General features: G+C 39.1%; 3 protein-coding genes across 3 annotated transcripts; 1 reads left to right on the forward strand and 2 right to left on the reverse strand.

The window, feature by feature from the left end:
• Positions 1–572: 572 nt before the first annotated feature.
• Positions 573–25655, forward strand: LOC5564617 (U4/U6.U5 tri-snRNP-associated protein 1). The gene is made up of 3 exons (XM_021846225.1): positions 573–1030; positions 16975–19223; positions 25288–25655. Exons 1-3 carry the CDS (start codon positions 703–705, stop codon positions 25426–25428), a joined length of 2718 nt encoding a protein of 905 aa, XP_021701917.1. The 5' UTR covers positions 573–702; the 3' UTR covers positions 25429–25655.
• Positions 25656–33902: 8247 nt separating this feature from the next.
• Positions 33903–36477, reverse strand: LOC5564619 (protein-glucosylgalactosylhydroxylysine glucosidase). Its single transcript, XM_001648913.2, has 4 exons — positions 36295–36477; positions 34711–36237; positions 34157–34647; positions 33903–34092 (listed from the first exon to the last, which is right to left on the reverse strand). Exons 1-4 carry the CDS (start codon positions 36390–36392, stop codon positions 33917–33919), a joined length of 2292 nt encoding a protein of 763 aa, XP_001648963.1. The 5' UTR covers positions 36393–36477; the 3' UTR covers positions 33903–33916.
• A 9643-nt stretch (positions 36478–46120) lies between these two features.
• Positions 46121–48694, reverse strand: LOC5567690 (protein-glucosylgalactosylhydroxylysine glucosidase). The gene is made up of 4 exons (XM_001651800.2): positions 48517–48694; positions 46932–48458; positions 46379–46869; positions 46121–46313 (listed from the first exon to the last, which is right to left on the reverse strand). The coding sequence occupies exons 1-4, from the start codon at positions 48609–48611 to the stop codon at positions 46138–46140; spliced, it is 2289 nt and encodes a 762-aa protein (XP_001651850.2). The 5' UTR covers positions 48612–48694; the 3' UTR covers positions 46121–46137.
• Between the last annotated feature and the right edge of the window lie 5681 nt (positions 48695–54375).

The following is a 54375-nucleotide window of genomic DNA, read 5'->3' on the forward strand; positions in this document are numbered from 1 at the left end:
ATGTTTGAAAGTAGTAAGTACTACATGTTCGAAAAGATTTTTATTCATATCAAAAGTGTAGTAAACTTTGTGGATTTTGTTTTTGAGTAGATGCTACATGTAGTATTGAGGATTTTGCCCTCCAATAGACTCACACCTAAATAATTTTGTCCCACCAAAATATTCTCCCACCATGTTTGCCGTATATTGGATGGCGTCGTAGCTAAAAAAACCAACAAGTAACGCACATGTAACGCATTATGTTGGATTGTACATTGAATGCAAGGTGCGTGCTTCTATGAAAGTGCCATATAAACTGACGTGTGAATATTTTTTTTTCCTCGTTGAAGATGTGCACGATAATCTATTCCTCAACTAAACGTACAATAAAGTTCAACGTTTTTATTCATATCACCCATTGAGATGTTGACTACGCTGGAAGTCGTCCCGTGCCATGGGCCTGGTTTTTATTCATACCGCCCAATATTTTAAGTTCAGTGTAAAAATTATAACAGTCAGAGCTGTGCCGCTGAGTTCCAAAGCTTTTCGAAATCAAACTGTATAACAGTTTGGGAAATCATCGGACCGACAACACTGCCAGCTGCTGTCAAAATGTTTGTAAACGTTTCCTCATTTTAGTTAACTTCTGGAAGAAAAAGTGTTTTTCGCGATATTTTTGGTGCAAATTTGTTTTAAATTAAACAACACCGTTCCCGTTTCATCATGGGTTCCTCAAAGAAACACAAGAAGGAATCAAAGAAACACAAACGCCGCTCACGGAGTCGTTCTCCGCACGAGAAGCGCAGTCGTTCCTACTCCGTGGAGGACGATTACCAAGAGGTAGAGGAATACGAGCGAATCCGAAAGGAATCCTCCGGGGCAGAGAGATCCCATCGGCATAAGAAGCACAAGAAGGACCGAGTGGAAGCAAAGCATCACCGGCGGACCAAACGTTACGAGGAGGGCAATGGAGAGCTGGAAGTTGGACCGAGCAGGAGGCAAAAGAGTCGCCGGGAGCGGGAGCTTGTGGAAGTGGACGATGACAGCGACAGTAAGTAGCTAGATTAAGTATCCGGGAAGTACGGCCATGAAGGTGGAAGAACAACCATTAGAGAGCGATTTTGTGTTCTCCCATCTTGAGTACTTCCCGTTTGGGTTGGCCTCAAATCACTAGCAATTCTTTTTAAATCTTTTCAGGACACTCTGTAAAATGAGTTAATTAATTGATAGAAGATCCTCTGCTCTGAGTGTTCATAAAGTGTGGGTGTCTTACGTTAGGCAGGCGAAAGGCGGAATTTTGAAAGGCAGAACTAACAAAAGGCGACTACGCACAAAAAGCTGACTCACGAAAGACAGAAACCCGAAAGGCGAAATGACGGGCGTAGGTAGGGGAGGTGGCCGTCATCCTATGGCATTACCTTTCCCATCAACATCTCCTATTAGAGGTCACCTTCAACACCTATGAGAGGGCGTAGAGTTCTCTGCATCTTAAATAAAGATAAAGACAATTTACACCGTCTTCAGCCAAAGGCTGCACAGACTGAACAATCACGAACATTAGGCAACGGACAACACAACACCCAGTAGACCAGTGATGAATTTTTCGTTTGACGAAAAGTTTCCACCGACTGGAGCGGGAATCGACCTCACGCTTCGTAGCTCAATACGCCTAAACGACTGACGCCGCTAACCGCAAGGCCACTAAGCCCACAGTTTTTCTTAAATACCTAGATGTTCAATCAATCATTCCTTTCCAATCCTCAGCATTCGCAAGGATGTGGCCAGGACATCTCTCGACTGTTGGAGGATGCAATCTTGTCTAACAGTCAAGGATTAGTCCTCCCATCCCCCCGGGACGAGGCAAGATCTTGCGAAGAATTTGCTAAAAATCTGGGAAAGGTTTTTGCCACGTATCTGTTTGGTTATCATTACGTGGGTTGACGGTCTATGTAAATTTTCTTCACTCATCAGAAAAAAAATGGGTCAACGCTCGACCATACAGTGTTCCTGGCCTAAAATCTGACCACATTGCTCTGCTTGGATCCCTATTTGGTTGTCTGCAGACATGGTATGACCGAATGCTTTAATTCCCGTTGCAGAATCTCTTGCACGTTACTGCGTGTCGCACCGATCTTTTTGGTCAAATCACGGACTGAGATGTTAAGATATGGTGTAATGGTGCTACTTTAACCCGCTGCTGAAGATTGCTTCGTGGCTTGCGATCCGTCGAAATAGTTTCTTCGTTCTCTGTCAGTACATGTTACAAAGTATTTCTTGGAAAATCGTACCACTTTCAAGATTTTCAAATCCGTCCACTAGATTTGCTGCAACACAGAGTTTTCCTTCGAATTATGTGTTGAGATGAAACATCGCGGTACAAAGCACAGCATTAATAAGCAAAAATTCCACATTTGAGGAACATAAAATCTATTCGAGATTCATAAAAAATCCATGATCAAATTGTTAAAATTTTTTCCAAACAGTACGAAACAGTCAATGGAAATCGATATGTTTGGATGTTGGCTCATTATGTCTGCTCGCAAATTCGTGAAAAAGGTCCTGGCGATTACTGGCTACAATAAGACGACACACCATGTCTCACTGTAAATCAAATTGTTCAGTTTATACAACGGAAATTCCAAGGATATCTGATGTCATTAGGAAAGGATATTCGATTTTAATTTAGGATTAGTGATCACACTCCTCCTGACTTAAAGCAAAAAGTATGCAAGAAAATCCTGGACCATTGACGAGCTCAAAGCAGACTCTAGTGCCGAAGTCATCTCAAAATTCCCCTAACAGCTCAAAAAGGAATGAAAAAATGCAGCAAAAGGAGCTCATTTATACGACCTATAAATGCAGCCACTTGATTGTTAATGCTTTCATGAAATAGACAAAATAAATTGCGAAGGTCCTAATTAAACAAAAATTGAGGTAGCCAGCAGACGTAAAAATAATCATTTTCATTGCACAGCAGAATAGCGTCCAATTCTAATATTTGGTAGTTGACCGACGGCCAAATAGTTGGCCAAATGAAGTGTTTTTAGAATTGGGCGTAAATGTTCACGTGACTCAGATTTAAATTGATAATTGTTCTAGCTGTTACATCTGTTTGTCTGTGCCTCAAATATAGATATCGATTAATTTTTCACAAAGTTATTACATTTTCACATACCGCCGTAAAAAATGGCGCACTGTGTACTCTGGGTATCATATGGACAGATCTAATAACCATTTCTGTTAAAAATGCTTCAAAGGATCAAGAAAATGTCCAAGAATTTGATGTATCGATTCACCCTAAAGTTATTTTAGGGATTTCTTTCAAAGTTCATCAAAAATTCATATAGAGATTTAATAAATTTGGAAATTTCAAAAAAAATCAACCAGAAGTACTGTCAGACGGGGCTACTTTGGACGCTTACGATTTGGAATTGTTTGCAGCACAAATATCAATGTGAGCAGTTTTGTGTATTCAGCACTTTTATAAACTAATAGGTTTATGCTCTACAAACAGGCAAGATTTTTTTGGAACAACATCAACAATAGCATGATATTCAAGTAAATTTACAAAAATGTCTTAACAAATATTCACGAAGTCCAAACATAAAATTGGTGATAGATAACAAATAAAAACTAAAAAAGTACACTAAAAGTAATCCAAACGTCATTGTTACGTGAAAACATACGTGTTTTTTTTTTCCATCGCACTTTTCACGTAGCTCTTACGGGAATTATAAGTGATGAAGAATGAACGCATGAACCAATGAACTGTTTTCTAACCATTGGAGAATTACGTGAATTTTTCGTAAATTAAACCAAGGGAATTGATGGAAGCTAAAGAAAGCGCTTCCTGTAAATGTCAATTGAAATCTGTATAAATGTAATCTGCTTGGCTTTGCTTCATTATCTGCAATCGCATATTTTTATAAAACGAATATAAACATAATATTTATGAAACTTTTATTAGCTGACTGGTAGATGTGAAAGCTCAGGGAAAACATTTTCGTCACAGAACACTTATAGAATAAACACACATTTGTATCGGAATTGGTTTATTGGTGCATACTTCTATAGACACAAGTAGGATTAGCTTCTCTCGTCGGGTTTTTGCAGGTACCGTGTCTGTAAAAGTGAGAATGTAATAAAAGGGATTGAATAGTAATAAAAACGCAAAAAAAAAGATGATTTACTCACGTTTAGCTGTCACCGGGAGAAAACTATTGCGTTCAACACCAGATCACCTTAAGCCTTGCCACACTTGCCTCATCAAAAAAGCTATGCAATTCTGGCCCTAAGAAGTATAATTTATACCAAAATGCGATTGCAGAAACCAAAACAGAATTTTCTTTAAAATTAATGTTATTATAGCGGTCAAAATAATTGCTCTCAAAGCTTGCCTTGGACTGACGCCACCACAACACTGAATGAATTGCAGAGTGAACACGATCAAAATGGATCAATCTATGTACGTAATTTTCACGTAGGATTGATAGGTTAACCACAGTGAAATTTAGCGGAGCTTCATTCCATATTTACCTATGGTTCAGTGATTGTTACCTTAGTCAGGTAGGAGTCGGAGAGAATTCATTTTCAAGGATCTACGTGATTTTTCACATAACAATGACGTTTGGATTATTTTGAGTGTATTCAGAAAAGTGAATGAACAAAAAAAAAAAAACATATATTACAATATGCCTATTCATATGACGTCTCAAATCAGCTGATCGGGAAACACTTTGACAGTTCTTCTATGAAAATGACACAGGGTGTCTACTACCTGGAAAAACCTGGAAAACCTGGAATTATCAGGGAATTTTATTCAACCTGGAAAAAACCTGGAATTCTCAGGGAATTTCGATCACAATCAGGGAAATTATTTTGAAGCAGTAATTCATGATAGAATATGTTCACGACAAAGGATTTTTGCGTTATAACCCAGAGCTATCATTAATTGCCAGAAAACTATCTTCATTCGAAAAAAAATCGGCTGCTCCGCTCTCCAAAAACTATATGAGCTGTTCAGTGAGAATTCTTTCGAGTATGAAATTTCATAAGCTTATCGAAACATGATTGATGTTTTTAATATATCTAAATTTATTCGGTAAAGGATTAACATACCTAGGGCTGGTAGCAGGTTTCTTTTTATATACCAGTTTTTTGCAAGTCTCTAAAAAGTCTCTATTTTTGATAAAAGGTGTCTGAAGTCTCTATTTTAATCAAAATAGTATCTAAAGTCTCTTTTCTTTCCTTATCTTACTTGCAGATAACTGAGATGCAAAATTTCTTCTCGTATTTCTCGAGAACAGCCTCAGGAAATATCCTTGTGGTTTCTCCAGAGATTTTATTATGAATTCTTCAAGAAATTGCTTCAGCATTTTTTTCATAGGATGCTTACAGGAGTTCCTCCATAATTTGCTTCAGGAAATCCTTGAACATTTCAACGTTAATACCTCTAGAAATTTTTCTCAGGCAGTACTTTGAACAAAGACTATCTTAGGACTTCCTTCAGATATTTTTTCACACAACTATCCAACCGAATTCTACAGTCCAAAGTTTCCCACAGAATTTCTCCCAAGAAAACTTGACAAGAATTTCAACGCCATTTCGTCTACGGTTATTCCAAAGAATAGATCCAAAAGCTCCTCGAGGGGTTATTCGAGTCAATATATTGAGAACATTTCAAATAATTCCCTCAATTCGACCTGTGTTTCGTTATTAAGTTTCTCTAGAGTTTTTTTTTTCTAGGAATTTCTCCAGCATTTCATCCAAGGATCACTGGAGTTCATCCAATCATTTTTCAATGAATTTCTCAAAAAATTCCCATGGAATATTGAAAAGTTCTTTTAAGGTTCCACACAATTTAACACCACAGCATTTTTTCTATGAAATCCTTCGACTGTAGGAATGATTATTCCTACACAATTTTCTAGTAATTTCGTCCTGTGTTCCAGGAGATCCTGCGCAATATCCTGCGAGATATTATGATTTTTTTTATAATCGTGGCAATAATCTTGGAAATCTTCTAAAAGTTCTTCAAGAGTAAGTCTTCCTGAAAATTCTCTTCAATCAAGGGTGTCCTAAGAAATTACATAAGTAACTGTAACAGAAGATACCCATAAATTTATGTCAAGGATTTTTTTTGATTTCTCAGCTTTCTGGGAAATTACCTTCAAATTTCCTTGGTGAAAACTCCTGGAAGAATGCTTGAGAAAAAGGTTTTGAAAACTTCCTTGAGAATTAATAGAAGAATTTCCGAGAAGAAATCCTAGGAGCAATCCTGAAGGTATCCTCAGAGAAATTTGTAGTCAAAATCTTATAAAAATTCTAAAGAACAATTTTGTAGAAAATCCTGAGAAATCCTTGGAGGCATCTGGAGAAGTTTCTAGTTGAATATTACAACATGTTTTAAACGGGAGTCTTGGAGGATATTCTAGAAAAAACAAATTGGAGAATCACCGGATAAAATCCTCGAGGACTAAGGGTTTTTTTTTCACAAAAATATCTGAAATAATATGTGAAGGAATGGATCATTGAAGGTAGTTTTTGCAAGCGCTCACCACATCAAAACAAAGGCGCCACTGTATATGGGATTTAACATTGTGACAGCATTGCTGTTCTATCAAACACACAAGGCTACGGTGGCGCTATCTATGTTTTCCATAGCGGCCGTTTTGGTTATTTTAATGATCCATTTCTGATGAAAGCCTTGTGGTATTTTTTTGATAATGCATGGAAAAATCTTGGTTCTATTTTGAGATATAAAAAACAAAATTTTTGGAGGAATTCCTTAGGAAAATTTTTGGAGAATTTTTTTCATATTTTCAAAGAACTCATTCATTTTTAAAATTATTGGAAAATATTTAAAATCAGAATTTTTTTTTTTCGAAAAGTAAACTGGAACTTGAACAGCAATCAATTCGAAATTTCGTAACAATCATGACTAATTTAGAACTTTTTCGAATGAAATGCAAACATTTATAATTTAATCATATTACCACAGTTAAATGTTATACGGTCGAACGCGATTACCCAGGGGCTTGATAATCCGTGTTTCTATCATAAAAAAATGGATCCGGGATCCAAAAGTTTTACGAATTATTTGTGTTAATTTAGATTGTAGATATATTGCCACATATCCAAATAAAGTTTAATTTAGCGCCCATGAAGGTGTCTAAGTTATCCAAACGACAGATGGAAATAAATGGTACATAATCTGTACAAAAAATACTTTCAAGAAGACACATACTAATGCACTTGAAAGTTCCGTTCATTAATTTGTTTTAGACATATAAAATTACAGTATTTCTTGAACCTGGAATTATTTTTATAAAACCTGGAAATATCAAGGAATTTCATTTTGCTTAACGAGTAGACACCCTGTGACAGGCCCGTGTTAGCACCGGTCCTCCACCGATGTAAACAAATGCATAGACGGATCTGTCACATGAAAAGGCCTATGAACCAATGCACGAGTTCACTATTTGACGTTTGAGCGGTGCCGTGTTATTTACGTAACCGTGGAAACCAGTAAATTTGGCACCGCTCAAACGTCAACATAATGAACTCGTGCATTGATCCATACGAATAGCAATTTTACTTCATAATCTCCAATATTATTATTTTTAGTCATATTTTACATGAATCTTCAATACAAAGAATTGTATCCTTAAACTACTAACAAATATCATTTTTTTCCATCTGAGAAGCTTCTAACAAAAGCACAATTTTACATGTTAACGAGCTTGCAAAACATTATTCTTAAACTTCATAGATTGCTTTTTAAATGCAAATTTTTGTTTAGTTACCGTTTTGTCTCAAATTCCGAACATGAATAAGATTTCGAACAATGGCGATTTCAAAGATAAGAATTGATGTTTTCACAACTTTTAAATGTAGAAAACTTGAATCACAACAGAATTGATAATCCTGTGAAGAAATTTAAGTCGTTTTCTTAAAAGTCGCGTGTCACCTTTAACCCCTCTACCAGGGATTGAATCCTGAGAAAATTGAGAGAATCTCTCACGTATCGCTCTCTGTAACTATCATAACATGCTGTACATTATGAGAGACTGTTTATCGTATACTGCTACAACTTTGATCAGATTGGGGGGATAGTAGTGCATGATAAAACCCCTCTAAACATGCTCCAAGCCTGGGGGACACTATTGCTATTGAAAGTTCGTGGATTATTTATCGTGCCAGTAAAGAAAAACACCTACCCCCAACGGTAAACAAGCGAGAAAAATAGATTTTATGATCGCTCTCTCTTTGGGGCTCTCGCTCGCTGCTTCCATTTATCAGACTTGTTACACCTTGCGATACAATGACGATCGTGGACCGCAACAGATGGGATGTTTTTCTTTGCTTGCTTTGATCGTGCTTCATACTCAAATGAGAGCGAATTCTGCAATGCCTGCCCTCTACCGGCAGCTTCATCTTTTACCGCAATGAGAAAGTTTGAACCTTGGTTACTTCTTTGTTTCTCAACATTTTTTCACAAGTTCTCAGAAAACTCTTCTAGTTTAAGAATCCAAGTCGATATCTGTCATTAGTGATCTGGTTTTAAAGATATTTTGATGTTTCTTGGGGGACTGACATTCCGATAATAATAATAATAAGATGTGGGCTTTACGAAGCTAGGTGATGAGGAGCTACTCTGAAAATAAATCATACAAATCAGTAAAGTGGGGGTCTGTAGCCTTGAGGTTACGCTTTCGCTTCATAAGCGAAAGGTCATGGGTTCGATTCCCAATCCCTCCACAAAAAAACCGTCCAGCCACCAGAAGACGCCTCACGGAGGACCGTGCTTTGAGGAGCACATCCATCCTCCGTCAGTATCAGATGGTGACTGAGACAAACTGACCCTCTTCGCAGGCAACTAGCCTCACTAACAGCAGAGCTCTCTCCTACCTGCTCGGTGTGAGAGTAAAAGAGTAGGAGAGAGTGTAGATATAAATATAGATAAGTTGAAAATAGATCTGTATCGGTTAAGAAGCTACATATCAACTCATTCCGGCACAGTAGTGGCCACGAGCACAGAATGCCTTAAAAAAATAATAATAATAATTAAAGAAAAAGAAATCGGTAAAGTGTTCTAGGAGATATCTGAAAATTATGAAGTTTTTAAGATTTTTATTTGGCCAGCGTGGTACTAGACACATGAATGCTTATTACTCAAAGACGGTTGCACCAAATTGCTTCATTTTTTCATAACACGCTCTCATTAATGTATTGTTCCGAAAAGTGAATATCCGAACACGATAAAAAATCTGTAGCCTGATACATTTCTGTGGGTTATAGCTATGCGTCGGTCCCCCAAGAAATTTCGGATTATCTCTGGATCCAGTTGGACAATGAACAATATCGACACGTAAACTAGAAGAATTTTATTTTGAGAACTTGTGAAATAATGGTTCAAAGATATCGAGAAAAAAAAAGTTTTCGAGGTTTGAATATTTTTATTGCGGTAAAATATGAAGCTGCCGGTAAATGGGTTAACAAACACGCATTCGTAAATAATAGTTCCATTTAAACGTAGAGTTAAAATTTCATACCGCAAACTAAAAATTAATAACAATGTTTATAACAGTGTTATATTAGTGTAAACTTTTAAAGCTTCATAATTCTTCAATTTGTGTTAATCAACGAAAAAACGTTCCTTAATATCACAAATTATGATTAGCATTTCTAAGATTTCAAAGTACCTCATATTTTGTCTTGAGGGACACTTTTTTTTCGCTATGATATTTTTAATTTTTTATGGATTTGCCTCATATTTTGCACATTTCTTACGTACATATACAACTTGCAAGAATGATCGAAATCTATCCATAAACCGTCTGGTAGCCTGTATTGATCAACGAGATTTTCAAAGCAAATCATGGTTTCAGCTTAGTTCTGATATTTTTCATTCATAGTATGGATTGGAAGCTTGCATTTGACGTATATATTTTTCAAAGGCATTTTTTCTTAGGCTGGTTAAAACCGTCTATGTTTTCTAAGAATTCCTCCAAATATTGAAACAGAAAACCTTACTAACGTACGTTAGAAGACACTTCAGAGATTTTTCTTGACTTAAATGCTTTCTTCGAATTTTACTATAATTTATTTACGAATATTTCTATCATTAATTAAATTGCAGAATTTAAAGGGAATTTATCTACTCTCTACTTCTTGAATTCCATAAATTGCTGCAGAAGATATTCTTAGAAAAAATCTTGGAGGAGCTCCGGAAAAAAAATCTAGTAAAAGAGGCTGTTCGGTAATGGAGCTAAGTTTTTTTCCAACCCGAAAATTGAAATCAAATCGTATATTTACAAGACGTAAGAACATAATTTAGAAGTAAAGCTAGTAGAAAACTTTAAAAATCATCAGTATGCGTAGAATAAGCGGAAAAAAATGCTGTGCACAAAATTACCGAGCCAATACGTGACTGCTGCAATTCACACTACGGTCATCTCAATTCACTTAACCAAACTACAAACTTTGCTCACAATTAAATGTTTAATTCTGTGACTCTTACATGTTGCTAAGAGCGTGATAAATCTAGTTGAATTATGAAGTTTTGAAGAATATTTATGTACGGATTTGAAGACATTTTGCTGCAGGTGTCCAGATTTAAGGACAAGCTTCACTGTTTAAATATTTTCTATGGTAAAACTTAAATTTTATCGTAAACTTAACAATTTTATTAATAACAAACATGATAGCTTGGGTTTCATAAAAATTCTTTCATTGATTCTTAATGAAAGCTATTCAAAACGTAGTTTAAACATATGTGTCGTCTTAAGTGTCCATGTAATAATACTGCATGGTACAAATCTCTGCATAAGATTCTGGAGAATCTTTTAAATTCTACTCAAACAAATGCCAAGAAGAGCTCTTGAGAAATAAACTGGTTTCTAAAGAAATCCGCAGAAAAGCTCCTATATGAATATGTAGAAATTGTTTGTCGATCTTATAGTGCCTAATTATTGACTCTTGGAGTAGTTGTTGGTGTTTACTCTGAAATAGTCTTAGAACGTATACCGTAAAATGGGGTGTTAAGGGATGAAAAAAAATTTCAACTAGAATTTCAAGCAACTTCTAGTATGTCAATAATTGAACAAAGTACTGCCCTACCATTCTCTCGTCGTGTATATCAAAAGCCAAATACAATTATAAGGATCCCATGACAAATTTCTGATATAATAATGAAAATGTGTGATTTTTGACGTAAATGCACAATGGGGTGTTAAGGAATTTGAGTTTCGTGAATAAAACCAAATTTTTCAAACAGCAAAACATAATCTTTTTGGTCAATAACTTTGGTGCTTTCATTCAATTTCATAAGTTATGTTCAACCTTAATCAGATAATACATTAATATTATTGAACTTGGAACTCCTGCAAACGCAAACCGTTTCATTTTAACTGCTAAATTTTTCATAGTTATTAATCCTATTTGGGAACTATCAAAACATCATAAAATTGTCTTGAAATGATTTTTATACTTATATGCAACAGGATCATAACCTTAATATATGCAGTTTACGAATCCTGTAAGCTATGCAGAGCAACTTCTTAAATAATTTATAGTATAAGGATAATTTCAACAAGTTTTTATTTTTAATAGGAGAAATGGCCAATTTGTCCTGAAAAGTTAACACTACACTAAACAAAGTATTTGCATGCAACACCCAGTGGCATGGTCGAAAAATACCGAAGAAGAAAAGTGTTCCAGTATGGAGCGGAAATCTAACGCTCACTATATAACACTTTAAGTAACCGACGAGGCCGCGAAGTTTCTCAAAAAGAGCTCAGAAATGACAGAGTCTATGTACAGAGAGTTACGCGAAGAGGCTTCTTTGAATTATTGTTCTCCTTAGTCTTTGAAAAAAGCCTTTATTTGTTTTGCTGATCTGTTTGATAGCTGGACGGTTTGAAAGCTCGATAGATTAGTTTTAACTCTTCGCGCAACTTTTCATTTATAGACTCTGTGAAATGACAAAATATTATTTTTGTTTACCACTTCATAGGATTTCCACTGAAAGAAACAACGGCTGCAAAACCATTTTGCATTTCCAAGTAAAAGAATCCTTCTAACTTATCAAAAATTTTACCAGTAACAGGGTGTCTACTACCTGGAAAAACCTGGAAAACCTGGAATTATCAGGGAATTTTATTCAACCTGGAAAAAACCTGGAATTCTCAGGGAATTTCGATCACTATCAGGGAAATTATTTTGAGGCAGAGATTCATGATGTTCACGACAAAGAATTTTTGGGTCATAACCTAGAGCTACCATTATTTGCCTGAAAACTCTCTTCATTCGAAAAAAAAATTCGGCTGTGCCGCTTTCAAAACACTATATGAGCTGTTTTGATCCTGAGTGAGGATCCTTTCGAGTATGAAATTGTATCAGCTTACCAACACATGATAGATGTTTTCAATGTCTCTATATTTCTTCAGTAAAGAACTGACGAACATATCTAGAGCTGGTAGCAGGGTTTTTATAGATACTTACCATTTTTATGCAAGTCTCTAAAAAGTCTATTTTTGAAAAGGTGATGTCTCTATTTAAACCAAAATAGTCTCTAAAGTCTATTTTTTCCCTTATCTTGCTTGTAGGTAATTGAGATACAAAATTTCTTCTCATATTTCTCGAGAACAGCTTCAGGAATTATCCTTGTGATTTCTTCAGAGATTTTATCAGAAATTCTGCAAGAAATTCCTCTACTCCTGCTTCAAGAAATCCTTGAGCATTTTAACGTTATTACCTCTACTAATTTTCTCAGGGAGTACTTTGAACAAAGACTATCCGAGGATTTCATCCAGATATTTTTTCACTACCTTTTCACCGAATTCTACAGTTGTTAATCTAAGAGATATCAAAAGTTTCCCACAGATTTCTTTTACAAGAAAAGCCGACAAGAATTTCAACGCCATTTCATCTACGGTTATTCTAAAGAATAGCTCCAAAAGTTCCTCGAGAGGTTATTCGAGTGAATCTATTAAGAACATTTCAAATAATTCCTTAAATTCGACCTGTGTTTTATTATTAAGTATCTTTAGATTTTGTTATAGGAATTTCTCCAGCATTTCGTCCAAGAATTACTGGAGTGCTCATCCAAACATTTTTCAATGAATTTCTCAAAAAATCCCCATGGGATATTGAAAAGTTCGTTTAAGGTTTCACACCAGTTAACACTACAGCATATTTTTATGAATTCCTCCGATTATAGGAATAATTATTCCAACACATTTTTTTAGGAATTTCGTCCTCTTTTTCCAGGAGTTCCTTCACAATATTCTGCGAGATCTTATGTTTTTTTTTTCTTTTTTTCTCAATTATCTTAGAAATAATCTTGGAAACCTTCTAAGAGATTCTTCAAGAGTGAGTATTCCTGAAAATCAAAGGTGACCTAAGAAATTACATAAGTAACTGTAACAGAAGGTAACCTAAAACTTACTTTAGGAATACGTCACGAGTTTTTCTCAGCATTTTTTTCAGCTTTCTGGAAAATTTCCTTAAAAGAAACTCCTGGAAGAATGCTTCAAAAACAGTTTTGAAAACATCCTTGAGAAATTTCTTAGAATCAATGGAGGAATTTCTCAAACTGGTTGTTCGATTGTATACTGGATGTTTTGGGTTGAAATTGGTAGTTCAGTCTACTGAATTAATCAAAAACAACTATATGTTTTCGTTATCCAACGTTCCGGCCCTCATTGGACCTTTTTCAAGGATTCTGTAATGTTAATCGAATTTATGGAATGGCATTTATGTAATTAATGGAATTTCTTAAGAAATCTTAGAAGCAATCTCTGGAGTGATTCCTGAAGGTATCCTCAGAAAAAATTGTAGTCAAGATCAAAAAAATAAATCCTTGGCGACATCTGGACAAGTCTCTGGTTGAATATTACAAAATGTTTAAAACGGGAGTCTTGGAGGATGTTCTAGAAAAACTGAGTGGAGAATCATCAGATAAAATCCTAGAGGACTAAGGGCTTTTTCAAAAAATATCTGAAATAATATATGAAGGAATTTTTAATGAAAGGTATTTTTGTGATATTTTTTGGAGAAAATCCTAGTTTTATTTCGAAATATCCAAAAACAAATTTTTTGGAAGAATTCCTTACCAAAATTCTTGGAGAGTGAAAATGTCAAATAAAGATATCAGTCCATCTCACTCATAATGTCGTCGTAATACATCAATGAAAGTTTGTCCTTTACTTACATATACCAGATTTGCTGATATGTCGTCATAATGTCACGACAAAAAAAAAAGTTTTAAAAAGATTCATACTGGTTCCTGTGAGATTTCGTTTTTTTGATTACTGTTTTGTCTCTTTTCAGTATCTTTTGATTACTTTTTAGTCTCTTTTTTTCTGGAGAAAGGTTTTTTTATTTTCCTATTTTCAAGAAACTCAGTCATCATCATGCCTGCTTCATGCACAATTTTTAAATTTATTGAAAAATATTTGATTTCAGAAAAAAACGTTTTTAGAAAAATAATCTGGAATTTAAACAACTTCAAATTTAAAATTTCGTAACAATCATGATTAATTTTAGTTTTTCGAATGAAATGCAAAAGTTCATCATTTATTAAATAAAATTGCCACAGTTAAATGTTATGTGATCAAATGCGATTACCCAGGGGCTTGATAATCCGTGTTGCTATTATCCGAAAAAATGGACCCGGGAGCCAAAAGTTTTATGGATTATTTAAATAACTTTAAATGGGTACGTATCTACTTATGTAGCAGATAATCACTAACAATTGATTCAATTGAGATATTTTAAAGAATTTGGATTTTTGCAGGGCAGAACTGTATGATTATTTGCTAATAAATCGGTTACCTTAGTATTTATTGCCACAAATCCAAATAAAGTTTTACTTTTGCGCCCATGAAGCTGTCTTAGTTATTTAAACGACCAATGGAAATAAATGGTAAATAATATGTACTAAAAATACTTTCAAGAAGAAGCATACTGATGTACTTGAAAGTTCCGTTCTGTTCACAGAGCTCTTATAAACAAAATAAAAGACATCATCATTGGAAAATACAATTCATTTGAATAAAACTTAAGCTTCGGTATTGTTAGTACCTTCATATTGTGATATTGGATATTGGAATAGCTTTCGCATGCTTTAAATAATGTTTAAAAGCGTATAAATAGCTATTAAATAGAAAACACTTCAAAATTTGTCATTAGTTTGTTTTAAGAGTTGTTAGTTTGTTTTTAGAGTATTTCTTGAACCTGGATTTTTTTTAGTGAAACCTTGAAAAACCTGGAAATATCAGGGAATTTTATTTCGGTAAACGAGTAGACACCCTGAGTAAGTTCGAACAAGTTTTGGAAATAATATCTAGAAAAATCCTGTATTTACTTTAATACGTAGTTAACAAGATTTTCCAACCAGTTTGACCAATTTTTGAGATTAGACATTTCTGGAGATACCTATTTTTTTTTTTTTTTTTAAAGACACCTACACGTTAATGCTTCCAGTGAGCATTTTGCCCTTTGAAGGAAGCACCACACTAGACAACGGACTAGCATGCAACGCCCAGTGGCACAGTCGAAAAGCATTCCTCACGAAAAGTTTTCCGCCCGAGGCGGGAATCGAACCCACACTCCATAACACGATGTGGTTGAATGCCTGGTGACACTAACCACACGGCTACGAAGCCCACAATTTTTACAATGCAGTTCTACCTCACGGAGTAAGGCAAAAGAGATTTATAATTCCAAACCCTTATATCAGCAAAAAGCTACTAGAACTCAACAAGAAAGTTCTATGTACATATACTGGCCTAGTAACCGGACACTGCCCGAGCAGATATCATTTGAAAAACATCGGCCAGCTTGAGAATTATATCTGTCGTTTGTGTAACATGGAACGAGAAACCTCGGAACATCTGCTCTGCAGTTGTGGTGCTTTGTACAAGCGCAGATTCAAATTCCTAAACAATTGCTCTTTGCAACCTAGAGAAATTTGGACTGCAAATCCTGGAAAGGTTGTTGGTTTCATAAAATCAATTCTTCCTGACTGGGAAAAGACGCGTCTTCGATTGTTCACTCGATAAATGGTGATCAACTTTGAGATGCAAATAATAAACAAGGGTATACCACAAAAGTTCAACTCAATGGACGCAGTGGTTCTACGCCCCAACAAACAAAGGCAAAAGTATATTGAAATATATTACAGCATAAATCGAATGAGTTTAGTAACTTGGAAAAAGTAGAAAAGATATTCCCTTAACACCCCACGTATTTTCAAAAACAGACTTTTTCCATAAAATATATTAAAACTCGAAATTTAGATAAAATTTTCAAAATTTGTTGATCTCAATTAAATATACTTATCTTCTAAGTTACTCACATATTTATCTTAATATTGTTTCATAGTTTTGTAGATTAATGTATTTAGCCTATAAAATTTAAACAAAAATTTTTTGAATCGTTTTCAATATCTAGACTCCACAATACTTTATTTTATTAGACATTCCCTATCAGATACTGCAGTTCACAATCCTCCGAACAAATCGAGCATTTCAGATGACTGATATATCGACTTTCGACGTTTTTGTGACTTGTCAAACTTGATGGAGAAGTTCAATCCCTTAAAACCCCACGAGTCCTTAACACCCCATTTTACGGTACTCGGATTTTTTTTTAAATATTAAAAGGATTTCCATTGCATAGCCAGAGGTATTCCTGAAAGATATTTTTTGTAATATATAATCTTGCAAAACATGTTCACAAAGCCTGTGCAGAAATCTCGTCAATTTTCTTATATCCCTGCAGTGTTACGGCCACATAACTCACATGAATAGGAACGCAAATAGTTCAGTCCAATTATAGTTTTCAGATTCTGCATTTTCAGATTATTATACGCCTTTTGCTACACGTTCAAGGTAGCCTGCCTTTTGTGATTCCGCCTTTAATTAGGGTCCCCAAAAATGTAAGTATGTAGGAATCCATTTGAACGATTTTCTTTTCCTCTTCCTTCAGGTTCGGATTGTATCGAGGTACCCGTGGACGATGCCATACCGCCACCTCCGCCTCCCATCACCCGTCGGCCTCCGACGCCGGAACCGGTGCGCAAATCCCCTTCACCACCAAGAGTGGCCGCACCCAGAAGACGTACGCCGTCTCCGCCACGGTTAACTCGCAGAAGAACCCCTTCGCCATCACCTCCCCCTCCACCTCCAAAGATTTCTCGGCAACGGTCACCTTCTCCTCCGCCACCACCCACGGTCAGAATGAGATCCCCCTCACCGATTCCTTCGAATGGCGCCGGCGATGTTCTTTCGATTGAGGAAACCAATAAGCTGAGAGCAAAACTTGGTTTGAAGCCACTGGAAGTTGGACCGTCTTCTGTGCCAGCGGAAAGTTCGTCTAGCAAAAGAGATGAAGACGCTCCGAAGGATGCAAAGACCGGGAAGACCTATGAAAAAATCAAGGACGATTTGGGAGAGTTCTATCACAAACCTGCGTCAAGTTTGACGGCAAAAACTAAGGAAGAAAAGATTCGGGAGAAACTGAAGGAACGCAAGGAGAAACGTGCGATCGAGGAGAAGCTGAAGAAAGTTCAGACACTCGGAGAGGACGACGAAATGGACGACCTGAAGAGTTGGGCCATCAGAACTCGGGATAAGCACCGATTGAAGAAGGAAGCCGAACAGAGGGCTAAGTTGCTTGATCAACTGGACGAGGAATTTGGTGTGGGAGATTTGGTGGATCAGGAAGTTCGTAACTCAAGACGAGAGGCTTACAGGGATCGAGATTTGAGAGGACTGAGGGTGGAGCATGACGTGGAAGCTTTCACAGAAGGTCGACAGGTTATTTTGACTCTGAAAGATGCGGATGTTCTGGACGAGGAAGCGGGAGATACGCTAGTCAACGTAAACATGGTCGATGACGAACGCTACAAAAAGAATGTGAAGAATAGAAAGCAAAATCCCAACAGCTATGGATACGATGTCTACAGTCAGGATGATGTGGATGAGTTCGGAATGCCAAAGGAACGAGACATTCTCGGAAAATACAACGAAGAAATAGGTGGACAGAAAAAGTCCAGTTTTACGATAGGCTCCAATGCGGAATATGAAGCCTTCGAAAAACGCAAGCAAATGGAGATCAGGGCCAAGCTTCAGAACAAAAAGCTAGAAGCATTGGATACAATTCCTCTCACGCTGGCTTCAGAGTTCTACACGGAAACAGAAATGGCATCTTTCAAAAAGCCAAAGAAAAAGGTCAGGAAAATCCGCCAAAAGCTGCGTGCAGATGATTTGCTGGGCTCTGTTCCGGAAGCCTCATCTAGTCAAGATCTAGGTTCACGCTCTTCTCGTCGTCCAGCGCCAACTTCCACCGAAACAGAATCGCAGTTTAGAAACAGAAGGAAAGATCTGCTCATTACGGATGATACTGCTGTGCCTCAGGAAGATCTGTCAAACATAAAAATCGAAGAGGACGATGAAGATTTGCAGGCGGTCCTTTCGAAAGCTCGCCGACTCAAACAGAAGGAAGCCATCATTTCCAAGGCCCTCCCCATCGATCCGGATCAGGTCAAGAAGGAGATCAAAGCCGAAATGGAGTCCGATGAGGAGGAATCAAATTACGACACCCGAACCCGAGACGGTGCGATCCTCCTCAACGCAACCGCTGAATTTTGCCGAACCCTCGGAGATATTCCAACGTATGGTTTGGCGGGAAACCGAGACGAAGACGTCAACGAAATGATGGACTTTGAACAGGGCAGCGATCGAGAGCAGGATGAAATGGATGACCATGCGGCTGGAACGTGGAACTCGGTCAACACCGAACAGGAACAAGAAGATCTAGGCGGGGCAGCCATTCCCGTTGATGATGTGGCCATTCTGGACGAGGAACCGGACGTGGCATCTAGCGTTGCCGGCGCTCTACAGCTGGCCCAATCCAAAGGCTATCTGGAAAGGGAGGAATCCAATCGACCGAGCAACGCCCGGTTCGCCCACCTGCAAGCGCAAAATTATTCCATCGAAGATAAAAACTACGGCGACGATGATAAGTACTCGAGGAGGGATCGCTTTAGTGGACCCATCATGGACTTCAAGGAGAAGGAAACGTTCAAACCGAACGTCAAGCTCGAGTACATTGATGACAATGGGCACCTGCTGACGCCGAAGGAAGCGTTCCGGTATTTGTCGCACAAGTTCCACGGCAAGGGACCGGGCAAGAACAAGGTCGAGAAACGTCTGAAGAAGAATGAGCAGGAAGGGGTAAGTTGCGTTGCCAATAACCTGGTGATGATTGATTTGATTCTATAGGATTCCCCAGAACCCCATTACCCCGAAAATTATTTCAGAATGCAGAATTCCCATATATCCATATTAATTATTGACCTTCGGGCTGTCGCGCTGTACGTTGTATGTACAACAGTTGTGATTTATATGTTATCTCTTTACAAAGGAGGTATCTATCGACGGGTCTACCCCGTTTGGCATAATGCCGTTTGGCATACAGTCGTTTGCAGGGCTGTTACAACAGGCGCGAAAATCGCGGGAATTTCCCAAATAATGCGGCAAAAATTGCACTTATATTCATACAGTCGTGATTTCATAATCATGAAATTTCTATTTAAAACGGAAATTCCAAGTCGTCTTCTCCTTGAGAACAGTAAAGTTCAGTTAGTATAGTCACTGATATCAAAAATACTGTTTAAGGAAATATTAAAAGCAGTAACATTTTATTTGTAAATCATTTTCATTTTATTTGGAGTCATTTCTCTCGAGGGTCGCTAGTCAATCAAGAGATAGTTCCTCCCTCAATTCCTAATGACACTAATCTAAAATTCTATTCTATTGACGGCGATCTATAGGTTCATGACTTTAAGATAAACTGGAAATAAAAAATTATACCGTTCAAATCCTGTGAGTTTGAAGGACATTTCTCTTCCGTTAAAAATCATAGAAAATGACGCTCAGTAAGACCACTCAGCACATTTGGTTTGGCTTTAAAATATTTGAAATCAGAAATGTGTCAAATTTACTGAACATGAATATAATATGCCAAAATATTGAACCGTGTAAAAATTTGTACGGATAATATGCAGACACTCTGGCTGAGTGTTGGTGCTGCAGTCATAGTTGGTTACCCTATGAAATCTTAGGATCGATAGAAAAGCTTAAAATAATAGATAGCTCCGCAATCAAATTAGGAGTTTTGTCAGTGAAGAATAAGTATTGTAAATCTAGAAGATTCAAATTACTTGAAGTTAATGGAAAGCAGCACTAAAAGTTGTATATATATATATATATTTGACGTAAATATAACTAAATAAAACCTCTTGCAGTGTAAGCTGATCACCATAAAACCATTTCACGATCTGCTTTGAAATTCAGTGCAACGGTTGAATCACCACCACAACACACCGGTTAAAAAGTTAGCACCTGGTGAAATTGCTCAAAATAAAAGTAGTTTTGCCTGGTAAATTTTTGTTCGCAACAATGTTGTAATAAAAATGAATCATTTATAAATTTTTAATTTTGAAGAAAACTGTTGCACACCGATGAGTGAAGAAAAATTTAAAAAAAGCATAATGCAGCTGATATCAAAACTACTATTATTTTGAGCGATTTCACCTGGTGCCTAACTGTTCAATCAAACACTTCAAAAATCTTTGAAATTTACGTCATATGTTCCCGACATATTGAAGCAAGTAAAATGACGTGAATCTAAGTCACAAATTACGTAATTTTCCGTCACAATGGACTGAATATAATTCGAGCCACAAACATTTTCTATCACATTGGACGTATTTTTACAAGAATGGCGTATATTTAAGTTTTATTGCCATCAAATTTATCAACGTACGAAATATAAGTTTTTATAAGTGTGCAGTACTAGACGAATTTGAAGAGATATTTAGAGTTGTCTGTCAAAATTTCATGGGTTTTGTTCATAGCAAAACAAAGTTACAGCATGGGGGTGGTCCATTAATTACGTAAGACAATTTTTGGGATTTCTCAACCCCCCCATGTTAAGATTTTTTGTATGAAAATTAAAAATAATTTGCATGGTGGGTAAGAAATCTCACCCCATTTTCAATACTTTTTTGTAAAATTGTAAGGTCCGCGTAATTAAACTGAGTAGTTTACAAACCAGTTTTTATATATTTTTTGTTAAAATTTGGAATTTCATTTGTTTTAATATTTATAAGGTCTTGTTAAAATTTCATCGAAATTGTTTTATAGGTGACTCAGATCTGCCCTGTAGAGTTGGGCATTTTGTGTCAATTGTCGAGAGAGTTTTAAACGTATAGTCCAATGTACTGCCAATAACTAATGAATATTACTGAAAAAAATGTAACAATTTTCGTAAACACAGAAATTTGTTAAAAATATTAAATTATCACAACAATCTTGTATTTTTACTTCAAATTAATTGAGTATTAAGACTTGAAGTTTTATAAAAATAAAAACAGTTTTCATACAATGACTGGCATGTATTTCAAACTTATTGTTTAACTATCCTCATCTCATAAAAAAAAAAAACAATATTTTTAGCAACATTATTTTTTAAAACAATATGATGGTGTTCGCCTATCCATGTAAGTATAGTTGCAAACTAGGCACTACCATTTATTGAACTGCACGATTTTTTTATAAAAAAATATATTGATGTATTGATGACAAATAAACTTCGAGTGATATTGTTGAATACGATTTTCTCCAAGAAAAACTCGAATTACTGGATTTTTCCGCTTTTGCCTTTTTTCTACCTAGTGGCGCAACTGGAGTAAATTAAATATATTTCATAAGTTAACTCCACCTTTAGTATTGACAGAAATCCTTATACCTACCGTATTTTTGTCTTGCTCAATTGTTGATACTTTATGATAAGGCGAAAATAATCACTTAGTACCATTAAAAACTAGTTTTTGATCAAGCACGTTTACGCATTTTTAATAATGAGTTGTAAATATGCAAATGAAACAGATTTTTTTTAGGCGCGGATTGGAGTTCCTAGGCGCGGATCAAATTTCTGAAGTCGCGATTTTCGCGGATACGATTTTAAGATTCTTGTAACAGCCCTGCGTTTGGCATAAAGTCGTTTGGCATAATAGTCGTTTGGCATAATGGTCGTTTGGCATAATTTGAAAAAGGAAGATACTGCAGTGGTACAGTAATATGCCGTACCATAAGGTGCGTCATAAAATTCCATGTTCCTTTTTTTTCAAATGACATGGAATAACTTAGGCGTTGGATATATTTTTGTTAAAAATGCGCCATAATATCCCGGACATAATGACCCCGGAAGTCATGTATGGTGCAATTCCAAAAGAGCTTTATTGGATATTGGTTTCCTTGAAAAAATGATAAGAAGTATGTCCTATCACTAACTGGCAACGGAATGTACGATCGTGAGCAGTTTATACACATCCCTTTGCTTAATGGAAGGAATTTGATCAAATTTAATGTTTTTCACAATTATGCCAAACGACCGTTATGCCAAATGGCGATTATGCCAAATGACCGTTATGCCAAATGGCATTATGCCAAACAGCTATTATGCCAAACGACTGTATGCCAAACGGCATTATGCCAAACGGGTAGACCCTCTATCGACACAAAACCAAAATGTATTTCACAAAAATCTTCTTAACCCTTTCTTTCGCACGGCGATTTCAAGTAAATAAAAATAGAAAATAGTCTTTTCATTCGAAGTTGTTGAACAAATATCTTTTATTTAGGTCAAAATTATTGAACTAGCAAAAAATTGTCAAAAAATAAATGGAGCTCCTGAGCTCCATTGGGCATACAGCGTACTTTTTGTGAAGCAAGTATTATTTTTTCTATCTTTATTAACGAGATTTTTAGCCCTGGGCTAGTTTATCTCGGAACCAACGGCTTTACTTCCCTTCCGAAAGAAGTCGTCACTATAACTTTGTTGTCTTGAGTGACTGTCTCGGGATGGGATTCGATCCCAGGTCCTCGGCGATTTGAAATACTGGTAATGAGTAAAACTCCTTAACGGGGGGGCTGACAGAGACAATGAACATGCTTGAGGATCTCGTGTGGCTTTAAATTAAATTTCAAATCGCTTCAATGCTTATACCAACCTGATTCAACGTCGAAAGTGTCAGGAACTCGTAAGAATTCACAAACTTAATTGTTTCCGGTGTTTTCCAATAAAGAAAAAAACGCATTCGGTTTCATCTTCCGCGAAACCAATTAAATCACTTTCACTGTTACTCTTTTCAGAGGAATTTTGTGTGAATTTTAAGAGTAAACAACTTAACTGCACGACTAGTGGAATGAGGTTGAAAGCAAAATGGTCGGTGGAACGGGTGGAACACGATTTGATGTTTGAGAGGTGCAGTGTTTACTGAACTTCAAGAAAAAAGTTTCACTTTCAATGAATATGGCATCGCTCAAACGTCAAATAAGTGATCTGACCAAGGGACTGTCAGATTGTGATGTTGTGGTAGCCAGCATCAAAACTGTGCATTGAACCTGGCTGTCAGCTTGGGCCTTCGGCTTGAGCCTTCTAATGCTGGCTACGGCAACATCGTGTTGGTTGGTATAGTGCTGCCAGTCCCTTGGATCTGACCGAACTTATGCACACTGAGAAAAATCTACACGTCAAGGTCGTGTGTTTTACTTATAGATTTGCGCAATGAGGAAAACCACATGATTTGAGTGTGGTAGCCATATGGATTTCATCATTGATTTCACGGTGTATCAACATTAGGTTGTCATGTGAAACACACATGAATTTCCAAATATTAAATCATGAAAACCAACTGATTTGCTTATTGAATTCGAAATGTAGTAGCTTTAGATAGTCATGTGTGATAGAACATAAATGTCATGGGACTGAAAGAAGAAATTTGGTAGAAAAACTTTTGCTCCCCAAAATATGGATCCGAGGCTCCTCTGCTTGTCGCAAGCTCTCTTGATTTTTTTTTTCTAACCCGTGAGCCAGCAACAAGCGGGGCGCCGCAAATCCATAATTTGGGAAGCCAGGGATAAGCATATTTCATTTTTTCTCGAAACTGAAAGCCAGGAAAATCTGTTAGTGGAATCCGATTTTTCTACTTAACTATACATTATAATCAATGTTTTCTTATAGAAAGGTAGAATTCTCGTATATCGGTCAACTTCACTAATAAAAGAAAAATCGAATTCACAAATTTTCATCTAACACTTTTAGCTTCAAAATTTGCTTCTTCTCTTTGGAAGCAAGATGATAACTGTCGTTCGCCACGAGGTCCAACCGCAATTCAGTTCACTATGCATCCCATGGGTTGATCACAAACAATTTAGAAGTTTTGAACATGGAAATCGATAGCATAGCTCATGGATTTCATCATAACAATCTCATTGCGCAAATCAATGAATCGACCAACTTGAACATGATGATTATGACACAAGATAACCATAAGCAAAACACACTGATTCCGTGTTGGAGTGATGATCTATGCGTCCATAGGTTGACACATATGAATCTGAAGAGAAAGCTTCGGGAACTTATGTGGAAAAAATATGAAATCCCTGTTGTCGGTTGATGAATCAATCCATGAAGCAAAACACAGGAATTTAATGTGTAACACACACGAAGTTTGCAAGAAAATCATAGCAAATCGATATGGACGTTCATGAATTGATCCATAATTTTAAACACACAGATCGAGCGTGTGGATTTTTATCAGTGCATTGGAGTATGCGCAATGACAGTCATTCAGTTTTTGCTGTTATCTGCCCAATGGAGCTGTGGTGCTCCACAATCAAATTTAAGTTTACGGAAAAAGTAAGTAAAAATATTACGTTTTCAATCACTATGGAGGTTCTACGCATCTATATTATGATGCCGATAATTTAATTGGAACACTTTCATGGCAACATATACTTTTTTCAGTGTACTGAAAACCGCCATGATTTTTTCGTTGGAAAAATCGGTATTTGTCGAACAATTTATTAATTTTGTTTGGTTTTCGAGCAACTTTCAACAGTTTTTTGTCGAATTTATTATTAATGACGTAGGAACAAATCATTCTGAGAAAAAACCTTTTAAAATAATTTGATATATAAAAAACTATATTCGTGCAAAGTTGTGGAGCTCTGGAGCTACCATGGGAAAGAGAGGGTTAACGGGATTTTTTATAAACCTTTGATGTTGTATAGTTTTTTGAGAAATTGTGCATTCTGGGGAATTGTACATTCTGAGGACTGAGATTTTGGGGAGTGGAATTCTGGGAACGGTTTTCTGGGAAAAAAATATATAAGTAATCGATTGATTTCCAAGGATACTAATCTCGATTATTTCTATCTATTCTTGTAGTTGATGAAGAAGATGAGCTCGACGGACACTCCGCTGGGAACGCTGAACATGTTGCAGCAGAAGCAGAAGGAAACCCAATCGGCGTTCGTGGTGCTCAGTGGGAGCAAACAAAACACCAGCATCGTGAAGCATAAACGTTAACAGTCACGTGGTTTATAGGATTAAGGTATGTCCCTCATGTGTGTTGACAGAATATTATAATGCACACAGCATCATCGTGTCGTCGGAGAGAAAGCAGATGAGCAAGCTTTCTTGTGGCGAAGAACTATCAAAACCAGGTTTGTAGAGATAAATAATCTTCGTATTCTATTCGCTGGGAGTTTCAGTAATAGCGTTTAATATAGCTGCTGGAAGCAAAAAACATCTGACTGCGTGTTGTGGTTTTTTGGCGTGGTCATCGATGACACATCCTGCATTAGGTTATTTCACGATTATTTTGTTTTTCAAACCGACGTCAGTTGGTTGGGAGAAAAATAATTTAGAAAAATCAAAACGATATTTCTAAATCTATTTTTAAATTAATCTACATTTTGTAATGTTTTTTCACAAATATTACATGCAAGCAGCACGCTTCTAAAAATTCTGATTTTCTATCATATCCACACAAAAAAAATCATGATAAAATGAAACACCGTTTTGTTCAATTACTTACGACGTTTTTATACGAGTGTAAGATTGACTCAAGTAGTGTCCTGTTTTGATTCGTGGTTAATTTATCTCTCCAAATAACAGAGCGGTGAAAGTAGTGCTTAGGTTGCACGACATATATTCTGTTGGCGTAGTAGGCAATCGGACGTCGCCTCCCTAAATTGAGTTGTTAGGATCCCCTAGCAACAACCAGTTACTTGTTGGTGAAAATTAACAAACTGGTTTATTCCATAATCAAACTCTGTTCAGTTAACACCTAATAAACCTAAGCTTTTCGTTTCTGTTAAACTGTGCCTATTATTTGGAGTTTCCCTGCCATTCCCTTCAAGAGGTTATGGGCACCACCGCTAAGGACGTTACGTACAACATCCCGTTGCTGCGTGGGAGTGGAGCAGACTTTCAAAACTGGAGCTACCGTGCACGCCTGTTTCTCGAAGCAAAAGGCGTTGCGGATGTGTTGACCAGAACGGCACCGACAGGAGAAGCAGAAAAGGCGAAGTTTGAAGAAATGGACCGGATCTCCAAGGCATTGCTGGTGAGTTGTCTATCGGACGAATGCCTTGAAATCGTTCGAGAGAAGACGACCACGAAGGAGATGTGGACTAGTCTGGAATCGGCTTATGCGAAGAAGTCCGTGGCGAGTCAAACGATCGTCAGGAAGCAGTTGGCCCGTTTGCGGATGAAGGAAGGAGCCGATATGCGAACGAATTTATTGGAATTCGACGGACTCGTGAGGAAGTTGAAGACGGCTGGAGCAACCTTGGCTGAAAGTGATCTGGTGTCGCAGCTCTTTCTAACGCTTCCAGATTCTTTCGATCCGCTTGTTACTGCCCTGGAGAATGTTGCTGAGGAAGATTTGAATCTGGATCTTGTCAAGCAGCGACTGTTGGCTGAAGAAAGGAAGCGATCGGATCGGCAAGGTGATTCAGTTGAAGACAAGTCGGCAGCGTTCACGAGCGATACGAAGAAGAAGTTCCAGTAATTCCAGGGTAAATGCCACAAATGTGGACGCCGTGGCCACATGAAGAAGGATTGTCGCCAGCGGGAAGCAAATTCAGCGAAGAAGGATGCTGTAAGTTTCATGGCCGATGCAAACGTTGCGGAGAAAAGGCCTGGACGAGTAATGTTCAAGCTTGATTCCGGGTGCAGTGACCACCTGGTTGGCGAGAAGAACGTTTTTGCCGTGCTGGAGAAGATGATAGTGTGGAGATAAAGGTCGCTAAGGAAGGAGAAGCTATGCTTGCTGAACAGATAGGCGAAATCAACGCGACAAGCAACAAAGGAGTGCACTTCAACTTGAAGAAAGTGCTGTATGTCCCGGAGCTACGTGAAAATCTGATGTCCGTCAGAAAAATGGCCAGTGCTGGGATCGACGTTTTGTTCTCTGGAAGCGTAGCTGTCTTGAAGAAGAACGGCAAGTTGTTGGCAACTGGACATCTTCGAGGCAACCTGTACGAGCTCGAGCTGTTGCTAGAAGAAGTAAAAGTCAATCATTGCGAGGTAGCTATCGGAAACCTTTGGCATCGTCGACTCGGGCATATCGGCCAACGCGGATTGGAGACCATGGCCCGGAAAGGAATGCTGAAAGGTATGGATGAAAAGGCAAGTCAAATTGATTTTTGTGATGCATGTGTACAAGCAAAGCAATGTCGAGAACCGTTTAAAGGAACGCGTGTTAGGACCAGCCGGCCTTTGGAGCGGATACATTCTGATGTTTGTGGGCCGATCGATCCGCCGGCATGGGATGGTTCACGATACATAGTGAGCTTCATCGATGACCATACCCATTTCTCAATGATTTACTTGCTGAAGCGCAAATCTGGTGTATTTGAGAAGTTTCAAGACTACGAGGCGAAAGTAACGGCCATGATGGGAAAATCCATTTCAAGAATTACGAGTGATCAAGGCAGGGAATACTGTTCGACGAATCAGTTGCAGTACTACAGAACGAAAGGAATCCAACTAGAGACAACGGTTGCGTACACTCCTCAGCAGAATGGTGTAGCGGAGAGGTTCAACCGAACCTTGGTAGAGAAAATTCGTTCCGTGCTCATTCAATCTAAAGTTCCGAAGCGTTTATGGTCCGAAGCTGCCCTTGCGTGCGTTTACTTGATGAATCGAAGTCCAACAAGCGCACTTCCCTCTGGTGTTACCCCTGCAGAACTGTGGTTTGGTGTCAGACCAGATTTGGAAAAACTTCGAGTTTTCGGATGCAAGAGTTTCGTTTGGATTCCGAAGCAGCAAAGACGTAAGTTAGATGCCAAAAGTAAAGAAATGGTCATGGTTGGGTACGCACCCAACGGTTACCGCATGTGGGACCCGGTGGCACGACATGTAACAATTGCTCGAGACGTCAAGTTTGATGAGTCGTGTTTTCCGTACGCTGTAATGAGTCAAGAAGATGATGTTCCGTTGGTCGTCCACTTCCCGCTCGAGCAAGAGGGGGAAAATAACCAGTTGGCCACCATAGATGAAATCGACCAAGCAAATGAAGAAAAGGACGTGAATGATGAAGACTCGATTGAAGCACTGGAAAACGCGCTCCCTTCGCCCACAGAAAGACGCGAAATTCCGAGAGAATTGTCGTCGAGGTCTAGCGGACGGGAGCGCAGGCTCCCCGGTAAGTTATTCGACTATTTTACCGGTTATAGAGCTCTTTCTGGCGAATCGATTTCCGCAGATATTCCAGAGTCGTTTGATGAGCTGACAGAGCATGCTGATCGAGCCATGTGGATGGCTGCTGTGAGAGACGAACTACGTTCCATGGAAGAGAACAAGGTTTGGCGTTTGTCAAGCTGTCCCCAAGGAATTAGGCCACTGAAATCGAAGTGGGTGTTTCGGTTGAAAGATGATGCGGCTGGCAACGCGTTCATACATAAGGCGAGACTGGTGGTGAAAGGATTCCTGCAGAAGGCTGGGGTCGATTACGAGGAGACATTCGCTCCTGTAGCAAGACTTGCCACTATCAGAACGGTTCTCGCTGCGGGTGTCCAACAAGGATTCCACTTCCATCAAATGGACGTCAAGACGGCGTTCTTGCACGGCGACCTGAAGGAAGAATTATATATGGCGATTCCTGATGGCGTAACAGCACCTCCCAATACAGTGTGCCGTTTGCTCAAGTCACTGTATGGACTCAAGCAATCCCCAAGGTGCTGGAACGAAAAATTCAACGATCGGTTGCTGAGCTTGGGCTTCCGACGATCGCTACATGACTACTGCCTCTATGTCCGGATAGTACCAGGAGACGAAATTTACATAATTCTGTATGTGGACGATTTACTCATCGCTGGAAGGAAGATTGAAACAATCGAAAACTTGAAGAAAGCTTTAAGTTCAAGTTTCAAGATGACGGACTGTGGAAAAATCAGTCGTTTCCTAGGTATGAAGCTAGAGTACGATCGTGAAAATTGTTCTATGAAGCTTTCTCAAGAAATGAATATCGACAAATTATTGACACGCTTCAAGATGACGGATTGTAACCCTAACAAGACACCTATGGAGAAAAATCTGACTGTTTCCCGCGAAGGTGAGGCGACTCAGGAACCGTATCGTGAGCTTCTGGGGAAAATTATGTATTTGATGCTGTGTACTAGGCCTGACCTGTGCTTTCCCGTCGGATTCCTCGGCCGTTATCAACAGAAGCCAACAACCAACCATTGGCAGTGCCTCAAACGTGTGGTACGATATTTGAAAGGAACAAAAGCAAAGCACTTGAAGTTCGTACGCAACGAATCAGCGGACCCGTTGGTCGGATATGCTGATGCAGATTGGGCGTCGGATGCAGAAGATAGGAAATCAGTCAGTGGCTACGTGTTCACTGTATTCGGAAATGCTGTATCGTGGTCGAGTAAAAAACAGGTAACTGTTGCTACATCTTCAAGCGAAGCGGAGTACGTGTCCTTGAGTTCTGCTGTTTCGGAAGCCATCTGGTTGTCAGGAGTAATGGCAGATCTTCAGCTGAAGCGTCCATCGGATCCGGTCGTAATCTTTGAAGATAACCAAGGCGCTATAGGTATGGCGAAAAATTGTGAAAGCAAGAGATCAAAGCATATAGATATCAAGCACCACTTCATCAGAGACCACATTGCAAACGGACGAGTAGCAGTGAAGTATATAAATACCGAACACCAATTGGCGGATTTGTTCACTAAACCGGTGGACGCGGTACACTTGGAGAAGCTGTGCCAGGGCCTAGGATTGGCCGATTGAGAGGGGGTGTTGGCGTAGTAGGCAATCGGACGTCGCCTTCCTAAATTGAGTTGTTAGGATCCCCTAGCAACAACCAGTTACTTGTTGGTGAAAATTAACAAACTGGTTTATTCCATAATCAAACTCCGTTCAGTTAACACCTAATAAACCTAAGCTTTTCGTTTCTGTTAAACTGTGCCTATTATTTAGAGTTTCCCTGCCATTCCCTTCAAGATATTCTAATGAAAATGTTCATCTGCTAGATACAACTTACGCACTCACTAAAACCAGTAAGCGTATGCTTTGAAAACTATGACGTTCCAATTTTTTCAAAACAGTAAGGTAAATTTTATCAATACTTGTCTATTTCCGCGACCGTTATTGCATCGGCATGCTTTTTTAAGCTCATAGTTGACCACAATGTGCATCGTATTGACGTTTGTTGATGTTAGACATCGTGAATCTGCAGAAATATAAAATAGACCCCTTTGCCAACTTCCTCTCGGTACTGGCCGAGGTACGAGCAACCTTTGTAAAGATCTGGTAATCATCCTCGGTGGAAACTTTTGTCGTATACTTAAAAGGAAGGGGGAGAGGTTTGCTTCTGCTTTGCTTTTGGGGAGTCTGTATTCTACACTGAGGCAAAAAAACTTAATAGTTTCTTAAGGAATAATTATGATTTGGCGCCACAACGATTATTGTTGAAATTTGTAAGTTTTACTTATGATTTTGGTGAAGAATTTCAGTAATGAATTTCATAAGTCAATCAATGAAATTCGGTAATAAACGCAATGATAATAACTCAAATCGAACTATCAATCGATAATATTGTTCGCCTTTTATTTCAGGCGTGCACAAAAATTGACATGTTTTAATAACATGTGATCTGTTTTCGATTAACTTGTAGCCAACATCGAAAGCGGAGTAGTTCTTCTAGCGATTGCTATGATAAATATTTCAAGTAATTGTTGTTAAAGAATTCAAAGCTCTCACTTATGAAACTTATGATTCCATTTTCGAAATTTTTAAGCATGCAATGAAACCATAATTTGGCTGGTTCATAAGTTTTCATTTATGGAAAACCTAAGTATTTTTGCCTCAGTGTAAGTAAGAAACAACTCATACCACTGTCTTCTTTGTAAGGGGTGGCGTCTGATTGTTCACTGAACGAAATCTCCCGCCACGAAATGAATGATTTTTGTCTCATCCGAGCCCCATACCTATTCTCAGACACATTCAGGATGATTTTCATCCTCGTTGGAATCATCTGTTTACATATCGCACTGAATGAAAATCATCCAAACTTGAAAGGATTCCAATCCTTCTGAAAGCGGGATAAAATTGAATGATTATCGTTCATACATATAAACACCCCATGCTATATTGTTTATAATTTTAAACTATTCAATTTCACAATGAATAACTCTCAACTGTTGATAACTTCACGCAATATGAGTTTTATTAGGGAAAAATATCAAGCATAATAATTATTATTGCCAGGAACAGATGCCTTTCTACAGCGCACGAGTTTGACTCCAGAAACTCCATGATAATTCCGTCTTACCGCCGTACATTTATCAGGATTCCGTGGATGTCAGTTATTTTTTCCGGCCTTTAGAATAAAAGAGACATGGTAAAAGTGAAGATAGTCATTGATAATTTTATCACAACACGCAATTACCTGTTATATTCAATCGGGAGTTTCGGATCCGCCACGCTTCTGTCGCCATATGTGCACTACGATTCACAACAATAATTTGACAGCTATCATCGTAAGCTTTCCATATGTTGTTTCGGACGGTAATTGGATGATTTTCGATTTGGAACATGGTAGAAGTTAAAATCCGTCATAAGTTAGATGTTTTTCATTTGCGTTAGCATAGTTCAAATATCTACTTAATGTCATACGGATGTACAACGAAAGTCATCTCAGAATTGGATGATTTTCGTCCATTTGTCGGTGGATTCATCATATAGTTGGATTTTCTTTCAAAAGGAGGAATGTGACGTTTCACAGACAAGTGAATTATAAATCATTCAATACGTGGCGGGAGATTCCGTTCAGTGTTGCCAAACTGTTATGCAAGTGTATGTGTGGGGTGTGCAAATATCCACTTTTTGCCCAGTGGTCTAATAAGGTGCAAAATGCTCAATAACAGTTGAAAATGTTACTTTCGTTTATGAGAAATATAATTAATGTTCAATTTATCTTTTTATATCTTAACCGACCCTGTCCTTTGGTTCAGAAAGGGGTACGGGCGCGTTCTGCCAACTCGGTCGAGGCAGATTTCTTGTGTGAACAAGCTACAGCATGGACGTTCTAAAGTGCCAGAATGAAGTGTAGTGCTTGTGAGGAGCACTTGAAGATGGGATGGAAGGTCATTACTTCGCGTTCGTGCTATACTTCTGCTTATCTATAAAGTTATATACAATAACCGACCCTTAGATTAACTATTTAAATTAAAGATGCAACTACAATAATCGTTTTGAGCTTACTAACATGTCGTCGCGTTAATTTAATCATACTGATCTTTTATCTACATCCGTCGAACCATTCTGAATGGCCGTTGTGAGAATATCACTAAAAACTTCTCATATGCAATAAAGCTGGATTGTCCTACATTGAAACATTAAGGTTTTTGCTCTTTTGGATTCATTTTTTGTTGTTCGTCATCAGTAGTGTTGAAATGTCCTGAATGCCGCACATGGCGTAAAGTGATCATTGCCATGGAGTTTCTCAGAAGCTGCATGGGGATTGTTATCATGGGAATCCAAAGAGCGAATTTTGTATGATTTCATTGTAGGTCAATACAGCAATAAAGCATGTAACAATCACTAACATTTCTTTTCTCTTTATCCTTGTTTTCATATCTAACCCGCCATTACAACGAGGAAAAAATCATCCGAGAGGAAATACATGGCAGCGTATTGGCCGAGAAAAGATAAGTATTATGTTTCTGTAAATATTCTTATTACTGATTGCAAGGTGAATAAGATCAACTAAATTTTTAACTAATAACAAACTTTTTCCACAGAGCTATTTACAAAAAAACACACAAAATCCCTCCTTTTACATATCCTTAGGCAAAACACTTCACTAACGCTATATGTATGACTGATTCATGTTCTTTTGACCTTGCATCATTCATACGTGTATTGGAAGTCAAGAGTAGAAGCAAAACTTAAAGAACCTTCTGGTCAAAGATGTTGCGTTGCCTACTTCCCAAACTCCAAAACCTCCTCGGTGTATTATGGACGGCGTGAGTTTTCAAACTCATGCTGGAGACTTGGCCCCTGACTCCCTTGTACATCAATAAAATAAAATAAAAAATAAAAAATTATCTTTCTTTCTCTTAACCCGTTCCAAATAATATTCTCTTTTCACCTGAACCGGCTCTGCACTATAGTACTATGCATTCGATTCATTGTTATTCAAAGGGGAACAAGTAGAATCTTGTCTCCGAAACAAGGAGGATCGATAAACTAAGTTTGTGATTCAGCTTTTTGTATGTTTGTACGGCCATGGAGAGAGCACCCGCCTCTCAATTATCGACGAACTTGAGACAAACCGAACCAGATGAATGCTATGTAATAGTTACTAGAATGTGATTCTATACTTATCAGATTAATCCAAAAGTCATTACTGTTTCAATAGTAAAAATATTGATAAACAATCAATTTACTATTGAAAAACTATCAATTCTTATTCTTTATTCTTTTCTTGGATAAATTTAGACCATTTGAAATAGTCGTTCAAAGTTATGAGAAAGAAAGGGTTAAAGTTGCTCAATTATATAAATTTATTCAATACCGACGCAATCAAAATGGTAGCAAAAATGATTGGGCTCACAGAGGTAACAACTGCATGATTCTGATCGGCAAGCCTAATGTTCAGCTCAGTTGGTTTAAGTTGGCAGTTTGCGTTGGCTCCCACCAGTTTCAAGGTAGCCGAGTTGATACCGTGGACTAAAAATAAAGAACAAAAGTTTCATATTTGTATAAATCGAACTTAAAGCTTTAAGATTCTTACAAGCACATGCTGTGTTGATGCCACACGGTTCATGCGACACTCCATCGATGATTATTTGTATCGTGGGCATAGTTGGTATAGCTTGCTGCCTGATCGTAAATGATCCATCCTGCTGTACCTCCAATGAGAACCGGAATCTGTTGAAGTTGATTGTCGGAATGCTAAGGCGCGTAGTTCCAGGAGGTAGCCTCGGTCTGATGACCATCTCACCGTCACGCAGTCGGATCCCGCCGTAGCCGTTTATCATTGTGTGCAAAAAGCTGGCGGCACCGGAGACATAATTGGGTGCTCCTGGGAATTCGACAGGACCTTGGTTCCACACGTTGAACGGCGAACGTAGATATGGCTGATAGCTTCGGCGAAGATTGTCCGCAGCTAAGGTCAGCTCGTCTAGTTCGAGCCATCCAATCGTGTGCATCGACCAGGTCATTGCTGAACTGCTAGCTGAAGTGACTGGACCATAGATGTTCAGATTATTTCGCTTCGTCGATCTGTTAGAAGTTGAAAAATTCTCGTAAGAGGCTAGTTAAGTCAGTGAAAAAATGAAAACTTACTGTTCCATTTCGAGATCAAGAGGATACGCTAAGAGTACGGCATCGGCTTGAGCGATTTGTCGTCCTACTACATAACCTTCGAATTGTGGATTGAAGTCTCCGTTAGACTCGTGCAACAAGCGCAAACCTCTTGCTGTACGAATCATTTCGTTCAAATCTTCGTTTTTGAGGTTTATGAAGGATTCGCATACACATCCAGCATATTCGCCGAGAAACAGGTTGTGAGCAGCCATGACGTTGGTGAATACGTTGTTTAGCACGTTGGGGTTCATGGTGTCTGGACCGGTTACCGTAGGAATGTCATACTTATCCGTGGCGGAGTTATAAACGGCTCGGCGCATCCAAAATCGAGCAGTGTTGAAAGCCAACTCACATCCATCTGTGACCATCCAGGACAAATTGTCTGTAGCATACAAGTACAATCTGATGGCAAAGGCGATATCTGCTGTGATGTGATGCTGTAATTCAGCCGCTCCAGGAGTCGATGTAACCTCTCTACCAGTGAAGGCAGACGCCCAAGGATATTGCCAACCTCCAATGTTGTTCGACGCTGCATTACTTTGAACGGCTCTTCGAATGATTCTTGTCCTGTAAGTCAGCATTTCTCGAGCAACGATTGGGTCTGTTAGCAGGATTACTGGAAATATCCACATATCGAAATCCCACATAACGTGTCCCTGGAAATCATTTCGTCCAACTCCCGAAGGCGATACTCCGAAAGTTTGAAACGAATTCAAGTTGAACAAGGACGGGACATTGCTGAACAGTTGAAATGCGCTAGCTTTGATGGCCCGATCTAGTTCACTGTTTCCGTTTACAGTGATCCCGTACTGACTCCACAGGTCGTTCATGTGTGTTTCCTGAACTCGATCTATAACAGCTGCAGTGCTCAACGTTATCAAATTTAGTTCATTTTCAGCCGCCCTTCTACTCCGGGCGAACACTGTGTAGAAACTAAACTCTTCAGCGGTACGATCTTCCGATAACACTAGGGTCGTTGGTATTTCACTGTAGTATACACACACTGTAGTACTCTCAGTTTGGAGCACCGTGTCTTCGATCTCATTAGTAAGGCCACATTGAAACGTGAATATCTGGTCACGGATTTCCACTTGTTGAGCTGGGTCGAACGTTATATCAGCAGAAGGCGATCCTGTAGTTCGTCGAACATATGCAAACAACGTGCCTCGACCGTTAAGCCGTTGAATCCGAACATGGTTGACAATAACGTGATTGAAGTTCCGATGTGGGTAAACGGTGTGGGTGAGTCGAAGTTGTCCATTGGGATCATCGTAAACCGTTCGGAAGCGGCCGAATCTTATGTCCAGCTGGTAGGAACAGAAGGGTGGATTTGTTTCCGGATGGCTACATGTTTCCAGTTGTATATTGGCATAGTTTGGAACACGGGCACGGTGACTTTGGGAACCACGCCCGTTGTAAACTCCGGTCAGGTAGACGCTGTCACTGAATACGGTGAATCCGAGATTTCCGTTCGAAAGCGTTGGCACTCCGGGAGCCTCTGGGAATCTACGTCAATTAGAAATGTTAAAATCGTTGAAGTGCTGAATGAAATGCGATACTCACCGAGCCGAATTGAAAAGATAATTGGTGTCGATGGCAAAACCAAGCGAGCTGCTGCATAGCGCGTATATCAGAATTGGTATCACATTTATCGAAGCCATTTAACTGGGGGCTTAAGATTAGGTAGGGTTTTTGGGTACACTTGTTACTCGGAGAAGCTTGACGTATGACTGAACCGTTCGGATTTGTTAGCCATGGTTTTAAACGATATGATATCGATGATAAAATAAAATTTCGGGAATGTAGATTAGATAATGGAGAAATGGATATGAATTTACAAGTGCGGTGCATTCGTAGAGGTTTGCCAATTCGTTGCTGTTGAAATATGTTCGTTACGAAAATGGTTCGTAGTTCGTTGATGAATCTTTGGTGTCATGATATTCGTTTTATGGGCCAGTGATTACAGGAACTTCGCAAAAGCGCAATCAGGGTTTCAACATCCAAATATTTGTTTTCCATTTCTAGAACAGTGATAGCTTGTTTTTCAATACTTATAAATTGAAGATTGTAGTAGTGGTTATCTGTTATTAATTACTATTATTGTTATTGCACATGTCGAACTTGCAGATGAACATATTGACCAAAGACGAAATGGAGACTCTCAAGCCACGTTTATATAAAGAAATTCCATGCACACTAGCTGTTTGGACAAAATACAATCTATGTATTTTTTTTTCAAACTGGCATTTAGCTCTATCTCCTCTTATATTACTGACACAAGATATGTCATACTGTACAGTGTACACAATGTAGGCTAAATTCCAAAGTTTAGAGAACTATATCTCATAAATAACGTCAGACAACCGATTGACCGATATTTTTAAATGTATGTTCTCGGAGCACTTGGTGCTTGTCATGTGCTCCGTGGCACTTCTAAAAATTTATGCTGATGCTCTGAAATACCTTATTTGTTTGAAATTACACTGTAATTTATGACAAAAAATCGCTCAGCCACACTTTATATTTTTCAAAAACACAAAGCTAGAGAAAAAATCAATCATTGACGCTGGAAAATTAATTGATGTGTTACTCGCTGGTTTTGACCAATCCTTCAAATGATCAGCTCATAGCACTATTTAGTTCGTTAGATTCGTGATGTTTAATTTAAAGAAGCGGTTTTAATTCGTGTTCATCGCCCTCACAGATGTAATCAGGGTGTCCATCCACCCGGGCAATCCGGGAAAAACACGGGAATTTCATTTGGCCGGGAAAAATACGAGAAATACCAGGGAAATTGTACAACACTCCGGGAAAAATATTTATTCCGAATATAAAAGTACCAATTTGTTTCACTTCAAGGTACTGTGGACAAAATTGAAAAATTTTGACGAAAGTTACACGGCTGCTTGACTACTCAAACTTCGCGTTATAATTTACTTTTGGTGAGTCAACAAAAATCGTTGGTTTCTTGGAGAGATATTCGGCAATTTTTTTCTAGAAACTTATACCGATTTCTTGTGAGATGATTTGAAAATTTTTGGCGGCAATATATTCATCAAAGGCGATCACGCGCCTCTGCATATCACCCATCACTATAAAAGCTGTTCCCAGCTCATGTGTATTCCTGCAGCTCTGGTAGATGGTATGGTTACCTCTAAACGTTCGCACCATTGATCCCTTCCAACACACTTCCTGCAACGCTACGATGCCGAATCCACGGTCCTTCAGCACGTCGGCGAGTATGCGTGTGCTCCCGATGAAGTTGAGAGATTTACAGTTCCACGTACCGAGCTTCCAATCGCTAGTCCCTTTACATCGCTGTGGTCTTCGCCGATTGTCCCGGTTCGTATTCTCTCGTTGATTATTCGTTGCTTGATTTTTTTACGGCTGGCTTGCAGGGCCTGACACCAACCCCCTAGATTTCCGGAGGACCATTCCCCCTAAATGTTCGGAGGACCATAGTGCGCAGTTTAGCTTAGAGTCCTCTGCAAGGATGGAAATCTAGTGATCATGACAAAATAAATGATGCATCGCGGTTGTTCTTTATCGTGCGATCATAGTAACAACGATTAATAATTAGTCGTCAAGTCCTAACAACAAACTCCGCTCTGCGAAAAATGAATCGCTCGGCATGTGTGCTAACGATCAATTGTTCGCAAACCAAAGTCATAACTTTTGGGGGATTTTTACGTTTTTATTCCGCGATCTGCCTTGTGGTATGTCATTTAAGATTCGAATGTCAATCGGGTATGGTCTGAGTGAAAAAAATATGACGTGAACGCGTTCTGATTCATGTTAATCGCGACTTGTAACAACATCCGACAAACGGTTTGTCCCGCGACAAACAGTGCATCGGATGCTTCATTTATCCTTACTATGCACGCGTGATGAGCTGTTCAAATCATGCTTCTGCAAGAGCAACGGCCCTCTTAGACCATTCAAATACTATGTTGTAAGTCGCTAGAGGCGATTTTTTTTCCATCATTGGTCCTCTGGCACTCGGACGATGATCAGCCGCCCCTGACATGGGGAACAGACGCTGTTGTGAGCCGCTCCTAACATGGAGTACAGACGCTCAAGGTTTGCAGAAGCAAAAGCAAAAGCAAACCCCCCCTTCCCTGTCAGCATACGACCAAAGTTCCCACCGGGGGTTGGTTACCCGATCTTCCCTAAGGTTACTCGTACCCCGGCCAGTACCGCGAGGAGGTAGGGATAGGAGTTGCTGGGCAAGAGGCTAAGGACCGCACAAAGGGGTCTATTTTATTCCTTCAGGTACGCGAGGTACCAATGGTACGCCATGCCCAGCCATTTACCAACCAAGAGTCGTTCATCTTTTCCTTTTAACCATTTTTGATGATACATAAGGTACAACTCAACTAGAGTTTTCAATCCCGGGAACATTTCCCGGAAAATGAGATTTCCCGGGATTCCCGTTTCCCGGGAAATGATTTCCTGTTTCCCGGGATTCCCGTGTTTCCCGGGATTTCTGTATTTCCCGGGTATTAAAAAGGCTATTAAAAAGAATTGACCATCCATTTTTAAACCAAAACTATCGTATAATTTACTTTTCATATCATTCTAACCAATAACCTTTCTAGATCACTAGTTATAGTTCGATTTTGTTTTTTTGTTTTTTTTTGTAATCAAATAGTTGTTGATAAAATGGAAATCTCTTTGACGATATGTTTTTTTTTTTCAAAATAGATTATATGCCAGAGACGCATTTTGAACGCTCATGTTCTGTGAGCGTTCTCAAATGATCCTTCGATTGCTCTCGTGTTCTTGTTCAGTTTCTTGAACACGCACACGATGACTAGATTGATCATGGAGTTGTGATCTCCAAAACTTTCGACGAACGCAATTACGTTTTTTGGTACAGTCCGGATTCGATGTTCAATCTACGTTTAGTATAATCTGGGGCAACTTACAACTGGGATAAATGCTCCGGAATCTCACAAATGAAGCAAACATAATTTTAGAACACTCAAGTACCTATTTGCACATAAACTGAGCTTGCGCCCTTCGACGGAATGCTGTTAAAACTCGGATGACAGTCATAGGATCAGCACCAATGTGGATGAATCGTAGTTCAATGTAATAGTGAGATGAACGTCAACTTCTATCACAGGACAAATCAACATTCGGATCAAGATTATTATAATGACGCTTCTAGATACCTTGATTCGGATAGTTTTCATTATTTGTATTGCAATAAATGACGAGTGCAAAAATAACGCAATTTTCGCAAACGTCTATATCTAAGTTATGTTTTATTCATAAAATTATTACAATGGTTAGGGTGAGATTGTGAAACGATATTTATTATATTTTGCGCCCAGACAGAATGACTAACCCGCACCCGAATACATGGAGCCAAGGGAAACTCGAGAATAGGGAACTGCGAATGTTATCCCGATACTTTTAGGCTTAGAGACACCGCCATCGCTTAACCAGTAATTTCGCCGTTATTTTATATGAAAAAAGTATGAGCCTGAAAAAGAAATGATTGTCTAGAATATTTTTGAATTTATGAGATACAAAGAATTTCAACTTACTAAGAATAATCCGACGTTGAATCGAATTGGTTTTCTGCGTTTGTAGTGCAAATTATGACGACAGCGGTTGCCAGGAGATGAACAGCGCACTGTGATCATCACCGTAAATTGTTTGAACTTGAACACGGCTCTCGTGAGCACAAGTTTTGAACAGAACATGAACAGAACGCGTTCAAATGCATCTCTGTTATATGCTATACAAAATACAGGAGTTTTCGAGGGATCATCCATGGATTGAGTACGTTTATAAAGCTTTCATGGATTTAACCGTCACATTTTCTATCGTTAAACTCTAGTTGGTTTTTGTTCTAGTGCTTGAAAGGATTGATTCAATGTTGGTACAGGTCGGACTCGATTATCCGTTGTATCGATTTTTTTTTTCACTCCGGATAACCGAATCTTCCTAATAATCGAATCACTACAAGAGAAATCAAAATCTGCGATAAAAGAACTCAAATATTATCTTTTTTCTTTGTTTTATTTATATGATGCAATGGCGTAGCCAGAAGTTATTTCTAGGAACATTAGGGGTCTTGAGTAAAATATTTTTTGACTGGCATACTAAAAACCTCTTTTTCAAACCCCCTTTTTTTACCTACCTTCAAAGCTGCAAAACCATTCATATTGTATATGAATCGAGTCTAAACTTCCGGATAATCGAATTCCAGATAATCGAGTCCGTCTTGTACATATTATTTGAACTTCATACGATTTGTCAAGAATAATCTCCACATGGACTCAATATTATACAGGGGATAGGCAAAATGATTGAGATAGGCAAAATTTTGCCCAAATTCAAATGCTTATAACTTTATGAAAAATGAATGAAATTGGATGCATCTGGAAGCAGTCGACGGCAAATTTGGTCCAGTTTTAGGAACTTCCTTGGCCATGCATATTGGCCACTGGACACCGGAGATGTTCCGGATTTTCTGAAGTCATGTCCAAATGTCATTTTTTCTGTCGCTTGTACCCATATTGATGTGTTTTCGGACATGTTCCGAATTGGCCACATCCCCCGGGGCACCTGGAACCTACTATAAAGTGGTTATGGCAGCCGGTGATGCTGGAAATGCTTCGGAAAGCATAACCTTTGAAAATAATGAAGTTTGATGCCCATATTGATATGGTTCCGGATATGTTCCTAATTGACCACTTCCCCCAGGGCACCTGGAACGTTCTATAGAGTGGTCTGTGCATCTAATGGTTCTGAATACGCTGCAGGAAACATCATTTTTAAGGTTGGTGTCCGCTTGGATATAGCTCCGGATAATATTTACATGATTGGAAATACAAACATGACTGACCATGCTTTCCGGAACCAGTTTTACGGAAATGGTCATATTTCTGACGATTTCCAACCAATCTTAATGCGTCCGGTGGCATTCAACTTCCTATTAGTTCTAGTTTCTAGGAAAATTACAAACATCTATCTAACTTTACACCACACAAAAATACAAGCGACAGAAAAAATGACATTTGGACATGACCTTAGAAAATCCGGAACATCTCCGGTGTCCAGTGGCCAATATGCATGGCCAAGGAAGTTCCTAAAACTGGACCAAATTTGCCGTCGACTGCTTCCAGATGCATTCAATTTCATCCATTTTTCATAAAGTTATAAGCATTTGAATTTGGGCAAAATTTTGCCTATCTCAATCATTTTGCCTATCCCCTGTACTTTTTGTTGTTCTGAAACCTTGCGAACACAACGAAATCAATAGGTTTTTTTGAGAAACATAAATAAATTACTTACAAGAAAGAGAATGAACCATACAAGTTAACTGGTATTAAAAAATACAACAAAAATACCAATAATTAAACAAAAATAATCAAATTTGCTTTATTTTCATGTATTTTTAAATTTCCCGGGATCCCGGGATTTCTCGGGAAATGGCAAATTTATTTCCCGTTTCCCGGGAAATCAAATCCCGGGAAATTTGGAAACTCTAAAGTCAACTATATTGCAATTGGATTGACACAAACAAACTCCTAGCTGTCGAATACGTAGTTTACTGTAACTTTCGCGTAACTGGGATAAATCTTCTTGAGTTGTGAGCATTGAAACGCAACTTGAGTGCAGTGAATCGAAGTTGCGGATGCTTTAAATGAAAGTAGTTAAATTCATAACATTGAATTCGGCACTTTTGGGAAAAGTTGCAAGGCTTTTTTGAAAAGTTAATTGATTTTCACTTCAATATTACAAAATATTTACCAGAATTCTTCCGGGAAGGTTGCTACGAATCCCTATCTTTCTTCACACCTTGATTTTCAAATCACACTATATTTATCATTATAATAATGAACATCTATTTCTTGCTGTTTGTGTTTTTGAAAAGCCGACCCAGCTTCAAATTTCATTACCATAAGATCACGAAAATAGTGACTCGAGTGACATTTTTTCTCAAAAAAGTGACTTTTTGCTGCAAAAAGTGACTTTTTAGTGACCAGTTCGAAAAAGTGATCATGTCACTTGAAAGTGACACGCTACCAACCCTGAATGAATCATTTCAAAAATAAGTAAACAATAAACTAAAGAAGTGTTGCGATAACGTAGGAGGTCATGCACAAATTGCGTCACGCTCCAAGGGGAGGGAGGGGGTTGAGCCAAGCGTGACATGCCTTATAAAATTTTCGGAGGATTCATACAAAAGTGTGACAAAAGAGGTCGAAAATTCCAATTTCAAGCATACACTGAAAACGGGATTGGTGGTCCAATGGCTACCGCTTCTGCTTCATAAGCACAAGGTCATGGGTGTAGTTGTATATTTCACTTGCTTCTGTCTTCTTGGTTTAGCCACAAATTTCATAAAGCCAAAAATGGTCGTTTTTGACACCTGTTTTACGTAACGAATTTTGCATGAATATTTGTCGAATTTTGTATGAGCTGTAACATCTTAAGGACCCACTCACCCCCTTCAGCGTTATGAAATTTATGAAAGGGCCCTTAATATATCACAATCAGTGAATAAATTGTCACCCAACCCACAACAACAAAGACATTGTCATCTCCTGTTCTTGTTGCAACAATTTTATTCCGCAATAACAGTTTATCACCACTTGCACAGAATATGACAATGATCGAACACCTCGCTATTTTCTGGGCTTCGCATTGTAATATTCGATAACTTTCTCAGTGTTGGTAAACATTGGCACATTATCGAGCAGTTTCCATAAAACACATTTGGTTTTGTGTTTAAAATAAATCATTGATCGCGAGTTGAAAAGGTTGCAACAATGTTGCGCCTTGTAATTGTCATGACAATTTTGATTTTGATTGTATCCCAATCCGCAAAAGTTGGGACAAACGGATGTGAGCGAGCTTGCTTTGTTGTTTGTTATTCATCTGTTTTGATGACAATTTGATTCACTTATCACAGTTGATCTATCACAGTTCATAGCATTTGCTAGAACCCGAGACGAACAAAAAAAAAACCGTTTCCCTACGCTTCCATTCTTCCATAAGTATAACAAGCCTTTTCTTACGCCTGGTACATAGGCAGTCTGCTAACCAAACAGCAAGCTTCCCTGCCATAAAAATTATACCAGCCCTACACCTTCCCGCATGAACTGGCGTAGACGCAGTACACGGCCTACTGTGGAAGCCAGTTTCATGCCATCATCTATTCCTCCCCCTTCCAGTGTTGCTCAGACTCATTTCCCCGAAAATAACATTTTCCGAACTATGAAGCCACGAACTACTACAACCATGCTCTATCCTCCTAAGATAGAAAAGCAGATGGTTAAGCTTGAGTACTGCACACAAAATCGAACAATTTTGATCCCAGAGAGCCACAATTCAAGTTTCGGTAAAATGAAATGAGTGAGTGAGTGAGTGCGAATCATTTCACCGAAACTTGAATTGCGACCCACCGAGATCGTAACTGTCGGATCCCATGTGCAATACTCAAGCCCAACCACCTCCCCCTCCATCTCAGGAATACAACGCACAGTTATAACAGTTCATGGCTTCACAATTCGAATTTCGGGGAAATGAGTCTGGTCAACACTGCCCCCTTCCCCTTGGTTTGCAATCTGACGTGGCAGGCGCCCTTATCGCCTAAAAATAGAAGATCACCAACAATTCATACACTGAGTTTGTCTTTTATTCTCAAACAGTTATCTGGTTGGTTCCTTGTGTAAGTGCAGCTGATACTGGCGATACTGGAGTAGCAACCACGGGCGGCTAATCAAGCTCAAGCTCAAGCTCATTACAATTTCAAGCCTACACTAAATGGAACGTTCCCTTATAAAGCCGCAAGTTACTACATCCTTTTGCAAAAAATAAAGAAAATGGTTAAATACTGCTGGAGAACAATCGTAGCAGCCAATAACGACACAGTTGTCCGGAATGTGTTGAATGGACTTGGAGATATGAATGATTCAACGAGGAGTTCATGAATGTTTAGGAATTTGCTCCGTTCTCAAATGACGCTGAAACTATACTGGAAGCTTAATGCATCGTTCAAAGGCTCCGTCTTGCAAACTGATATATGTACAGTATGGCCCATAAAAAAATGCGAAAATTATTTGAACGTTAATATAGCATCCACAGGCGTTATTTTCAGTGTTTATCATAGTAAATGTAATTTCTGATTATTGTAGTATATTTTGACACAACTTCGCTATCCTGGACAATTTTTGTCATATTTTTCTTACTGTCCTAAATAATGTTATAAAGCAAATAAGTTCAACGGGTTTTTCCGCCCAAAGCTAGAAACAGCGTCGAATTGTCGTATACTCTAGTGATAAACTTTCCACCTTCAAAAATCACACTTTATTGTTGAAACTTTAAGTTTGTCTGGTATCAGAGGATGAAGGAGTTCTTAGAGAACGTGTTCTTTATGATCACAATAAAATATTTTGCCTGGGTCATAGTTTTGAGAGTATTTGCGTCTTATAGGTTTGATATGCCTTTATTTTTCGTTGAAGTTGAATAAAAAATAAATACGGAGGCCTATAACAGATTTTTGAGGATGAAATTTGTTCCTTCGGTTAGAGACAACTTATATCAATACTAGCTCATAGGTCTTGAGCAAAACGGAGCCGCTTATCTCATTTATATCAAGGTTCAATCGAAGCTTTCCAAAATGAGCTGTTTTTCGAAAATATGTTTAAGTCTCCAATTACCCAGGTATGAACCGATTCTATCATTTGATATGGGCGTATGCTGGAGACAAGGCCTGTGAAGAATCTCACGCCATCGTTGATGTTTTAGAAGCTTTCTTCGCACAGATATTGAACTCGACGTCTGCATGATAAAATTTGAAGGTATGCTTCCAATTCCTCTCTGGTAAGGTGAAAATAACAGATAAAAATCATGTCTAAAGCAAAAAACTGAGCCTAAATAGATTAAACAATACAAGTAATAAATAATATTTATGTTTCATTCTCATTTTCTATGTAAAACCTACCATAAAACATGACATGACGATTTTCGCATTTTTTTATGGGCCATACTGTAGGATTACTGATAGGAGTATGTTGTTGAACGGACGGAATGTGATCGAATGGTGGAACTTCGGTGAACACATGTTTGGCGTAGAAGACAAATAAATGGATGATCATGGTAGTTGCAGTGATAAAGTCACAAAATTGATGATGGCAACAATAAACGGCATGCAAAACTGAATGGATATCGGGATAATGATCCAATTCCTCCACACCTAGGGCAAAGTTATGCGTTATGCGAGCCAGGTTTAAGACAAAAGAATAATGTTTACAAGATCTGGAAAAAATGAATGACCGATAAGTCGATGTCATGTCTTAATTGATGAATGAAAAGCGATGGATTCCTCAAAAACCGTTGTGCGGTATTGTCAATCCAGCAAAAATTACATTGTTTACATTATTACACGAATTTATTCAACACCGACGCAATCACAATGCTAACGAAAATCATTGGGCTTATCCTAGCAGCTACTGCATGATTCTGATCGGCAAGCCTGATGTTCAGCTCAGTTGGTTTCAACTGGCATTTTGTATCGGATCGCACCAATTTCAAGATGGCCGAATGGGTACCATGAACTAAAATTAGAGAACGAAAGTTTGAATATTTGCATATTCCATATGAATACTATTGAGTTTCTTACAAGCACAGGCTGTATTGAGGCCACACGGTTCATGCGACACTCCATCGATGATTATTTGTATCGTGGGCGCAGTTGGTATAGCTTGCTGCATGATCGTGAATGTTCCATCCTGATGTACCTCCAATGAGAACCGGAACCTGTTGAAGTTGATTGTCGGAATGCTAAGGCGCGTAGTTCCAGGAGGTAGCCTCGGTCTGATGACCATCTCACCGTCACGCAGTCGGATCCCGCCGTAGCCGTTTATCATTGTGTGCAAAAAGCTGGCGGCACCGGAGACATAATTGGGTGCTCCTGGGAATTCGACAGGACCTTGGTTCCACACGTTGAACGGCGAACGTAGATATGGCTGATAGCTTCGGCGCAGATTGTCCGCAGCTAAGGTCAGCTCGTCTAGTTCGAGCCATCCGATCGTGTGCATCGACCAGGTCATTGCTGAACTGCTAGCTGAAGTATACGAACCATAGATGTTCAAGTTGTTTCGTTTTGTCGAACTGTCCGGAGTAAAAGATTCAATAAAATATCTGTTTAAATCGGTCAACGAGTTAATTCTTACTTCTCTATTGCGAGGTCGAGAGGGTAACCTAGCAAAACGGCATCGGCTTGAGCGATTTGTCGTCCTACGGCGTAGTCTTCGAATTGGGGATTGAAGTCGTTATCAGAGTCGTGCAATAAATGCAAGGCTCTTGCTGTACGAAGCATTTCGTTCAAATCTTCATTTTGAAGATTTAAAAATGATTCACATACACATCCAGCGTATTCGCCGAGGAACAGGTTGTGTGCAGCTACGACGTTAGTGAACACGTTGTTGATTACGTTGGAGTTCATAGTGTCCGGTCCGGTCACCGCACGAATGTCATACTTATCCGTGGTAGAGTTATAAACGGCTCGACGCATCCAAAACCGTGCAGTATTGAAAGCCAAATCACACCCTTCTGTTCTCAACCAGGGTAAATTGTCCGTAGCGTACAAGAACAACCTAATAGCAAATGCGATATCTGCTGTGATGTGATGTTGTAGTTCGGCCGCGCCAGGTGTCGATGTTACCTCCCTACCGGTGAAGGCAGAAGCCCAAGGATATTGCCATCCTTCAATGTTGTTCAACTCTGCATTGCGCTGAACTGCTTCTTGCATGATTCTTGTCCTGTAAGTCAACATGTTTTGTGCAACGGTTGGATCTGTAAGCAATACAATAGGGAACATCCACATGTCGTAATCCCACATGACGTGTCCTTGAAAATCATTCCGACCAATCCCGGAAGGCGATATCCCGAAAGTTTGCACAGAATTCGGAGTATACAGGGTGGGAATATTGCTGAACAATTGAAAAGCGCTAGATTTGATGGCTCGATCAAGTTCATCGTTTCCATCAACAGTGATCCCGTACTGATCCCACATGCTGTTCATACGCGTTTCTTGGATCCGATCCAAATTCGATGCAGTACTCATTGTTAACAAACGAAGTTCCTCTTCAGCGTTCGCTTGACTTCGCGCAAACACTGTATAGAAACTAAAATCTTCGGCGGTACGATCTTCCGATAACATTAGAGTTGCCGGTATTTCACTGTAGTATACGCACACCGTCTTTCTCTCTGCTTGAAGCGCCGTGTCTTCGACCTCATTGGTAAGGCCACATTGATACAGGAACGTCTTGTCCCGAATGTCCACATATTGAGGAGCATCGAAGGAAATATCGGCAGACGGCGATCCCGTAGTTCGTCGAATGTTTGCGTACAGAGTACCCTGACCACTCAGGCGTTGAATCCGAATATGGTTGACGATAACATGATTTAAGTACCGATGTGGGTAAACGGTGTGGATGAGCCGCAGTAGCCCGTTAGGGTCGTCGTACACCGTTTGAAATCGCCCAAACTTAATGTCCAACTGGTAGGAACAGTAAGGTGGATTAGTTTCCGGATAGCTGCATGTTTCCAATTGTATGTTAGCGTAGTTCGGAATACGAGCACGATGACTCTGAGATTCACGTCCATTGTAAACTCCAGTCAAATAGACGCTGTCACTAAATACAGTAAATCCGAGATTTCCGTTCGAAAGTGTCGGCACGCTGCTGGCTTCTGGGAATCTGCGCAATTCGGAAGATTAGTCGTTGAGCTCAATGGTGAATGAAATGCGCTACTCACCGATCCGAATTGAAAAGATAATTTGTGTCGATAGCAAGGCCTAGCGTGCTGCATATCGCAATTATCAAAATTGATAACAAGTTTATCGACGCCATTTGGCTTGGAGCTTAAGTTTAGAACCTATACGAACAACACGTGCTATCCAGGGGAACTAAACACTCGAACTGAATCATTTGGATTTGCAAGCTATGATTTTAAGCTGTATGGCATCGATGATTAATCAAAATTTCGTGAATGTTGATAAGATAGCGGAGAAATGGCCCAATATTACCGCGTCTAGTGTCGAAGAGGTTTGTCAATTCGTGATTGTTGAAATGTGTTCATGACGTCAGTTATGGACGTGTTCGTCGTTAAGGGATATCCTCTTTATCGTTAGTGATTTAAGATTGTGTGTAGAGGCTCGTCTGATAAATTATTATTTTAAAAAAATAACTAAAAATGTTATCATGTGTATGTACTATTGATATCAATGTAGATAAAATGTGTTTATTTCCTTTGTAAGTAGTTAAAAAAACAGTCGATTTGCTTCCATTTCCTTCGATTTGGTTTTAGCGGAGGTTGTTATCTGAAATGAATCACGATTACCAACGTCGCACATGCCGGGATTGTAGGGTAGGAGCATTGCAGTGATGTCACAGATAAATTTGTCAGATGTTCGTAGGAACTGCCTATCAATATATACTGCATATTGAACATATATTCTGAATGGTTTTGAAGCGTTCTAACCCTAAAAAAGATGTAATCTTTTTTAAAGAACGTCGTTCACGTTAAAAAAGTTACACGGGATTTAGTACGATTCACACACAATAGGGCTCTCCTGGACTTTTTTGTTGTACAAAACCACGAGAACGAATAACTCATATCTATCTATGCATATCATATAACTCGTATCTACCCGAAGAGACGTAAATTGCTGCAGAATACCAAATTGAGGTTTTCCCTATCAAATAATTTTAAATACCTACTAACTGAAAAAGGTATGAAACAGCCCTGCATAAGAGGCAAAATAACTCAAATGATATCCCATGCAAACACCAAATTGATAATTGGACTAGACATTGCAATATCTCAATATGTAATACATGATGAATTTCCATGTAAAGATTGGTCTTGGAAAAAATACAACACTTTGTTTTGAGTGTAACTTTTTATCGCGTGGGTAAAAAATAATGAAATTTTGAGTATTACTAGTTTAGAGTGTCATTTTTATCGCGATCTGTCAAGTAGTTTACAAGATGCATTCGAAACAAGAAGAGCTACGCCAGCAAATCTTGGAAGCGGTGATCGATAATCCTGGTCAGTCGCAAAGATGGATCGGCAAAAGGCTTGGAATCCACCGTGCCCCGCGTTGTGAAGATGTTCCAGGAGACGACGACCAGCGGAGCGGAGCGTTGGAAGCGGCCAAAAACTGAAAACGGAATACCCAGAGAAGGCGCGGAAGATAAGGCAGTTCTTTAAGAATAACCCGACCTAGAGCGGATGGCGCAGCGGCATACGAGCAGCACCTCGAGGCTGCATTACCGGAACATGGTGAGCTGGATGAAGCCCCTCTTGAGGACTGCTGGAGAACAGTGAAGGCAGCCATCAACAGTGCAGCTGAGAGCAACGTCGGGTACGTGGGACGGAGTCGACGGAACGATTGGTTCGACGAGGAATGTAGGCAGATTCTGGAGGAGAAGAACGCAGTGAGAGCGGTCATGCTGCAGCAAGGGACCCGACAGAACGTGAAGCGTTATAGATGATAACGGCAACAACAGACCCGCCTCTTTCGGGAGGAAAAACGTCGCCTGGAGGAGACGGAGTGTGAGGAGATGGAACAGCTGTGCCGGTCTCGAGAAACACGCAAGTTCTATCAGAAGCTCAATGCTTCCCGCGAGCTGAGATGTACAGGGATAAGGATGGGAGCATTTTGACGGACGAGCGTGAGGTAATCGAAAGGTGGAAGCAGCACTTCGACGAACATAGAGACGTTCCGATACTTCCGATATATCGGAATATCGATATTTTGCTTTCGATATTCGATATTTCCCATTCAATATATCGGTGATATCGATATTTGTTTCCGATATATCGTAAACCAATATTCAGTTAACAATTGCAAGGTTTTATCGAAATACAATTCATTTTTAAATATTTGAGAGTTCACATTCCAATAGTTATATAATGTATCATAAAGTGGCTGTCCATAACTCACGTGGTCAGTTTTTGGATTTTCAGACACACTGTCGTGGTCTTTTATCCACACACATTTTTACGATCCGTGGTTTTTGGTCAAAACTCTCCTCTTCAATTAAAGACCACGTGGTTTATGGACGGTTCTAAAGAAGATATTCAAGTCCGTATCGAACAAGATGCAGGAGGCCTTCTTTAGCCTAGTGATAACGTCCGCGGCTACAAAGTAAAGTAATGCTGAAGGTATCTGACAAGGGAAGGTCACGATGGTGTTACACGGGGTTTTCAACCGGACTATTTTTGTTCGATTCTACATGTCGAAATATGAAAAACCCAAAAGCCTTTCGGGTGATGGACCAGTGGTGTAGCCAGGAGGGGCTCTGAAAGGGGCAATTTTGTACGTATATTATACTGTTGAGCTAATTGGAAATTTGACAAAAATATTTTTTTAGTATCTATTGTGATGGTAGAGAACAGAATTGACATTAAAGTATGTTTAAAATGTATTTTCCATGCCATTGGCGTAACCATCATGGAATATGGACACTAAAACAAATTTGGTTTTATTAGAGTAGTATACCAATACTAAACCCATCCCGATTGCGCCTATGGCATGGAAAATACATTTTAAACATAAATTAATGTCAATTCTGTTCTCTACCATCACAATAGATATTGAAAAAATATTTTTGTCAAATTTCCAATTAGCCTAATAATATAATATACGTACAAAATTGCCCCTTTCAGAGCCCCTCCTGGCTACACCACTGTTCCATCACCCGAAAGGCTTTGGGGTTTTTCATATTTCGACATGTAGAATCTAACAAAAATAGTCCGGTTGAAAACCCCGTGTAACACCATCGTGACCTTCCCTTGTGAGTTCGATTCCTGGTCGGTCCAAGATCTTTTCGTAAAAAAAAATCCTTTAATTTCCTGGGCATGTAGTACATGTAGTAAAACATTACAATTTAGCAAAAAAAGATCTCAGCTAACAACTATGGGAGTGCTCATTAAACACTAAGCTAAAAAGTAGGCACTGTTCAAGTGGGGAGGTAATACCGAGAAGAAGAAGAAGTAAATCAATATACTGGTAATATTGGGTGTTCAAAAATTATTTGCAAAGCGTAGGAAACGAAGCGATATATGAATTTGGCACTCTTCAAGTATATCATATGATATTCCGATATATCGATATTTTGAATCAATATATCGGTGGTATCGATACTTTGATTCGATAATCGTATCGAATAAAATATCGATACTTTGCAATATCGGAACGTCACTAGACGAACATCTGCATGGTGCTGAGAGCACATGCAATGAAGGTCGGCACAACGGAGGAAATGCCTTCATCGGTACTGCGGAGGATGGAAACCAACCAGCTCCCACTTTCCCACTTTGAGGGAGGTTAAGGATGCCATTCACCAGCTCAAGAACAATAAAGCTGCTGGTAAGGATGGTATCGGAGCTGAACTCATAAAGGTGGGCCCGGAGTGGCTGGCCATTTGCTTGCACCGGCTGATAGGCACAATCTGGGAAATAGAACAGCTACCGGAAGGAAGGGGTAGTATGCCCCATCTACAAGAAAGGCGACAAGTTAGATTGTGAGAACTTTCGAGCGATCACCATTCTAAATGCGGCCTACAAAGTATTATTCCAGATCATCTTCCGTCGTCTGTCACCTATAGTAAGCGAGTTCGTGGGAAGTTATCAAGCCGGCTTCGTTGACGGACGATTGACAACGGACCAGATCTTTACTGTATGGCAAAGCCTCCAAAAATGTCGTGAAAACCAGGTCCCAACGCATCACCGTTTTATCGATTTCAAGGCGGCATACGATAGTATCGACCGCGTAGAGCTATGGAAAATCATGGATGAGAACAGTTTCCCCGGGATACAATTTGTTTGGTTCGTGGATGATATGGACATTGTCAGCCGAACATTTGAAAAGGTGGCAGATCTGTACACCCGCCTGAAACGCGAGGTAACAAAGGTTGGACTGGTGGTGAATGCGGCTAAGACAAAGTACATGTTAGCTTAGCTAGTGGGGCCGAGCGCGATAGGGCTCGCCTAGGTAGCAGTGTTACGATAGACGGGGATACGTTCGAGGTGGTCGACGAGTTCGTCTACCTTGGATCCTTGCTGGTGGCTGACAATATTGTTAGCCGTGAAATATGGAGGCGCATCATCAGTGGAAGCGGTCAAAAAAGATTCACACCTGCGCCAAATGTACCATGTACAAAATGCTCATGAGGCCGGTAGTCATCAACGGGCGTGAAACGTGGACGATGCTCGAGGAGGATTTGCAAGCACTTGGAGTCTTCGAACGTCGGGTGCTAAGGACAATCTTTGGCGGTGTGTGGCGGCGAAGGATGAACCACGAGCTCGCTCAACTCTTCGACGAATCCAGTATCCAGAAGGTGGCCGAAGCTGGAAGGATACGATGGGCAGGGCATGTTGCAAAAATGCCGGACAGCAATCCTGCAAAGATGGTGTTCGCGTCGGCTCCGGTTGGCAGTGTTGATAGACTCACACTCAAATCTCAATCAATACGCTCTCCCGTGAGAGCAAACTCATTAGAGATCTGCTTCGCAAATCTCACGCTTGAGATTTTGATGCAAAATCATCTCAATCAACTCAAACCGTAAAAAATGATTCAGTCGCAAAACCCCTCAAAAACTCGTGAAACCCGAATGTTGTTGTTTACGTTAGAAAGGATTACTATAATTATACCAGACTAACAAGAAATTATTGACGTGAGCTAATAAACTGTGGAAATACGAGACAATGAGTCAAAAATGTGAGCCAATTCATCCATGATTTTTTGACTGCTGAGTTGCATGATTGACAACTCACGCATGAAAAATCTCAAGCGTGAGTTGTGAGAAACTGAGTTTTTCACAACACTGCGGGTTGGTACAAGAAGGCGTGGAGCGCAGCGAGCTAGGTGGGCGGAACAAGTGCGTATCGATTTGGCGAGCGTGGGGCAGAAACGAGGATGGAGAGATGCGGCCACGAACCGAGTATTGTGGCGTGAAATTGTTGATTCAGTGTTATCTGTTTAGCATTGGCGTAGCTAAGTTTTTTTTCTGGAGGGGGCCTAGGGGGGGCCTAGCATATACCTGTTTTACAGATGTATTATTATTATTATTATCTCTATTAGGGAGATTTTCAGCCCACGGCTGGTTCATCTCCAATTTACAGATGTAATGTCGTTCGCAATAATCACGATTTTCACAAATTTCGTATTTTTAACAAATTTGTATTGATTTTAATAATTTGTGATTTTGTCTCATTTCGCGGCACATAAGTTTAATTTGTATATTTAAAAATACAAATTCATTCTTTTTGTAATCCTTCAAGAATTCTAGCAAAAAAAAATCACCAGGAATGTCTTTTGTGATTCTTCCACGATTTTTTTCAAATATTCAATCATGTTCCTTGAAGAGATTCCTCTTAGAATTCTTACGGACATTTTTTTATGAATTATTTTCTTAATTTTCAGTGCTTTATCAAGAAATCTTTTACCAGTTTTCTCGAAGTTAGTCCTGGGCTTTCCACAGAAAATCATTCCCAGATTTTCTGATCTCACCAGAAAAATTCTCGAAGAATCTGCATTGAATTGCTTAAAAAAATCTCTTGAAAAATTCGGCCAGAAAATGCTTTAGAAATTCTTTCAATCATTTC

The sequence above is a fragment of the Aedes aegypti genome, chromosome 2 (assembly GCF_002204515.2).
Source record: "Aedes aegypti strain LVP_AGWG chromosome 2, AaegL5.0 Primary Assembly, whole genome shotgun sequence".
Lineage (NCBI taxonomy): Eukaryota > Metazoa > Arthropoda > Insecta > Diptera > Culicidae > Aedes > Aedes aegypti.

Excerpts from the sequence above, each read along its gene's own strand:
- LOC5567690 (XM_001651800.2), bottom strand. The coding sequence starts at position 48,611 with ATGGCGTCGATAAACTTGTTATCAATTTTGATAATTGCGATATGCAGC. Across the intron at positions 46,870-46,931 it reads CTCGACCTCGCAATAGAGAA|TTCGACAAAACGAAACAACT; the intron begins GTAAGAATTAAC and ends TACTCCGGACAG. Across the intron at positions 46,314-46,378 it reads CCTCAATACAGCCTGTGCTT|TTCATGGTACCCATTCGGCC; the intron begins GTAAGAAACTCA and ends CTCTAATTTTAG.
- LOC5564619 (XM_001648913.2), bottom strand. The coding sequence starts at position 36,392 with ATGGCTTCGATAAATGTGATACCAATTCTGATATACGCGCTATGCAGC. Across the intron at positions 36,238-36,294 it reads TATCTTTTCAATTCGGCTCG|ATTCCCAGAGGCTCCCGGAG; the intron begins GTGAGTATCGCA and ends TAATTGACGTAG. Across the intron at positions 34,093-34,156 it reads CATCAACACAGCATGTGCTT|TCCACGGTATCAACTCGGCT; the intron begins GTAAGAATCTTA and ends CTTTATTTTTAG.
- LOC5564617 (XM_021846225.1), top strand. The coding sequence starts at position 703 with ATGGGTTCCTCAAAGAAACACAAGAAGGAATCAAAGAAACACAAACGC. Across the intron at positions 1,031-16,974 it reads AGTGGACGATGACAGCGACA|GTTCGGATTGTATCGAGGTA; the intron begins GTAAGTAGCTAG and ends CTCTTCCTTCAG. Across the intron at positions 19,224-25,287 it reads AGAAGAATGAGCAGGAAGGG|TTGATGAAGAAGATGAGCTC; the intron begins GTAAGTTGCGTT and ends CTATTCTTGTAG.